The 72,089-nt window shown below is 42.1% G+C and overlaps 2 protein-coding genes across 2 annotated transcripts in view; one reads left to right on the top strand and one right to left on the bottom strand.

Annotated features, from left to right (window-relative positions):
* zmp:0000000991 (mucin-17) overlaps positions 1 to 13,516 on the bottom strand; it is a 13,749-nt gene extending 233 nt beyond the window's left edge. The window contains exons 1-5 of the mRNA XM_035142429.2: positions 13,372 to 13,516; positions 8,382 to 8,497; positions 8,121 to 8,277; positions 6,340 to 6,385; positions 1 to 5,680 (exon numbers count right to left, since the gene is read on the bottom strand). The exon at positions 1 to 5,680 is cut by the window's left edge and continues 233 nt beyond it. Coding sequence (XP_034998320.2) covers positions 488 to 5,680; positions 6,340 to 6,385; positions 8,121 to 8,277; positions 8,382 to 8,497; positions 13,372 to 13,451 — 5,592 coding nt within the window. The 5' untranslated portion in view covers positions 13,452 to 13,516 and the 3' untranslated portion in view covers positions 1 to 487. The remainder of the gene's footprint in view (positions 5,681 to 6,339; positions 6,386 to 8,120; positions 8,278 to 8,381; positions 8,498 to 13,371) is intronic.
* A 2,553-nt stretch (positions 13,517 to 16,069) lies between these two features.
* Positions 16,070 to 45,143, top strand: LOC118098789 (receptor activity-modifying protein 3). Its single transcript, XM_035142931.2, has 4 exons — positions 16,070 to 16,422; positions 33,672 to 33,701; positions 33,815 to 33,962; positions 41,146 to 45,143. Exons 1-4 carry the CDS (start codon positions 16,287 to 16,289, stop codon positions 41,399 to 41,401), a joined length of 570 nt encoding a protein of 189 aa, XP_034998822.1. The 5' UTR covers positions 16,070 to 16,286; the 3' UTR covers positions 41,402 to 45,143.
* Positions 45,144 to 72,089: the final 26,946 nt, after the last annotated feature.

Here is a 72,089-nt window from a genome sequence, read left to right as displayed (position 1 = left end):
GGACGATGAAATATGTTATAGCATATTAATCCACATTACCTCAGCACTTATTGTTAAGTAGCAGGATGAAATGCAAATGAAAAGATAGGCTGATTGTTAAAACAGCTGAAAAAATGTACATCCCTCACTAATGCCATGCAACTGTCAGAACTATAAATGTTGAAGAATGGTTATTATTTACTCCACATATTGCAGCTAATTAAAGTACACTTTATATACTTTAAAACATGTTTAAAACTGTGCTGATAATATCATGCTTGGTCATTTAACACAACAGCAACCACCACTCTGGAAAAGCAAATCATGCAGGAAACCAGCTGTCCCTTATGACCTCATGTCTCCACTGTGTCATGAAAAGAGTAAACAAGCAGCGGAGGTCACTGCACATGACAGATAACTGCCCATCTTTCTTCTCTTGGGGGTTTCTCCTTATTCCCCATCATTAAGTTCAGGATCACAGACTTGAATGAGAGCAGTTGTTTGACTTTCACAATTCTGTCTCCTTTTCTTCACCATCACCTGTTTCTAAGTAATACTCGTCATCGGTTGTCGTGTCTGAGCTGCTGCCAGATGACTCCTCAAAGGTGCTAAGGCTGGACACATAACCTCTGGAGGGCAAATGCCCTCTAGAGGACTGGCTGTCCACTGACTGTGGTGCTCCAGGTGGACTAGGAAAGGTGGGGGAAGAAAGGCTGGGGGGTTGGGACATTCGTCTGGACACTGGTGACAGGGGAGGTGTTGGAGGCGGTGTTGGGGGACTCTCTGCATCCCATTCAAGCTGGAATGTGTTCATGTTCGGGCTCCAAAGACGAGCTTGCTTTGAGCCTGTGGCATTTTCAGGTTGAGAAATGGAGTCTCCAGAGCTCCAGTTTCCTAAGCGCCTGGTCAATGATCGAGGAAGAGACCTTGATTTCATTTTACCAGGGTCACTGGGAAAATATGAACCACTGTATTCACTTGGGGGCAGGCAATCATATTCTGTGGTCCAATCAGGCCTGAAAGACCACTGATCTAAGTCCTCGCCACTACCTCCACAAGTCAAGGATGATTTCGAGAGATCACCCACACTCAGGAATCTGGATCCAGTGGAGATGCGTCCAGGCCCTGAGGGTCGACTGGAGAGTACTGAGCTCACAGAAAATGACCTCCCAGGCTCAATGCCATACTTTAAGTCTGCATAGGAGGATGCAAAGTGCTCGTTGTCATGTCCTGAACCTGCACTTGGAGGACCAGTTGATGCACGGCTTCTTCTTGAACCCCCCAGGCTGATTCCCTCTCCTGGCTCACATGGTGAGGATGACTCCTTGCAACGCTGTAGCTTTGGGCTGTAGAAGACATTGTCATCTGTTATGTCAGGTGAGGAAAATGGGGAGACGGGGGAAAGAGAGGGGAAGGGGGAGAAAGGGCTCCTGGAGCCTGATGTGGACTTCCTGAACTGAGTAGGACAACTACCAGAGGGGTTAGGGCTCCTACCAGGACTGGGATCTCTAAATGTCGGTAACTGGATTGTGGGTTTATAATCTCTCCTGTTGTCTTTGAAAAAGTCCAAATGATGTACTGTCGGGCTATGGGGCGTGAGATGAACTTGGATTTTATTGTCAGACAATCCTGCACAAGCATTTTGCTCATCTTGGTCAGTTTCTGGAGTAGATTTTTCTGACCAAACGGAGAACTGACCTCCTGTAAGTGTGACAGCTGGGGGTGGTATGATACTGCATCTGTTCTGTGTCTGTCTCTTTGTACACTCTGTTCCTTGGTCACTGTCCTTAATCACCACCAATCCCTCCTTCTCTCTCTCCTTAACCGTTTTGGTCCTGTCAGCGGTGACATCACTGACAATGCTGATGTCACTTGATCCACTGACATGGGGTGTTTGGGAAGCCTTTTTCCATTTCCATGGAAATGATGGATCGTCATCCGACCGTCTGGTGCTAAATGTTTGTTTTATTTTGTTAAGGACCTGGTCCATTTTGTTGTTAGTCTTATTGGACCTCTCTGAGTCTGACCTTGACAAACTGGAGTTTGGTGTGCTGACACTTTTCTTCAGTGCAAACCGGCTTCTCTTTGGGCTTTGTTCATTGCTGCTCTCCACTGACAAAAACCTGCTTTTACTAAGCACATTCTCCTTTGTTTTTCTGTTGCGGCTTCCCTCACACTGGGACTGACTGTCTGCTGAGCTGCCACTACTTGAGCTCTGACCTGAATGAGTATGTGGTTCACCTGTAGCTTTCTTATTCTGCACTCTGTGTGGTTGTTGGCTTAACTTGGCCTCTGTATGTTGCAAAGGTTTAGGTGTGGTGTTCTTCGAGGCAGATGTAGCTGTATTTGCTTTAGATTTAATGCTGTAAACCAGTGTTTCAGTTACACATGTTGAGTTGTGTGCCTTTTCACCTTGTGAGCTGATATGAACCCTGTTGTTGACAAGTAATATCTGGCCATTCTTGGGATCTTGATTGGTATCCTGGCTCTGATTGTTGAGTTGATATGTATCTGAAACCTCACAGGAACTTTCTTTTGTGGCAATTTTGTTTTTCACGGGAAAAGAAAATGTCTGGGTTGGACTGACGGGTGCCAGAGGGGATTTGGATGTGGGTATGGCTATGCCTGAACCAGGCTCAGCGTGTAAGGAAAGTGGAGTATACACTGACTGAGAAGCTTGTTGGAAGAGGGGTGATCTGGGTGAAATAGTCTTAGGTTCTCCCTGTGTTGACCTGCTAGACATAAGAGTGGAGTAAGGCGGGGAGCTATAACGAACCTTATAACCAGTTGAAAAGTCCGGAGGTAGGGAGCGAGCAGCAGAGGAACGGCCCTGGACTATGCAAGACTCCCTTGATTGTGTCCTCTCTTGCCCAGTTGTGGTTAAGTCCTGTCTAACTGGTTCAGAGATCAGAGTGTCCTTAGCTCCTTGCTTCGACATCTCTTGCTCCGCAGATGTTAAATGAGCAAGGTCAGATGACAGGGATCGATACCTCCCTCCTTTCCCCATCTGTATGCTGGAAGTTTTGGGGGTAGTGGGGCACAGAGGAGATGTATTTATGGTTGGACTTCCTGATCTTAGAAATGGGGAAATGGATGGGGTTCTAACACAAGGGGAGAGAGGACTTGTTGGGACACCAGATGGATCTGGTTTCTCCACTGTGATGGGCTCAGAACACAGATCCACAGAGTCTTCCCATGTTACTCGTCTCACTCTCTTTCCCTTCACCTCGGGGCCCAGTTTCTTGTTGTCCCTTTCTGGGCTGCTTGAGAATGTCCTGCCTTCCTTAGGGTTGGATGTATCTAAGTAGCTGGGGCTAGTAATGATTGGGGTGGCAGGGGGGGTTAGGAGAGAGGAGATGTAGTTGGTGGTAGGAGATAACTTGATGGCAGGAGTAAGGTAGGACGGGCTTGAAGCAGTTGTGACTGCAGGATGGCTGGCAATGTTAGTAGAGGTGACGGATGCAGTGGATACAGGGATGTTGTTTATTTTAGGGGAAGCACTGACAGTGGGAATCAGACTAGACACTGCTTTAGGGTGCGTGGGTATGGAGACATAGCTTCTTTTAAAGCCAAGAAGTGTGATGTTGGCTCTGTCAGGTAATTTGGATGTTGGGGAAGAAGAATCAGTGTTTGAAGTGTGAACGTATGTCTGAGAGGAAACTGGATGGAAATGAAAGGAGGAATCAGTTCTGGTGTTTGGGGTTGGAGGGAGAACAGATGTAGTTTTAATAGTAGGAGCTTGACTGTTGAGAGGGATGGTGGAAGAAAGGGTAAGAGAATGTTTGGTTAACTTTTCAGAGTCTTTGTTGTGAAGAAATGTGGGAGTGCTGCTGGTTTCGGATGAGCAAAGATCATTTTTGTATTTGCTGCTGCTCTCAGTGGGTGAATCTGAGCTCTTGAGATTTAGCAAAGTAGGAGGTAATTCAGTTGGATTGTGTTGTGAGATCAGTGTTGTCTGTACTGTAGCTTTGTTAAATCGAGACCTAGACAAAACATCTGGTAAATTAAGAGGCTTTAGTGGTTCCCTGTTATTTAAATAGGAGCCATATTGCTGTCTGAATAGTCTGTCTGATTTGTGTTCAGGTAAGTCCTTTATTTGTTTAAGGTTCTGAGTTCCTCCCTGTGTCATAATAAGGTTCATGTTACCTTTGCAAACCGACTCTGTTGTGTTTTTGTTGTCTCTGTTATTGGGGATTTGACTACTAAATCTTTTGCTGTCAGTTAAAGTTGGCCCTGCCAAGGCACTGCTTTTATTACAGGGTGGAACTAAGGGTGTGTTCGGCTGGTCTTTGATGTTGATTGTATCATCAGGGCTTAAAGGAGAACTGCCTTCCTTGGTTACTTGTTTCCACCAGGAAGTGGATGTCAGTATGGTCCTTCTAGGGAGGGGGTGGGTTTTTAGGAGGTCAGAGGGATTATATGGGGAATGTCTGGGCGAGGGGATTGAGGTCTTTGGGAATAGGCTTGGATTTTTGTTTGAACCCCTGCAGATCTGTTGCCCTGCTGATGGCACATTACTCAGAAATGCCTGTTTGGAACATGTTTGAGGTTGTTGAGTGAAGGGTGTGTCGTTTGTGTCTTCGTTTAAAGGTGAAGTTGAAAAGAAGTGTGATTCAGACACACTTCTTTCTCTGTGGTTGGAGGATAATGGGGAAAGGACAGGCCCGATTTCAGTTGACCTATAAGAAATGGACGATGGAGAGCGGACAGGCTTTGACCTCTCTTGCTCATTATTATTGAAAAAGGTTTGAGAAAGGTGTGTTGGGAGCAAGTTTCCTTCTTGATCACTTGGAGCAGGATTTTCAACAGGGAAGGTGTGGGGTGCATTAGAACTCCTGCCACTGGAATTGATTCGTCTTAAAGACAGAAGCAGACTGCTGGTTGTTGGTTTAGAGCTTAAAGGTGACAGTGGTCCTTGATGGCCGGTTTGTGGATTTCTCCTTTGTTCATTTGGGTCAAAGGATGGAGGAGATAGTCGTGGTGTATTTGTGGTTACAGGGCTTAAAGCACCTGGAACTAGTTTCCTGTCGTCACTCCTTCCAGAGTTTACATCCAGAGAGACAGTTTGAATCATTTTCTTATTAGAATTATAGTCCATCCATAAAGGATCACTCATTGTTGACCAGTCCAACGTGTTCCTCCTGGTACCCAGAAATGGGGCTCTCACTTGGGGTTGTGATCCCTCTGCCATTACCCTCACTGGACCATGTTGGTTTTGAGTCTCCCAATGAGCATTCTTTGCCACAGTGCTTGTCACATCTTGTAAATTCCCCTGAGAATCTGAATTTCCAGTTCCCTCGAATCTTTTGTTCCGTCGTATACGGCCACTCCAGGGTGGAGCGAGAACTCCGACCACAGTGGAAGACAGCATGGTGACAGCAGGTTTGGATCGTTCAGGATCCCTTTGATTCTCAAGCTTTGTATGGTCCTTTATATCTTCCTCTACCTCTATTGGTCCAGTGCCAGTCCTTTTTGGTTGAGCCCGACATGGACGCAAGTGCAAGCCATTACATTCATTTGGTCCATAGTGACCATTTGGCAAACTGTGATTTACATTAAAGTGCCTTGTAGTCTCCAGTTCATTGCAACCAACAGTGATAACATCCTTTTCCTTTGTGGCTAGAAATGGTTTTGTCTGTGGTAAACGGCAGTAACTGTGTGTCTCTGAAGGCGTCTCTGGTGCTGATGATCTGCTGTTCACCTGTTAAAAGAAAAAAACACGGTACATATCAGATGTTGTAAACTTAATACAAATGTACCAAACATCAAAATATTACAATCATTAATCAATGAAGAAATATTAAAGCTACACATCATATTTTTTCCAAACGAAACGAATTTGTACAGATCATGAATTATTTTAGTTCTATTACAAAAGCCAAACTCCTTATATGTCAACTTCAGCTCATCTTATCATACCTATGTAAATCCTGTAAACATGCTATCTGGCTTTTACAGCAAGTTTGCTATTAGAGCTGTATTGTGAGGTGGTAAAGAAGCCAGAGCTTTGCTACAGCCTCTGTTCCCATGGTGTAGCTATTTAAGGGATTCAGGCCTTGAAAAACAGGTTATTTCCAAAGACATGAGAGGTTTCAAAGAACTTACACACAATGCACACACACCCTTTCCATTCTACCTCTTAAAATAATAACCAATCTCAGGTGTTTTCAGTACACAATGTCACTTATTATGTTGTGATGTTTTATGTGAACCTTAAAGTAAGTACCTGGAGTATTGATTTATTTGGAATATTTTAGATTAACTGAGACTCAAATGTACAATATAACACTATTTTCATTCCAAACCAGTGTTCTGTTCACATTATGGTGCATTATGGTAAAAAATGTGGATGATTGTTACCTGGCAGGAGCCGTTCTCAGTCTCAGGCCTCTGTGGTTCAGTCAAACTGGCAAAATAGGAGAGAGGAGACATTAAAAACATTGGAGACACAAGACAGAATTACACCTGCCACAGACTAGACATGACGTACAGTTTGCACAGCTTGTTATGGTTTCCAAACATACCGTATGAACTATGGATATGGAGCTTTGATTACAGAGAGTATTTTTAGTACAACGAAAAAGCTGAACATCTTTACTTTATTATCGTTACTGGGTGTGTTATACTAATTAAAACAGAGGCCAACAACAAATTAATTGGACAAGGCAGTTAATCACCTAGATGAAACTGTAGTATGTGTTTTTATTGGAAAAAAATAAAATGTTAGATGTTTCACAGAGACTTCAACCATCTAAGATTATAGAAATGATAATAAGGGTGAGAAAATAAACTGTCAACGTCTTCCTGTACTCTGCTGTAATGTTTTTTTGTGAACCATTTGAGGAATTTGGCGTCTCACATTAGCCAGGGTAATGCTGATCAGCATGACAGTCAACATTCCTTGTCCCTCCCGGCTAAACAGTTTTCTCACTGTCGCTTGTGCACTTAAAGTCACACCTCACAACCATTTATGAGAGCACTTACATGCTACTTTAACGTTGGACATGGCAGCAGATATTCTATATAAGGTCATGTTGGATGGTATGAAAAGACTGCAGGTGGCAGACAAAGAGGTGTGTCATCTCTTGAAGCAGTAAAGTCAGATAAATCAATGACCTTTTATTGACTTTTGAAATCGCACGCTACATCACACATTGGCATGCAAATAAGTTCAAGGGAAAGTTCACAGCACCAACATCTCCAACGGCACTCAAGGTCAAAAGGAGTATTTATGGCATGTCAGGTTTGATTGAAGGAGTTCAACGTTTCTCCACAAATCAGAATTCACCTCTAATTCTCTTGTGCTGCTGTCGAACAGATGATTTGTGACACGTTGACAGTAAAATGTAAACTATGAGGCTTCCTGGTAGGGCACTAAAAGCTTCATATTTATACTCTGGAGTTAAACACACATCTCTTATATAGGGTCACTTTGTTAAGGGCGCTTCCTTGTTTATACAAGGAGCTGACCCCTCCAGATAGCGTGTCACATGCTGCAGTATGCAGACAGGGTCAGCTGGTTCAGTTACTGTTTAACTTAAAGTTTGTAAATGTGATCTTATGACTCTTAACAAATTGTTAGTGGCTTATGTTCCACTACTCCACATCTCGGCAGCAGCTCCTGTGATGGAACAGTTTACCAATGAGGCACGAGCCATTAATGCTAACAGGTGGCTAATAAATGTCACGTTAACGACAGGTCAGAACAGTAGTGATTCACAGAAAGATAACAGACCTGGATGAGGACTGATAACAAGAGCAGAGACAGCTTCCAGTCCTGTTCGCTAACAGCAGAACGAGCAAATGAGCCACGGTTACTGAACTAAAACAATGACAATACAGCACAAATAATGTAGAGCTAAACTGTATATAAAGATGGACGACATGACCGCTCCCCATAAGTGAAGCCAAAGCATGTCAATTGCCACCTGGTTTGTCTGCATATGTGCATGTTGCTACATGCACATATGCAGACATGTAGCCTACATGCACAAAACAGATGTCATTTTGTTATGTTCAAGATTGTCACAACACACGCAGACACAACAGCGTGGTGATATAATGTTCTACATGTCAAAGTAGGACACCGTTAGTCCCTGGAAACAAAATTGCCTATAGTGCCGTGTCTTTTCTTGGCTTACCTGTGTAGGCAGGAGTCGGACTTCAAATTTAGTTGTGGTTTGTCAAGGTTTCGATTCCTGGAGAGTGTTATGAGGAGAGAGGAGGAGAATCTTTGTCCATAAGGTTTCTGGAAGTTCACCTCCCGCTGTCTTATTCTATCCGCTCCAAATTTTGGTGCTGTAATAGATCCAGAACAGCTGATTAACTGCTGAACATTCAAATACTCAAAGATAAAAAGATTCTTCACGTATACAGAAATGGTAAGTGTGTGTGTTTTTCACCTCTGTGTGCTCCCTCCTGACTGATGGAGGATCGGTGACAGTCCTGGACTTTCGGGATTTCAACAGCTATATGATTTTCCGGCTGAAGCCTCTCAACTGTTTCAACCTGCTGTTCGCTAAAAAACACAAGTAGAATTAATTATTTCAGTTAGTTACTCATTCAAAAAATGATAAATATTTACTGCGTCCAGCCCTAGTACCTGCTGTGCTGCCCCACTGCAGCAGCTGGGGGAGGAAGTGCCTTGCTGAAGGGCATTTCAGGTGTGGCTAATTCTACGTAGGGCTGGGTATCGCCACTGATTTCCCAAATCGATTCGATTCAGATTCACGAGGTCTCGATTCGATTCAATATCGATTCAGTTAAGGATATTTCATTGTACAATACCAATTTTACCGAATCGGATCATTTAAATAAAGATCGATTTCAATCAGAGAATTGATTTTTTAAAACCCAGCCATACCTCCATGCATAGCCTCCACAGTTACACTGTAACCTCGTCATGCCTCAATAATTTTTTGACAACAATGTACATTATTGTGAAAGAGTTTAATGAATAGACAATGTTCTAAACTACATTACTAGTTGTAAAATGTCATCGACCTCTTTGCAGTTGTATGTTCTAATGTTATGGGTTTTATTTGTGTGTGTATTAAGGAAAAAAAGACTGCAGTAAAAAAAAAGACAATCTCTTGTCCCGTTAATCTTTTATCCTTTTATGCATCGCACTGAACGACTAGTGCTGTAATATATCTGGTACAGGCAGAAAACTTACGCCAAAGGAAAATCAGTCAGACGTAGCTCTCATCACTTTAGCAGTACTGGACTGATAAGATGTGGTTACATAATAATTCAACTCTGCTCACACCACGCTTTCTCTTACAATCAGAGGATAGCACTAACACACCCACTCCAACATGCACATTTTACTGCTGCTGCCCAACGCAGAACCCACACTGAGCCCACTGCCCAACACGATGAGGACACAGAACAAAGATGAGGCAGCTAACGAAATATGAACACGTACGACTTGAGTTCCCTGCAACCTTTATCCAACACAACAAATTAAACGACGGCCAGTTTTCTGTCAAGAGACACTCCTGGGTCACTTTCAACTCACTTGTTCCTGTGCAGGAGAAAATCACTGCTTATGATCTGCACAGGCCTGATTTAACTTGTGTGGCTTTGTGAGCCTATGTGCGCAATTAATTTCGTTTTTTCTTTCTCGACCTTAACATGGACCATCATGCACAGCTCCAAATCCACCTTGCCTTCAGGGGTGACTCCATGACCTCATTAGAGCATAATACCAGTGTAGCTATTATAAAAGCCTGACATGATGCGACATGAGATAGAAGCAGAAAGAAATGTGATGGGGGAGGGAGGGAGATCTTCAAGTACGTCGGCTGCTACCTCAGTGCCAAGGCCAACACACGGTCCAATGTGGATCCTCAAGTGTTTTGAATCCTGCCTCCGCCGGAGTCAACAGAAGAAACAGTACAATAGCTCTGTCCCTGTAAACCTGCCAGTGACCATGTTTGGATTATTCAACCTGTAGGCACGAGGAGCTGCTGCTCAGACATTATGTGCTGGAGCTCCATGATCACATGATCACATCTTCACCAACAACAGATCTCAAAAGTACAGCGCCTGAAATCTTACAAACCGACTGATTATGGGATTAATCGAGCAGTGCAGGGCTCTGCCTGTTACTTGGGCTGATGAAGTACCCATCCAGACTGTAGAGCTGTTTGACTGTAGGACTGCAACTAAGGGTTACTTTCATTGTTCCTGAACCTGTGGACTAATCTTAGAATTCATTCCAGAAAACTGAGAGAACGTTGTCACACTTTCTTTAGTTTTGTCTAAGTAACAATATACGTGACCCAAAGTTATTCTATTAACAGTGATTTGAAGAATTTTAATTCTCAGATTCAGAGAAGCAAGAAAGAGCAACTTAAACAATGTTGGAGCTTATTCTCCCATCTGACTGATCAATTTAATCAAGTGATTGTTTCTGCTTGTGGTGAATCTGTGGCTGCAGAGTTACAAACCACACAGTCTATTTTCTTTTGTTTTGCATCTACTTCAGTTGAGATTTGATTAATCAGGAACTATTATTACAATTGTTTTAAATATTCTGAATTCACAGGCCTCTTCCAGCCTCTGTATGAAGAAACATTGTCTATGTTTGTTTAGTCTAGTTGCTGATAGTAAACAGTTTCCGTTTCAGCTGCAGCAGATGGAAGTTACAATTGACATGATGCTCGTCCTGTTGTTACCCTGTTGTGTAATTTACATACTAACAATTAACAAACTAGAACGTTGCCCAGAGAGGGCATACCTCGCCCGAGGCTTATATCCTATCTCGTCATGTTAAAGAAAGTGAAAAATAAATTCCTGGATCTGTTCCAAAATTTAATGAGTTTGTCTTTGGGTCACATCCCATCCCAATATGAGATTTCATGGAGAGTAGTTTTTAAGTAATCCTGTGACAGGCAGACAGACAAACAATCAGACAGATAACAAACGACATTTAGAACATAACCTACTTGGCCGAGGTAAAGATAGGTATCACACCTTTATTTAATTCTCTTTGTGTGTTTATTTCCTCTTAAATATACATTTGTTTTTATGTCTACATATTTTAGGGCTGCATCTAAGGATTATTCTCATAATCTTTGGATTATTTTCTAAATTAACTGATAAGATTTGGGGGCGATAAAATGCCAGAAAATAGCGCATCATATCACCAGTCGACTGCGGCTTGTTTTATGTATTTGATTATCTTTATAGATTTTCAATCATCAGCACAGACGAAGACAAAAACCAGAAAATGTAAAAATCTGCGAAATTCGAACAAGTAAGCTCTGTGCTTGAATTAATCATTTGATTGATTAAATTATTTATAGGAATGCCAGACTGATTGCAAAATATTTTTTGTTGATGCTCGTATTAATTTATCTGCTCCAGCTTTTTTTCTATAAAATAATTAAACGAGACACTACATGATCTTTCGTGGTACATTTTAGTTTCTGTAGAAATACCTGTGGGATTTGGCAGGTGGGGATCAGCAGCAGCACGCAGTGATGTGCACCCGGAATGACACCAAAGACCAGATCTGACTCTGTCTCTGTGTTTCTCTGCACCAGTAAACAAGCGACCCTGTCCCTCTGCTCGCTCTCGGTTTAAACACTCACTTATTAATCTTTGGTGCGGGAACACTGCTTTGACTCTTAACTCCCATCTTCAAGTATGAAGTCATGCTTGACATAACATTTGCATTAACCAATGAACCAGGTTTGGTGATTGATTAACTGAACAAGTAAAACACCCATTGTTCTGTTTCCAGCTTCTTTCTATCAATCAAACTGTGTCAGTGAAAACAGAGGGACAACTATTTTTTCAGTTTTTAAACTAAACAAATTCACCTGAAACAATTCATAGTAAATCTTGTTTTAAAATGTATTGAAAGAGCAGCATAAGTTAATGTGCATTTTAATGTAAATGGGACTATGGATTGTTGTTGTCAAAGTACTTTGGTGACCTCTGACCTTACGTCGATAAAACATTCGATCTGTGCTGCAGCCGTGAAACATGCCCGCTCTGTGTGAGCCGTTTGTTTTGATGCATCGTGGGCTGATGACTAACTGTTATTTTTGCATTGTGGTGTGGTGTGTGTCTCATACAAGTATGTCGGTGTGTGCTCCAGTGCAGGTCAGCCTGGGTTGTGGGTGTGTGCGTCCAGATCTGCCAGCTAACACTTGCATAACAAAAGTTCCAGGATGAACCCAAGTGTGGGTGTGTGCTCGGCACTGTCAAACACTTGTAATGTTCGAACTAATGATCAACACCCTAAACGGCTTTATTCAAGGCTCATCCTCCAGTTGGTGAGGTTAATGAGTTTTCAGTGGTAAGAGCAGATGGTCCGGACAGAGTGAGACTTGTTCTGTTAGCTGCCACACCTTCAGCGCCCTGTCAAACTTCCAGCATGGCTGCTTGTCTTGCAGCACATAGATGGATATGCTATAATAAACAGAGCTGTGGGCATGCAGCTACAGCTTTAACATGGTGGTGACAGATAACCTGCAGGCCTGAGTGTGCACGTACTCTATGTCAGGGGTGTTAAACCACTGAGGCTGAAATGCACCAAACTACTAGTTAAACCCTTGTTACTGGTTATAATAGTTTGGGATATTTAAGAGTCCAACAGGCCCTGGTAGGCTCCACATTCCACATATACGTCACATTATATTTACAACGGGAAGACCACGTCTCCGCCAAGCTTTACTTAAAAAAAGGGCACTTTTCCCAAACCAAGACCAAAAAGAACCACTTTTATAGAGATGTATTGGACACGTTTGCGTTACTTTCATGATCACTACACTGAAATGTATCAAAACTACGACATAAAACACGTGGAAGTAAAAACAATTTGTCTTCCTCCTGCGGCTGTCAAAGTACGGTCACTGTCCTGCTGCTGATCCGCGAGGAACATGTTAATGTGGCTGCAATGCTTATCAACCGAAATCGCACAAACAAAGTCACAAATCGCGACGTCTATTTGTTTTAGCTGTCGAACGTGTGTTTGCGTTCCGGACCAGCACTGAAACACTAAATGTGCAGATTTGTCAACGGAGTTCGGCGTGGGTTTGTAAAAAAGACTCCAGCAAATATTTAAAAAGTGCACAACTGCGATACATCTGCGCCGAATTGACCGAACTGCAGCCGCGAATCGTGACATCTTCTCGTTTGGCCGCGAGGCACAGATTTGCTTCCAGGCGAGAGCTGGGACACTCAATGTGCAGATTTGTCACCGGAGTTCGGCTTGGGTTTCTCTCTCTCCGCTCACACGGACCCATCGCACCGCGGCCAAAGAGTCTCCGGCGAGTATTCAAAAGTTGTCAACAACCTCCAACAAGCACACGGACCCATCGAAACTCAGCAGAAGTGTTTCGGTGAAATAGCGTGAAAAACAGACGTGTTAGTTACCTTGTCCGCAGGGTTCGTGTGGTGCTGTGCGCAGGCGGAGCAGCTCTGAGCCGCAGCTCTCCTGCGTCACGCGTTGACATCCTCCTCGAACCGGTTCAGTGACACTTCGCTATTCACACCGACCGGTCCACGCGTCCAGAATGTGCGGAGCGGAGCAGCAGCAGCAGCAGCAGCAGCGAAAGTCAAGGTGTCCGCGTGGAGGTCAAAGTTCAACACCTGCTTCCAACAGGTGGGACCGTGAAAGCTCCACCGGCCGCGTCCCATTTCTCAAGTCCTTCTCCCTAAGCCTCCTTGTCAGGACACTGTCCAGCGTCTCACTGCTTTTCGTCTTATCACCTTTGATCTGTTTTTTTGAGAGATATTGATCAAATGAAATATGTTATTACACTTTTATTACAGACAAAGTAACTCACCTTTATTATTTCATCCATTTTGCAGACTTTTGCGTGCAAAATCTTAAAAGGAAGCTTCTTTACGAATTACAAATGCACCATGATTCAAGTCATAATTTACTTAATCTATACAAATGTGTATTAAAGGGATAGGGGTGGGTGAAGTGTTCAAGTCCACAAAACACTTTTGGAGTTTCAGGGGTAAACAGCGTTGCAGCCAAATCCAACACAATTGAAATAACTGGTGACCACTTATTCAAATAATTAAAAAAAACAACAGAAAAGAAACATTCCTCCATACTGCTCCTGTGGGGTCATCCAAGTGTCCGAAGGCCCCGCCATTCAAATTCGGCATCATTTACACCACGTTTTTAGCCTTTATTTTTCGGTGAACTATCCCTCTATGACCAAACCAAAGAACCATACCTAAAATGACAGACACCATCTTCGAGAAAAACATATTTGACGTTTAGGAAGCTGTCATGTCGTCCATATATACAGTCCATAATTATACTAGCCATCAAAAAGCTGATCACATAACAATGATCATTTATCTATTAATATTAGATAGAATTCCTCAAACACATAATTATTAGTGCACACAGATGGTCTGTATCCCGCGACTGAATACACAGTCTATGATTCTAACTTGTTGAGGAAGGTTTGCACTGATTCATGAGGGGTTATATTCTCCAGGCAATTGTGCAAGAATTTATCAGAATTGAGTCCACATTTCATCAGTTTTCTCTTCTGCTCTAAAATCCAGGGCAAACGTGTTGGAGGTTTTTTTTTCTGTCAATCTGACTTCCACACCCTCCTCCACCACCTGGCACCAACTCTCCACAGCGCCCTCTTCCTGCAGTCCTGTCCTCTCTGCTGAGCTGAAGAAGGATTGCTCAACTTTATCTGATGCACTGTAAGCACCCTTGTTAGTTAGAAACGCCAAACTGAAGTTACGAGATAATCTCAAAGGTTTTAATATTAGGTGAAAACAAAATGTGCAGAATGATTCTGCAGGGGACTAGTTTGTGTTGGCCTGGGTCCAAACTCAAAGACAATAGGTCTGCACTGCACATGGTAATGTACATGACACATTAATCCATAGTTTTAAAGGCTGATATTAAAAAAAAAAAAAAACACCAATCTAGAAAAATGTGATAAATAATCATTCAGAAAAATTCACAATTTCCACATAAACTGTCACAGACTAGTTAGGAAGTGTAGGATAAACTGATTATTTACCTAGAACCTCCCATTAAAATGTAAAATTAAACTCAGTCTGCACTTGATTAGGAACACCACGCTAACACTAAGAAGTTCTCACCATTGTTCTCACATACCCCCAGTTCTTTATGTAATGGATTCCACAAGAGGTTGGAAACATTCTCCTCCGCATCGACCTGATCATACGACACATCATCTCTGCAGATCTGTCAGCTGCACATTCACGCTGTGTGAATCTCCAGTTCTACAACATCTCAAAGGAGTTCTACAGGATTCACATCGAGGGCCACTGACGTTCACTGAACTCACTGCATGTTCATGAAACCAGTTTGAGGCGATTCTTGCTATACAACGTCACATGGAGCATCATTCTGCAGGAAGTAGCCATTAGAGGATGGTAAACTGTGGCCATAAAGAGATTAACATGATCAACAACAACACTCAATGATTCATTGAAATAATCCTAATAATAATGGTGTGTGTCCACTGCAGCCTCAGATCTGTCTCCTGCTGTTGCTGCAGTGTGAAAAGAAACCAGATGAGGTCAGTGTTGTTCCATAGAAAAGAAAAAAAAACATTTTCATGAGACTGGAGCTGATACGTGATGTAGACGGGCAGATATAATCAGAATATCACGGAATTACATCATAATAATGACGTTTTATTTTTAATTATAGAGGGTAAAACTTCAAAGCGTTGTAAAATAATGAACTTCATTAATATTGGTTGTTTGTATGTGAAAGACAGAAAGTCAACAAAACAAATGTATATAAAACAACTGAAAACATTAAAGGATTAATTCAAATTTCAAAAGCATGTATTTACTTTAATTTACCTTCTTTTTTAAAAAGAAAGAATGTTGAATTTAAAAATAAGGGTTCATACCATTTTAACACATTATTAAAAATGTTCTGCTATTACAAATTAAACATGTTATTACAAATTAATAATTTTTCAAAACAAATACACACACGCTCACACATATGTGTTCAATTTGTCATTGAATATAATCCAGTGGTTGTCAAAGCTGTGGATGAAAACCTCCTCCTCCTCCTCCTCCCTCTCCTCCCCCCGCACACAGAGGATGCGGGACAGTGTGCGTGGTCCTGACTCCTCAGATCATCCCGAGCACAGTCCGGACAGGAGCCGCCTCCACGCTGCATGGGACCACATCTCTTCAGGAGTCTCTTCTCTTCTCAATTTAATTTGTCCTCCAGATTCTCTCGGCCTCTCTGTGTGGGCTCATGACTGAGCTCGGATCTGCACGATGGGGATAATTGTAACCATGGTTCGCTTCAAATGTGCGTGTTCCCGGAGCAGCAGCAGCAGCAGCAGCTGAGGTTTTCTTCCAAAGTGCGAGTGGATCGTCACAGCGTGATGGATCATACACATGAGAGCGCAGTGCTGAGAAAACTTTTTGTTGTTGGGATTTTGGGTGAGTTTGATCCCCGTTATTATTCATTAATAACAGAGATGTGCTATGTGTGTGTGCGTGTGTGTGTGTGTGTGTGATGAGGAGAAGGTCTCAACATCACACAAAACCCAAAGTGGAGCCCTCTTTGCATTATTAACCCACATCACCACTTGCACAGCACTAAACAATCCCCTCCAGGGTGTTACTGCACAAATACAGGTCTCATGGCATGAGTGCACACAGCTGCACACCCAGTGTGTGTCCCTGCATGTGCACTAACACAGAGATGGCTGTAAGAAGTACAAGGATCATCCACCACATCTCCCAGCAGCACATGCAGTTAGTGCAGGAACACTGTACCGCGGCTGTCATGCTCCAGTGGATATAGACCTGACCTATATCAGGGCCAATGGGAATTTCTGGATCTGGCTCATTAGCTGGTGGTTGCTACACGGATGAAATCATGTATGAAATTATGTTCCATGTGGTGCGAGGCTGTGACCGACAGACCCTAACAGACACACACTGGTTTAACTGTAGATGTTTGTGTTGACGCCGTGGAGATGTGTTGCCCTGTGGTGTTAGTGTTGTTTTAATCCCTGTTTTGTCCTGTGATCAGCAGTGGAAAAGAGGGTCAGCAGAGCAGAAACAGTGCTGGTTCACACACTGAGCCGAGCAGGAGCACATGTACTGTAGAGGCTCCAAGATGTGGTGATCAGGGCCCAGGGCTCTTACTGTTGTTGAGTTGATCTTGTGTGTTGGTCTGACACTGATTTGGAATACGGACCGCTCTCCCAAGCGGACACATGAGCCAGGTGATACAGCATTTCAATTTCAAGGTCTGCGATTTAGAAAGACTTCACTCAGGCTCTTATCCTGAGGCAGAATGTGGCGGTTTACCCATCAAACCCTCTGGAGAGGTAAACCTGAAATGGATTCAAAACACTTCAGGAATCAATTTCCACATTTTAAAGAGTATAGCAATAGTATTAATAACTTTATTTATATATCACCTTTCAAAACACAGTTAAGGTTAAACATTTTTTTAAATCAAAAACAAATAAATTAAAAAGTTAATATAATAATAAATAAAAAACTAAAAGTGCTAATATTTAGGAAAGACCACCCATTACAATAATGAAAACTATAATTAGATATTCAGGGAACAAAATACTATAAAAGTATATTTTAAGCTTTGATTCAAAGGACTCAGCCTGCCGTATTTCCTGGGGCAGGGTGTTCCAGAGCCTCGAGGCTCTTATTTCAAAAGCTCTGTAGTAGTATTTTGTAAGTAAACCTTAAAACACACTGGAAACCAGTGTAAAGAGGCTAAAACCAGGATGATGTGGTCCAACCTGTTTACTCTGGTTAAAATTCTGGCAGCTGAGTTTTGTACTGTCTGAAAACGCTCTACAGATTTGCAGTTGCAAATCGACTGTTGCAGTAATAAGAAACTATTAAAAGCTATTTGAAGATCATGCAGCATTAGAGCACAGATTTACCGATGAGAAATGAATAAAACCAAGATAAAATATAACGTTATAAAATGATTTCCTCAGGGAGATTGTTTCAAAGAGTGGGAGCCAGGTTACAACCCAGCACATACGGTGTCAAAAGATCAGAAATGTATTTAGATGCAAGTCCACAAGGGGAACTAAAATTCAGAAATAAAATCTTAACATCAATTCTAAGATTTAAAATCGGAGTACTATGCTCTGTTTTAAGTTGAGAGGAGGATGTTGATGTTGAGACTCCCCTGGATCCCTGCCATGTCACAGCTGTGGCCCTACAGCTCCGTGCAGCCACGCAGAAAACAAGCTTACAGGCTCCTTTTCTCAATTAAAACATCATTTATGGTCAGTCTCTGTAAATACTGAGCATCACAAAACACTTTACACACGATCAAACGTCTCTCATTTATTTTCAGAGTGAGTAAAAATGATAAGCAGTGGCTTTGCTATGATATCGCTCGTCTAAAAGAGGTTCCCCCATCCAGATCTCCACTGGGAAGACAAAACCCTGTTCAAAGAAAACCAGAACGTATCAAACTGAAATCGTTCTTTCAGTCTAAGAGCAGGATGGTTGGTGGGTAAAGTCAGAAAAAGCATCTACTTACCCCAATAAACAGGGAAGCATCTTTTCTCACAATGTGGGAAGACGCCTCGGGGGGGCTCCCTTTGTTCCACTGGAAAACAGTTGTTTATCTTTTGGGAAAATGCTTTTCTTAGACCTGTGGTGAGAGTTCAGTGGGCTTGGATCCTCTTGGTGCATGTGGCTGATGTGATGTGCATATCCTGGGGTGGATGTTGGGGTTTATCACTTGCACATTTCAGGTTTACCAAACAAGACAAGTCAACGCGAGCTGCTTGTGTGTTTGCACAAATCCTGCTTGTGTGTGACCAGTGGATTAGTTTGCATGTGTATTATCATATTTTGGTTTGTTCAGCGTAAAGAATATTTGTCCAACGTTTAATTGATCATAGTCTAACTCATATGGGATATTGAAAACATTGCACATGAATGGTGTTATTACACATGAAAAGAAAAAAGCAGCATAATATTGCACTTCTATTGTGTATTTTTTTGGAATTAAGTGTCTGATTATAATCTGTGGTCCTCCCTGCAGAAGGAGGAGGAGTAATACAGTGTAGACTTTAATTTAACTGTATGTGAGTGTGAGGGGGAATTGTTGTTTAACCCTGGGATATCCCGATGACCTGTCCAGGGTGGACGCCACCTCTTGCCGAGTGTCCGCTGGGATTCGCTCCAGCCCCTGACGGATGGAGGTTTATATTGATGAGACGTAGAGTGGCTTCAGTAGGAGAGGAGCTGCTCTTGTCGGCTTCAGGCGGAATGTTGTGTCAGAATGTAGAAAACCTGTCGTCCCATAAGACAGCGTCTCCCTGATGCTCGTCACACTTACAAACACACGAATAAAAATATCTGCAGGATCTCTGTGAGTCAGACTGTACCTGGTTCATTCTGCCACAGATGCCACATCTCCTGCACTTTGGTCCGTCCTGGGAGAGGGATCCCTCATCTGTGACTCTCTCTGAGGTTTCTGTGTTTGTTTGTCCCCTGTGAGGGTCAGAATATACTTGCTGTTAACTACCCATATGCAAGATGGCTGGTTCACATATCCTGCGTCCTCAGAAATTAACACATAGATACAAGACACAAGATGCAATAACCACAATAGTGAGTCCTTGACAGGTTCAGTGGGCACTTCAGGGAACATTATTGGTGAGAGTTTTAAAGAGGTCAGGCCAATGAGTACGTTATCATCACTCTTTCCATCTCCTTGAGTGTCGCCATCTGCGTTTATGTCTATTGCACGCAAATCAGAAAGTCAGTCGGAGACAAAGATTATAGATCGGAGTGCTCTACAATCTATAGTCTGAGTTCTGTGGTGTGCTCCCTTCGGAATCTTACAGTTATATGCGTCGTACCTAAGCAAGTACAGGAATAATAACAGTTCGGCCTATGCATATGGTTAAACAGCAAGTATTTCGTGAGCCTTAAAAGGATTCTTTTTGTTGTAACTTGAAGTTTTTTCTTTACTCTATATTCATAAATTGTGATCTGTGAGTATAAGCTATACAAAAGAAACTTGAATGATAGAACATTCACAGTTAACACCATGGAGCACCAGAGCCTCCAGTTATAAAATGTGCAGCTCGTCCACAGCCATAGATGTGCAGTGAGAGAGCGTATTGGGAGCATTATTAATCTTTCAGATGGCTGTTAAAGATTCAGACATCATCAGAAGAGACTTGAACTTTGAACGCACCACAGAGCATTCCTGATGAAGCAGCATGTGGTCAACACACTGCAGAAGTAGTTTACACTCTGCAGATGGTCATCATTACCTGTTATTGTGATAACCTGATTTAACTGTCAGCCCGAAGCCATCATACCATCATAAGTGTAGTTAGTCATCAAATTAAAAATACAATATACTTGTTATTGTTAGGAAGCATAGGAAAATAAACTATCACAGGAAATACCTATATAAAGAATGTGATTTCTGATATAGAAAATGGTTTTGAACAATTATAGACCAAACCACTGAAAATTATAAATAAAGCAATAATGAAGACGATTATTAAGTTATAAGGAAGTCATACATCTCATGAACCTGCGAAGGAGGCTTTATGTCTGTTAGCAGAATTACGCAGCCATGAAACTTGGTGGGGTGTCAGCCAAGATTGAACCCATTTATTTTTGGAGCAGCCGCAATCAAGCAATTGGATCTCGGAACTTTTCATTTCTTGTAACATTGCTAGATGGAGCATTTTGTGAATTGCTCCAGAAAAAATGATCAGAGAATAAACCAGGCATATGTAGAGTGCTTATATCTATGAACAGGCGCAGTATCCGATCTCATTACATGTAAATGGAATATGGTGATAAAGTGGCTGATCAGTGTCCAGCACTGTGGCTTTAAACCCCTGAGGGTCTTTCTGTGCGGACTTGGCATGTTCGTTTGACTGTCAGCAGGGTTGCACAAGAACGACATAAATTATTTTATTGAAAGCCGTTGGAAGGGTGGAAATATCTGAACAGGTGCAGATCTGGATACAATACATATGCAACATGGTGATTAAGTGGCCAATCAGCCATGATGGAGGTATGAGCTCTACTACTAAACCGATTTCCACTAAACTAGGTGTTGGGATGGGGCCTAGGCCCGGGAAGAACCCATTAATATTTGGCACTTTGATAAAGTGGCCAATCAGACTTGGCGGAGGTATGTGCTCTCAGAGTGACCCTATTTTTCTATAAGGCAGCTGGCTTCAGGGCTCACAAACAAAAGGCAGTGAGAGTGTTTTCCTCGTGCAGGAGTCGTCTTACACTGGTACTGGAGCAGAGAGGAGAGAGAGAGCAGGAGGGAGGGTTGGCTCCGTCTTTATTTCCCAGTACAGGAGAGCTGACTGGCACCAGCGTCACAACAGGAGAATGTGATGAGCACCGTTAAAATGGATGGAACTGAATCAACACTGAGTCTGGTGACTTAATGATGTCAGTAGAGGGCCACACTTAATCACATGAAGTCAATTTATTAACAGCGCAAAAAGTAAACAAGTTAAAGTGGTACTGTAATGAGCCGGGGCTGTGGATGTGTAACGGTCAGTGAGGCAGAAGCTGTTGGACCGCACTTACATAACATTTAATTAACACAGATCGTATCTCACGTCGAGGGACTTTTTGCATCTTGCTAGAGAGGTGCACTAAGCGATATGGCTAATTCAGGAGCCGTTGTGTTTCGGGGACGAAAGGATGCACTTGTCGGCCAAGTGCATCCTTTTTTTGTTTGTGATCAATTATTAATTAGTTATTTTCACAAGAAAGGGAAAGCACCACAGCACACACAGCAATGTCACAATGTAAGAAAACTTTTAACCAGAGTTTCAGAGTATTACCAAACGCTCCCTCTCCCTCTGTGCGTCTCTCTTCCTCCTTCCCTCCCCTGCTGTCTCTGAGAATGACAGATGGACAGCTTGTTGGCGGTGTCCTCCCCGCCTTTGAGGCAGAGGTCTTTGGCACCGCTGCTCCAACCACCGACAAGAAGAAGCCTTTTTTGATGAAATCCTTGTCCAGTGAAACAAGCAATATGTTGGTTGACATTTGTTCTTTCATGTCAGTCATGTGTGATCGGACACTGAACGGACGTTGATAGAAACAGGGCAGTCGATACAGTCCATTCTTGATCACTCACATTGTGTTGTGTCAGTCCTCAGTGGTCTCCGTGTATCCATCACATCCCTGATGTGGCCACAGTTGGAGTGGTAATGCATTCCACGGCTGTGCTGGCGTTGATCCCACAGATTGTTGCTGCAGAGGCCTGTAATTAATCCCCAGAACAAGTTGACATGTTGATTACACATGGTCTGTCTGTCTCTGTGTGTGTGTGTGTGTGTGTGTGTGTGTGTGTGTGTGTGTGTGTGTGTGTGTGTGTGTGTGTGTGTGTGTGTGTGTGTGTGTATGGGGGGGTAGTTGCAACATCATTCAATGTGCTGAAGTGTTTACTGCTGCAGTACTACAGCTAGTACAGCTTTGGACTTTTATGGAAAAGTGTGTCAGTGATTGTGATCACATTGACACCAGAATATGACATTATGGTGTTGACATGAGCTGATAGAATAATCCAGTCATGTTCCTATTTACATGTTACAAAGCATACCCATATCAAGACTCTATTCAGTGAGTTTTATAACTGACGCCTCAAATTATTTAATCTACGATGCTACCGTATACCATTTTGGGGGTTTTCTTCTTCCTCAAAAGTTGCAACTCCTTTTTATTTTTCTGTCGTCAAGCAGTTGGTCACTGCTGTATGTCGATGACGCAGAATGGTGTGATAACTGCAATAGGACTTTATAATGGGTCTAAAATGTATACACGTCAATGTGATGTGACTCGATTATCTCTTATTCTGAGTATGATCTTATTCTGAGATCTATTCTGATCTTATTCGGGTTATGGTAATCAGGAAGTGCTGTCTACATGACAACATCTTTTCCAGACTATTGTCTTTATTAAGGTTAATACTGGGATATTATTCGTGTCCATGTACACGGAGTGAAGGAGGCAAGGTCAAATCATCAATTACCTTTTTTCATCACGGTGTAAGTTCTCTTGAACAGCCTGTGAGCCAGGCTGAATTTAAACAGCTATCCAAAAGGAAAATACCCTTTTTCGATTGAGCCTCTTAAATTTACAGCTCTGTCTTCTTCTATGTAGCATAGCAACTGTGACCCATGTCACAAGCTCGCTTTTTGGGGTTTGTAAAAGTGAGGCTGAAACAAAGTGGCTTTCGGCTGCTTTTTGGCTTTCAGCGTTGGAAATAAATCCTTGTATGGAGCTGGAGAGGAGCAGGCGGAGGAATACTGATGAAAGCCTGAATTGCTTTGCCTCTCTAATGCTGTTATTCCAGCTGATTGTCTCTGCCAATGAAGAACGATAGGGGATTTATTCGCTGTTATAGTTGCTTGCAGCCTTTTTGTGAGCACTCAACTGTTTGTGCACATATGCTAAAAAAAACCATTTAAATGATTAGACAAAATGTTCATGAGATGCTCAGTGCAGCAAACAAACCATGATAGCTCGGAGACAGATGGATTCACTCCACGGGGGCTTGTTCCCTTAAAGCAGCGCTGCAATCTTCCTCTTCATGTGGTAAATGGATTGCGTTTATATTGAGCCGTTATACAGTCGCAGCGCCTCACAATCACCAGCTACATGATCCCTGGCTGACCTTCCCCCCCCCACCGCCCTGTGAACGCTGTGATGGAGCATCTCTCTCTCCACTGTCATGGCTTCTCTCTTCTTCTTCTCCTCCTCCATTTATTTTTGTCTGACTCCATCACGGTCATCCAGCACTGACCCCCCCACCTCGCCCTTTTTCCTGCTTTTGTTTGCCAAGTACCCAGAGTTCCCCTCTTGTCTTGCACATGTGTCTTTCCTCAGTGTCGTCTTCCTCTCCTTCCTCCTTGACCCCCAGAGCCACCCTCCCCTCCTCAATGGAAGACTCCACAGTCTGATTGAAACAGCCTTGTCCTCAGACTTATGAGAAGGGAAAATACTGCAGGTGGAGATGTGATGTTCTCTTTTATCCTTGAGAGACCTTTTTTTTTTCTGGATTGAATCAGTGGAAACATGAACAAACCAATGAGGAAGAAAAATGTGGCCTTCAGTGAAATATTTACATTCCAGATTTGCCTCCTCTGTAGATATATTCATAAAGCACCAACCATTGTCTCAAGGCACTTTACGTAGGTCGAGACTGGGCAACAGTGGAGAGAACAAAATCTCCTTCCCTTCCTTTAACAGGAATTAACCTCCAATAGACTCATATTAGTCTTTTAGCGTCATATTTGTTCTGACCAAGACCAAAAGGAGAGCAGACATTTCACCTCTTACAAAATCTGCATTGATTGATTGATAACCAATGAGGGGGAAATATTTGGCGTTTAGTACACTATTTATTTACCCTCCAGATTTTTCTCCTCTGCACTTTTTCTAACTTCTGAATTGTCTTTTTTGGCACAACAGCTGGCCGGTGAAAAAGAATCACCTGGCAGTCGATCACTGCGCCTTTTCTTCCACTGCGAGTCCCACAGGCCTGTTATCATGAGCGGGAACAGAGAAACGGATCGTGCAGCTTCACTCTCATGCAGTGAAAAGCGATTTATTTTGTCTGCCAGTAAAAATACCCTCCAAACCAGTATGAGGACTTTGTCAGACATGTGAGTGGCAGGTCTTCCTCTCCTGTGGCTGTCTGTATTTTCAGATCTGTGATAACGTCTGAAGCTTTTCATGCAGGCAGAGGCAGCTGCAGACAGCTGCTGTCCATGGCTGGTTTTAAATGTGCTCTTTTAGCAGCAGTGCCCCAGAATCCAGACAGACTTCTTTCACAAGTCTGTGACGTAAAAACACGACGTGACCCACTAGAAAAGTTTGTAATCAGTGTGTGAAGATGTAATAATCCTGACTGGCGCAACGATGACTCGCAGACATCAGGAGGAAAGAGGAAAGTCAGAGACGTGTTATAGACGTGAAATCTGTGTCATGTACGGATTTTACAGCTGGCCCAGGGATTTGCACCGGGGGGAAGCTTTCAGTCATTGCAATTCAGTTTTATTTATATGCCAACAAATCACAACATACTGTGCATCATCTCAATGCACTTTAGGTTATTATATTATAGAGAGAAACCCAGCAGCTCCCACAATCTGCACACACTTGGTGTCGGTGGAGAAAAGAAACATCCTCTGACAGAAGCAGACGTCTCAGGGGGAAGGGGCATCAGCCGAGATAAGTTTGATTGAAAGGGGGGGAGAGAGATAGAGAGAGAGAGAGAGTCCTTAAACAGCTATCTACTCAAGCACTATGAAGGTGAGCGCTGTGTCACTATCCATTAACAGGAGGCCGGGGGCCATTGTGCCAGTTGCTGCCTGGAGAAGTGAACTGTGCATTGTGTCTGTCAGTCTACCAATCATGGACTGTACGTCAACTGAGAGCAATCATTGGATCAAGATCAAATGCCCCTGCCTCCAAGATCAGACTGTCTGTTTCAGACCAGACAGTCTGCAAAAAGTTTCAAAATGAAGACTCAAGTTTCAAAATTTCCGAACCGTTTCTTTCCAAAGTAGGTGCCAGTTTTCACATCACCACTAACAAGGTTTCAAACATGGAAAACAAACTAAAACAGCAGGAGAACCGTGACAGATCTAAAACTGAATTTGTGTTGGAGAAACACTAAGAAGAGTGCTTAAGGAAAACTCAAAGAAAAAATAACAAACAAGGAGATTTTTTGCTTATATCAAAAGCTTATGCAAGCCTCCCAAACTTTCTTGTAAAGCCCTTTTAAACATTTTCCTCTCAACGGTTTAAAGCCTTTTCCCCCCAGAAGATTCAGCACAAAGACACTGGCACTTCATTGTCTTCAGTAGTTGTAAATGAGTTACTACGGGGACAATATGTTCTAGTGTCATGGCTTAATAATGTATTAAACACTTTAGTTTTATTAGCTGTTGCACAGTGAAGCACGGGTCATCACAACATAACACTTCTTTTCTCTTCTCTCACCTCAGACCTGCGATCTGCTCTAGAAATTGTAAATTTTGTGAGGCAACGTGATCTTTGTTCGCAGGTCAGCGTTTCTATCACAACAACATCCTCCCCGCGTTCTGTTGGCAGATGAGGACACGACGTTGGCCACTTATGTTCACCTCTGCTACAAGGTCCTTCATCTTCCTGTCAGAGACAGCTCTGCTGATAACAAGGATGATGGACAGTCGGTCCCTGAGTTGATACAGCTGGAAGGTCAAACTACTGCTTTCAACACTCGTGTTTAATATCCATCCAAACTCATTTTGAAATCATGTCATATTTCAGCATTAATTTACCAGGACCACATTCATTTTCCTATATCAGTTTATTATTGTTTGCTCGTTGCAAGGCCTCAGTTCATTGTTTGAGGAGCTGTGGATTTCCCTGGATATTAAAGCAGAAACAACAACAAACAACGAAGGAATAACTTAATACACTGGTCACTCTGGGTGTTTTTTTCTTTAGAGTGACCTTAAAGTTAATCACTGCAGCTTCTTACAGCTTTAAGTTGATTTATTATTGTGTAATTTACTATGATTTCTCCAAAAATGTGCCAGTCGTGCAGGTTGTCAGCTCATTCTTCACCTCTATTCTAAAATAAGGCCTACATTCTGCCCCTTTGCTTCCTTCTGCCCTGCTTCAGTATCATTTCTGCAATGCAAACAAACCAGAGCTTCCTTCTCAGCGATGCAGCCTGCTTGTTTTTCTGCAGATGGTGAACACAGGGGGCGGCGTATGAAACAATGATCTTCCAGAGTTGCAGAGAGGGAGGTCATGAACACCGAGGGTCATTTCCTGAAATTGATTCAGACATATACAGCTTTTGCTCGATTCACCTCATATGTTCTCAGTTTTCTCGAAGATGTCCTCATGAGCTACTGCTCTTATAGGAGTGTGACGTTACTGACGCACTGAACTGTGGCTCTTTTTTTACTATTTTGTCCAAGGCTTTTGTGACAGTTCAAAGGCTTGGCAATCAAGCGGAAGTTAAAATGAAGTCGATTATTCTTAAAATAAATCCTGCATCTATTGACATCTTGCTGATTAGAATACATACTTTGTACAACTGAGGCCATCGTGAGTTGTCCTTAAATGTTTACAGGGAAACTTTGGCCTGATGATGGAAGTCAGAGGAGCTACAGAGTCAGCAGGATTTGTCCCCTGGGGATCATGAATATTTGGATAAAGTTTCATGGCGATCCATCCAATAGATCCAACATGGACCATTATCACCATCCCCAGGGTTGTGCTGCTAGCAGGGGCGAAAAAATACTATGTATGGTAACAGTGTGTTGTTTATTGTTGCTCCCACAGAAAAGCACAAAATAACATTATTTAGATAATAAAAAGTCAATTAATACATGGATTATCTGTCTTCTGATGTTGAAGAGTTTGGCATGCATTTCACTCTCCATTCTTCACTCTTCCTCTCCCTCGCTTACGTCTGTCTTTTTTCCAGTTTCTCTCCATCTGCCTGTAAAATCCTCAGCTGACTATCTGCGGCTTTGGTCTGTTTATCTGTGCAAAAAGACAAAAGATGTAACAGGGAGAGGAAGTGGAACCTGAAGTGTCATAAAATCCATAGTTTGATTTGCAGCAGAAAAATGACTGAATCCCAAATCCTTCCCTCAGTAATTTAATCTGACCGTTATTACCAACGCTCCCCTGCGCCGCTCACTGTAAGTCATTAACCTCCTTGTCCTCTCGGGGATGGCGACGCCGACCTGCCACTTCTGCCTGTGGATTTTAACTGGGAGGATAGTGCTGGCACTTCATCTACTTTCTTTCATCTTCTGTTTTCTGTCATCTATATTTATCTCACAGAACTAACAGGCCGTAGATGACAGTGTGGCAGCGTGGATGACAACTGAGCAGATTCTTAACTGGAAAAGCCGTCAAGCAGTGTGGAACACCTACACACTGCTTGATTGAACTCTCTCTTAAAATAGCTCCGGGTGGCCTGCATAATTCACAGGTTTAATGTTGCTTTAATATAGAGGCAGTGCCACATTTTATGTGACTTGACAGTTTGTAGCTGAGACTGGAAGGTGGTTAAAGCGACTGCTCATAGGTTACAGGATCCTGCTCAAGTGGAAGTTGTGTTTCTTGTGAATAATTTCAGCTTGTCAGTGTCTTTCGGATTTTAAACCCCCATACACAGAATCTTTTGAATATCCAGCATTATGGATTAATCCCTCCTTTATACATTAAATCACAGGATAGAATTCATCTGATCCCTTTTGCGCCTGTTCGATCAAACGTCAGACGTGCTTTTTTAATCAAAGCCAAGGGAGACCTTATTGAATAAGCTATTAACATGTTAATTTGCAAGTGTGATACTCCGCTCTCATGCTGTGATGTTTAAAAATAACTGTGATGGAGACATGCAATCTGTTCCTCTTTTAAAAAATCATAATTAATCTGGTCATATGACGAAGAGCTCCGTGGCCAGGAAAGGCTTCATTTGCATAACTGTGTCTTCGCTACTGAGTGACCAGCAGCGGACCTCAGTGAAGACCAACCTGATGTAAATCCCACCTCCTCCATGTTAGATGATGGGACATCGAAATACACACCAAATAATTTTTTTCACAATAATGGTTTCCATCAGTTTAGGAAGTTCTTACGCGTCCTCCATCTTTATAAAAAGGCTTTAACCTATAACAAAACAGATTTTTTGCTCCGCGGACCTCAATGAAGACCAACTTCGCAGCCTGATTGATGGGTTGACAATAGGTGTGCAGCTGAAACCGCCTTTTCATGTGTGACTAATAGGAGGGTTAATAATTGTCTGTAGTACTCAAAGATTTGATTGGTGTGCTATTTTAAATGAGAATCTGAGAGTGAATGATTGAATGCAATCTTTTTAAGGTTTAATTTGCATTTTCTAAGACGTGAAGAACATAGACTGTCAGTCACCTGTGTTTGAGCTTTCACTCAGAGCCACTGCACCACAAATGGTTTCAGTAAATTGAAAAGGAATTGCCATGTTCTGCCCAGCTCTCAGTCTTTCAAGTGTCTAGTGGAGGCAGCCTCAGATGAATTACACTGCTGCTATATACCTTCTGCAGAGGCATGATAACAGTTAGAGTAGCAGCAGGGTGAAGAGCTCTGTGCCCCCACACAGACCTTATGAACAGATACTGAACCGGTTGTATGTAAAGTGTAAAGCTAAACTCCTTCATATTTCTAAATTAGCAATAACTTAAATGATGAGTTGTAATGTGTGTTGTGATAGAATAACAATAATAATACATTTTATTTATAGGCGCCTTTCAGAGCACTCAAGGTCACCTTACACGGCAGATAAAAAACACAACAACATAAGAAACAATGTATCGAAAACATCAATAAAATAAATTAAAATGAGATGAACAGTGAACACAAAATGGAAGACAATCAAACTGAAAAAGCCTGTTTTAATAGATGAGTTTTTACATGTGATTTAAAAATGGAGAGCGAGTTAGTGTTGCGAATGTCCTGTGGGAGGGAGTTCCAGAGGCGGGGGGCAGAGCGGCTGAAGGCTCTAGATCCCCTGGTGGACAAACGGGCAAGTGGTACAATGAAGTGAATGGAAGAAGAAGATCTGAGGGTGCGGGAGGGCGTGTCGACGTGCAGGAGTTCAGAAAGGTATGGTGGAGCGAGTTTGTGGATGGCCTCAAAGGTGAATTGCTCATTGTCCACTACATGCTCAGTAGCAAACAGCACAAACACAGTCAGAGAGCAGCTGGTGGTTCAGACAGGAACTCTTTCACCTTTTCACATATGAAGAACCCAGCAGGAGATTGTCCGAGTCAGATGGTTCTCAACAACAGGAAAATGTCAAAACATTCAGGTGAGTGGTGGCATGTAGGTACAGCCTGCAGGAGGCAGGACATAACTTATCAAGTTTATTTTTTTACAGCACATCAACACCGACACCAGCCCATATGACCAAAAGCTCAGGAATCTCATTGTCTTTCCAAGTTGACATCTTTGCCGGCATCATCTACGTGTATGGCACCTCTTTTTCATTTTGAAAGTTTTAGAAACGTCCTCGGCATGCCTACTTGCATGGCTGTGAATTTTCCGGATATGTTCCATATTCTCAAAAGCTCTGGAGCAACTGACTTTGACATCTGCGTTCTCACGTATCGCCCCTCCGGAACATTTCAGGAAAATGTCCGGAGATCATTGGATGCCGGAAAGCAGCTAAAGTGGAACATTTTGCGGCTGAAGCACCAGTTATTTCCATCTGCAGGTGGAGGAGACCAAAAACAGAGCTAAAAGAGATGGAACGCTCAACTTGATCAGATGGACACAAACACCACTCCACATGAACCGTGATGTTAATCTGCTGGATGTGGAGATATCTGAAAATAAAGCCAAGTAATTCTGCCTCATAAAGTTCAAGCCAGTGCTCCGATATGTTATCTGCTATCTAAATCCAGAGTGGGATACTGATTTGAGGCTGTAGTTCATACTTTGGCATGAATCACAGTATGATGCCTCCAAATCTCTCACACACACACACTCACTCACCCCTGATGCCAGATCTGCCCGTGTCCCCTGAGTTTAGCGAGCTGACGGCGCGGATTTAGTTTCAGACTTCCCCCTGCTGTTATGCAGAGCTCATACTGGGGGGAATCCTGCTGCTAGATTGTCGCTCCAGGTTATTTTCATCACATCCTCCATCCTGTTTGCGTTTATTAATACCGTCGATGATAAGCAGTTGTTACTAAGTCACTAGACAATATGAACAAGAAGAGACACTGTTTGTTAAGTTTATGTGACATGAAGCAGCATCCAAAAGAACTGAATTGATTCAGCAACAAACAAACCGGTCAAATCCTCCACTACATTCCTGTAAAAGCTGTAGTCGCCTTGAACCCACTTCTGGTCAGTACAAACCTGTAGAAGGCCTCACACTCAGCTTAGATGTGTTTTAATACCAGCACTGAACTACCCAGCTCTTACCATTACAATGGAGGCACGGCATTGGATTTACAGTGTTTTTTTGTTTGTTAATCTGTTTGTTAATCTGATCCCGTACAATAGGTTGTAATGTTGTAACAATGTTAAAACCACATAATGTTTATAAAGATAGGGGCCGTATAGAGTATAAATCCCATCTCCTCCATGTTAGTAAGTGGGACCAAACTAAATTAAAATAGACGTCAAATAGATGTTTTTCAAAGATTTCTGGCATTTTAGGTAGTTCTTATTGCAGGGATTTATGTTCAAGTGCAAATTTTTCCTTTAATTTTGGTGTTTATTAACTATGTAATGCTGAAACTTTGCCTCCCGTTCCAATCTGTGCTAACAAGGAAGTAAATATAACCTTTGCTTCCTGTGGCAAAGCAAATCGCGGGGTGGTTTCATGTGGAGTTCAACTTTGGTGAAGATATTCATTTTGCAAATGTGTGACCTTGCCCTGATTCGTGATTTGTCGAGAGCATATATATCGGCGTGACCTTGCTTCCACGTAACTGTGCAGACTCTGGCTCCAAATGTGCAAGATGGCAGCGTTCATATCAGGGATATTTTGGCAGCATTTCTGGATTGTGGGAGGAAGTGGAGATGCATCGTCATCTTTCCTTTTATGATTTAAACAGGCAAAATAAGTTTAACCTTTAACAACATGGTTAGCTATCAGCTTTTAGCCCCACATGTAAAAATCCACTTAACATACTGATATAATGTTTAAAATGCTGCTGGGTGCTCCCACTGAGCTCGAGCTATCATACAGTAAGTGGCTTGTTATCAAAGGAAGTGTGGGATATTTGCTTTTACTGAATCCTGCTGCTTATGTATTTATGTTGGATCTTATACAGCAGATGTTATTTTTGGACTGGCCTGCATGTGGCTTATTGTCAGGAGATATGAAAAGCAACAGGAGACCTGTGGGAAAGAGACGGCTGAAAGCCAAGTTTTGAAGTCAGAGAGTGTAATTCTTACGGTGCTGCGGAAAATCTGTCACAATATTTGATTTGCTGTATTGATCGGCACACGCAAAGGACATATCTGTCTTGTTCTGACTGTTCGGAGAGGATAAGAAATGATTTTCTGTTTCAAGTGTCTTCAACTCTCTAACTCCCTTCTGAAGCGAGAGCTGAAAGTGAATTTAATGTGGTGAGGCGGTGATAAAAAAAAATAGTATGGATTTGACTTTGTGACCTCTCATGACCTGAGGGATTCTCAGGCAGTGCCCTTAGCTGTCTTCTGATTGGCTCTAATAAATCTGAGGGCGACTGTCCCCTCCTGATCCCACTTTTGTTTTCAGACAGCTCCTTGTCATCTTTAAAAGTCTCAGAGAGAAAAGCTTTTACCAGCACTGAGAGGAATTCTTAGATATTTCCTTATAGTATATTTCTGCTTAAGTGGGGCCGAGATGGATGAAGCAGGCAGAGGCGACAGCACCATCTCTTCCCAGTGTTCTGCATATACTTTGTTGAGAAAAGTGCTTCTTTCCAAGAGCACTCTGCCTAATTAAGAAAGATCTTTCTTGCCCTTTAGAAACTATTTTGACCTGAACTCTAAATTATCGTTCCCAGAATGGAGTAATGATCATTTTTATTCAGGTCCTGTGGCTCAGCTTAAACCTCTCTGAAAGGTTGGGCTTTGTCTGGTTTGTGCTCGGAAAATGTCTTTATAAAAACCAGGTTGATAACATTGTAGGTCCGAGATAAAGGAAATAATCTCCTGCTGTGTCCGTCATGTGTGAAAGGAAAACTGGAACTTGTCCGGATCCAATTTGCCGGAGTTCTTGTCTGAAATTGTCTTATTAAAGTGATGGTTAAAAAAGGTAAATTTTTTATCAATGTGAACATTTATTCCTTTAAATCAATGGCAAATACAACTATGCTTTCACCGTTTTTTTGTTTTAGAGCGACAGTTACATTTAAAATAAAACCATAGGCCAAAATCAGCTCTCTTGATTGTTCTGACACACAGCCAAGTGAAATAATCTCACCCCCACTCCACTTCAAAACATCCTCACATGCTAAAACAGGAAAGCATCTATATTTAGCACGCTAACTTGCTCGTCTTTGTCCTGCGGGGTGTCTTTCAAACTGCTTTGTAAGTGTGGCACTTCAAAGGGAGATGCACTTTCCTGTGCAGCAGCACATTTGGCTCTGTTGTACTTGCTACTGTAAAAATTTGAGTTTGGATCAGAGAACAGGGAGTGCGGGGAGTATTTCAACTTTGTGTTATGAATGCAGGTTTGTATTTACAGGGTATCACTGGAATACCTCTCTTTAGATTTGATCCATCTCTGTTGTTTTCTCTCCTTCAGCTTTGCGGATTCACTGAACGACCGAATGCAAGAAGGAATGCTAATGCACAGAAAAATGAAAATGCAGCTCATGTCATAAATGATGGATTTTATTGATCCTCAGTAATTGTCTGCTGCCTGACAACAGATTCTGCTCCGTATGAACAGTGCTTTTCTCGCCTGTCTATGGTTCAAACACACAACGCAACACTTTGAAAACTTGTCAAAGATTAATTCTCAGTATTGATCCGATCCAGGGCAGTGGACTGTGGTCCTCAACGTCATTATATAGCCTTTTTGTGGAAGTTACAACATGAGATGAAAAACTCCCAAAAGAATACGAACCTTCAAATGTGAAAGGATGGAACCACTCTAACTGTTTTCTGTTGTTTCTTTACAGTCAACGTCTGGATGATGAGAGGGCTGTCAGGTAAGCATATTGATCCATCCATCCATCCATCCATCCATCCATCCATCCATCCATCCACTAACAGAACCTAAACAGCACGTGTGACCTTGTGTCCTCTGCTCTCGTCCTCTCAGCCGCCGAGAGCTTCACCACGGAGCCCCCCAAGAAGCCCTGCAACGAGTCCCGTCTGCAGTGGGAGGTGGATGTCTGCGGGGAGGGCTTCAAGCGGGACATGGCTCACATAGATCCACAGTACCGGTGTAACCTCACGCACTTCATCAGGTACGAGTGGACACGGACGTTCATCGCTCACAGCCCAACAGTTTGCGGCTTCATTACATTTTTAGTCATGCATCAGTGCAGGGGTAGGGTTAGGTTAGTGTATCCCATCTGTTTCCGTCTATGTGATATTGAGGCCATGTTTAAGTGTTGTCATGTATACGTCTGGTTCACAGCAGACATTTTGACATGCTATAGTAGAGGCACTGGTGTTAATAATGAAATTAGTTAGTGGGACTACACACAGCCATTGTTAATGTTATCAGGAAATGAGCTCCAGTTTGTAGTGCTGTCCAAATGTTTAGTGAAAATTTACTGATTTACTGTATGTGCAGGTTCATTCTAAAGTTTTATATTTCAAAATTTGACTCCACCAGCTCCCATGAGATTTGCGTTGGAGGAGGTCAGACTGATACTGATGTGTTGTTTCTTTTTCTCATGTGGCAGCATTATCCTAATTGTCGTTGTGTTTGGTTCTTGGATTTCTATCTTAGTTGTTTGCATTTTGACTTCATTATTTCTTAGTTCTTGTTTTACTTTGAAGCTTCTTTCCCTGTGTGTCTCTTTCTGTGGTTTCCCCCCTTGGTGATTTTCTGCACCTTCTCTAATGTGTCTCACCTGAGTTCAATCATCTCCCTTGTTATATAAAGTGTCTGTGCTCCTCACTCTCCTCAGTCTGTTTCTTTTGTTGATGTCCCTACAGTTCCCTGTGCTTTCTATAGTTTGTTGAGTTGGACTTTTAGTTTGCTTGCTTGCCTGTCACCTGCCTGCTTTGTCAAATTTCACACCATATCTGCTTTTAAGGGTCCAAACCTAATTTTATGTTTTCCCAAAATGCATTCTCAACACACACTCTGCTCCTTCTTCACTTCCTTATGGATATATAATAAAACAAACACCAGTTAAGTACATCATTCAAACTTAAAAACTGACTTTAAGATCTTCATCGCAGAAAAACCAGGATGGATGAATACAAATTTGCACCATCGACCAACACTTCTGCACACAAACAATACAAATTTACAGTATATAGTGAGAACTGTGTGAGGAGGACTTACTAATGACAAGGAATCATTCTGAAGTAGCTCAAAAGCATTTACACAGGACAAGAGAAAAGCCCACTGCAAACCGGCAGGTTCAGAATGGGCCCTGCACTAGTGTGCCAAAAGTAGCAGAGAATCTCGTCTCCTGACAGGATTTATGTGGAACACAATGAAACCTGTGCCCAGTGCAGCTTTAATTTGACAGTGATTGAAGTGTGAAGTGATCAGGAAACGACGCTGGAAGCAACTTTTACGAGTCACCACGGAGCAAATCTTTCACTTAGTGCAACAGACAGAGGAAAACTGTGACAGAGACAAGACATGTGGACGCTGAAAAATCCCTCCACATTATGAGCTCTTATCTTTATCTCCTCCTTCCTCAAGCCCTGTTGTCTTCCTGTTTGACAGATCTATATTTGTAGTTCTAGTTAAAGGGGTCATCGCTCCTATAGGTTAAGAGAGAACTGTTATCCCTGTCAGCCCCATGCTGCTGGGGGAACGGCTGTGGCCGGTGTACACACAGCTGGGTGCAGCTGTTTTCAAGAAGCATCTGGGCCCTCGACCTCCCGACTGTTTCCATCTTCAGCTTTTCACCTCATTCCCCCTTCTCACCTCTGGCCTCTCATGTACATCTCTTTTTATAGCTCTCCATTGACTGCAGAGCCACAACGAGCAGGATAAGAGCCAGCACAATAACATTCACATGGGAGATTAAAATCCACGTTTAAAATAAACGTCTGAGTCAAGTGGAAAATTAAGGGATTCTGGGAAGAAGAAGAATCACCTGATTCATCCTCTGGTCATGAACTAGATGTTTTGTTTTTTTGTTCTCCATCAGAGCTTCATGCTGCTTTCAAGCTTTCAAGTTTCTTACTATGAGACACAAGTGCATTTGGATCAGTTTGAATGTCATCACTTTCGCAAATAACATTAACAGAAACAATACTGGGAAACGGGGCTTCTCTGAAAGCTACAGTGTAATTTGAACACTGGTTTTATCTGTAACATTAGTGTCAGCCATTTTCTCTACATACTGCGCAGTTCAAACCAAAATAGACAGTTAAAACGAACCTTTACCACAGTTTCAATGTCTATCTGTTGACTGTCACAAACGCATAAACATTCAGTATTCACACCAGATACCTCATGTAGCAGCTCCGCATCAGGAACGCAGATAACACGCTCGCTGTGTGAACAACAGATGCAGCAGATCAGCGATGCAGCCGTCACGCGCTGCACATGCACAGTGTGTTTCAGCCGTTATCCTGCACACTGTAGATAAAATGGCCAAGAGTCAAAGTCATCACTACTCCTAACAAAATATTCTGTCCATTAGTTACCAAAACATGTTCATCTGCACCATCTCCCAGAAACAGCTCACGCTGCCGACCGCTGCCAGTGACTCACTCACACAATCACCCTCAGGTTTAACTTGTGAAATAAGGGTCTTTCCAGGGCTATCCCTCTCTTTTCTCTCTTTTTACACAGTATGAAATAAATCATTTATTCAGGCACATCATAACAACTCCCACTGATCTGCAGCTAGAGCTACACTTAGAAGACTGGCCTGAATATCTGCACTTGTCTGATGCCGCTCCAGCTCAGGGAGGGTCTTTAAGGTCCAGTTTGATTTTGGTCTTAATGTTTGTCTGGCTAGCGTCTGCTCAGCTTCACAATGGAAATCTATAATAGCTTTTTAAAATAAGAGTTGAAGAAAAATGGATCAGATAGCTGACATGTTGTTTGTGATCAAGTGTGCGACTTTAGTTCAGTGCTCGGTCACTTTTCGCTTTGAGAAGTTCAGATAGTCACAGGACTGTCCATCAGGCCTATGAATGGTTACGTGGGTGCAGGATGGGGGGTGTAATGCTCTGTTTGTAACAAAATTCCAAGAAAGTGGATAAAGAAAATGAAGAGGGATAAGAGTTAGACACATTTTTGAATCAGAACCCACTCAGTGTCAGTGACGTCTCACATATCAGACGATGAGAACATTTATCAGCAGGTTTCATCGTCTACAAACTCTGCCTGCATGACGTTTTCATCCAGGTGTTTTGTGTGCGATGGCTACATCCACATTACTACATTTTCATTTGAAAAACCAACATTACACTACTGCAGAGTTTGAGAGCCATTAAAACTGAGTAGATGTTTGAAAAACGATGACTTAGTAGACACTCTCAACTCTCTGCTGATTGGGTGTACATAGCCTTCGCTAATTCGTCAGGCTCCTATCACGTGACCCCATTATGGAAGGAAACAACCATGGATATTAAACTACAAGTATTGCTCACCGTTGTCTCTGCTAAAAGATGTTGTGCAGTTAAATTCTGCATTTTACAGTTATACAGTTGCCCTAATGCGTAGGAGATCATTCAAGCAATTTTTAAAAGCAAACATATGGATGTAGCCTGAGGACAGAGGAACCTGGGAGTGGAGGGAGGGAACAGTGCAGAGTGAGAGGCCACCAGTAGTGAACCCCCCTCTGCCGATACCAGCTTCTTGGAACACAGAGAGGGGTGTATACAGACCACTCACTGTGCGTGTGTTAGTGTGTGCCATTTACACACTTCAATCATTTAGTTCAAATTACATATTGATCATCTGCCTAGGTGACTGTCGTGCAGTCACAAACAGGGGAACAGTGATGGTACTAGTCAATCGTTGACCTTGTAATAATATATAATGCCATAATGTATTTACTGTTATGAATTGTGGTCGGTCCCTGTGTGGACCAGATGCTGCTCTGAAGACACATAATTGAGCGTTTACATGAGCGAGCTTTATGTTAAGTGGATTACGTGCTCCATACGATCTGTGTACGTCTGTGACGCAAGCCGATAAAGACCCATATGAGCAAAATTACATCTAATCCTGTTTGGAAATGCAAAGTTCCCCACAGACATTTTCTACTGAAGTGGTACATAATGAGTTCACGTTGTGAGCGAGATACAAATGTCCAAAACATTTTGAAATATTCTTTTAATATTCATAATCTCCCTCATGTAAATTATTTTTTTTTTTTCAGATTTACTAGTTAACAGAATCAGTCTCAAAAGTTGAGAAAACCAAAAACTGCCAATGACCAGAAGCAGGAGTGTGTGTGTGTGTGTGTGTGTGTGTGTGTGTGTGTGTGTGTGTGTGTGTGTGTGTGTGTGTGTGTGTGTGTGTGTGTGTGCTCAAGGCTCAGACACATATTTACACCAGAGTTAATGTCAACATGGGATCCATCCTCACTAAGATGTGTGTCTGGAGGTTCATCACATGACCACAGCTGCAGGCAACCACCTTTAGAAAACTGAACATGCTGTGGTTTCCCATCATGACTCACATGTTATGGTTGTGTTGCCTGCAAACATCCAGCTCATTTTTATCAGTCCTGCTTTCACAGGGAGGTTTTAATGTCTCAGGGGAGGATATGAAACAACATGCAAAGGGAAACATTACTTTTTAATATGCAGTACATTACTCGGGTGATGCTCACTGGTCCACTGGTGATCAGCAGCGTCTCTATCTGCTCCCACACTGTGTGTAATGTGGTCATGTTTGTGTTATCACATTCACACATCCACTGTGAACCTGGTTCCGCTATTTTTTACCCTCCCACAGGGATATAATGTGTGGATGACAGTTTGAAACCCTGTAACATCTGGGTAATAACCTCAGAAGTGTGTCATTCCCTCGGCCCTGCAGGCTGCATCTCATCACTTCCGCCTTAAAACTCTCGTACATACATTTTTTATTTCTCTTTCTCTGCCCTTTTTATTATCTCTTCCTCTACCACTGCAGCCCAAGCAGACAGGTTTACATGGACGCTTCTGAATCTTCTGATATGAACCCCGGTTAAAACAACAGTCTGAATAACATAGACTTCTCTGTCATTAAAGTCTTCGGAACAGGTTCAATTTGCTTAGTTTTTTGTATCTGTCCAGACGGTTGTTTGAGCTGAATGGATGGACCCAATGTGAGAGGATCACAAAATTATCATCACCACTCAACTCCATTTTATCCCCATTGTGGGATTAATAAAGGATTATCTCATTTTATCATATAATAAAATGCATCTGAATGCAGTGTGCAAGGTTTCTGTGCGTGACAATAAAAAAAAAAACAGGATTAAAAAAACCTTTACTCTAACCTTTAAATAATTGCGGCTTAATGTCCCTAAGGCACAGAATGACCGAACACCTTTACAACAACCAATTGATTGAGCTTTATCACCATTAAGCCACAAGGTCCGAATACAGCAGCATCACAAGATAAAAGCGGAGGCTGCAGCAGCTTCATCAGCACTTCATCACTCAGACAGATGTGCACCTCACTGAAGAGTTATTAGACAGACGACATGTAAGGAACAGGGACAAACAGAACAACAGGAACACACACTCACACACACGTAAATGATAACAGCCCTGGTCTCATGGCTGGTAGAAAATATCCTACAGCAGTTTTACAGCGTGTTCTAGATGTTATCTTGTGACTTGGGGATTGATGTTTATGTTCATATGTGTTTTTTCAACCACAAAAAAAACTCAGATCTATTAACCCTTTGTGTGGCCTCTCAGGCTTGTGCCTCCCTGAGCTCTTTGGGGCTTTACTGCAGCTCAGCAGGAAAATCTAGAGTCACTGTTCAGAGCTGAAGAAACTACGGAACCCTCCTCTGCATGGTAGAAGCATCAGCTACTCCACATGATGATATGTAATTACAGTATTCCCTTTAAAGGACGATAGCATTGAAAGGTAGAGGTAATTAGCAGATTGCCATCTTTAAAGTCTGTTATAGTAATAATGACACAGTTAATTCAGTTTCCTGCAGAGAGTTGGATGAGAAGATTGGCACCAGTCCCACAAGTGAATTTTCAATCTGCAGTAACAAATATATGAGAGTGTCAGAGTGTGGGAAGTGATGAAAGACTTGAACATTGTCTCAGACGACTGAGCCACGACAAGAGAAAAACACATTCTTTATAGGGGTTTTGGAAATGACAGCTCTCAGTCCAGTGTGCTTACAGCTGTGCCTCCATTGTTGGGCACATCCACACAGCTCTGTATTTATTTAAACACGCATCAGCTCCGCCACGGGTTTGCCTGCCATCAACGCTACTCTCTAAGAGAGTTAGAGCTGCTAAAATGTTTGGAAATGCTACTGGCCCCGTTTTAGTTTGAAAACTCAGGGGCAGAGATTTATTCTAGATGGGCAGACACGCAGATGTTTGGAAATAATGTGGTAGAAACACACAACTGCCTGCTGATTGGGTCTTAATGGTCACGCTGATTCGACAGACTCCTATCACCTGACCCCTTACGGAGGAAAACGACCACCATTAGCCTTGACAACCAGTGTAGAAGACAACGTGGATAATCAATTTCAAGCGTTGCTGACCCTGTTGGGCAGTTAAAATCTGCATTTTAGTTTCCGACATTGCAGCTGCTCGTCTGTAGCGAAGCTCTTTCTGCAACAACCAACCAAATCCATCCTGTTTACGCCAGCGCACACATGCCCAGTGTATGTGATGTGAAATGCATGTCAGGCACGTTAGTATGGAAAATGCCATCTTCAAACGAAAACATACGGACAAAGTTGTAGAGTCACAGTAGAGCCTCAGGTCCAAATGATGTAAACAGAACATTTCATCTTCAGATTTGGAGCCAGTGTGCGCAGATGGTAGAAGTGTGACAGTTTTATAGTGAAGCTGATGGGAATACCGACTCCTGTCATGAGAAAAGAAGCTGGACCTGTTGGACTCATAATTCAGGAAGCAGGAATGAGAATTAGGGCTGACTGAATGGATTCATCAAAGCAGAACTCTAAGCCGGAAAAGCTCCACAAAGGCTGTGAGCGGCCCTCGATGCTTTCTGAAATACAGGAGGGTAGTGGGTGGAAAAGGGAGGGAAAGGCGGAATATCCCCAGCTGCAGTGATGGATTACGTACTGAACTGTCAATGCTCTGAATAATACCAGTTAATCCATAGTGGGGTTTTTTTTAATAGTCGTCCTTCAGAGAACCAGGTGTAGAATAGGTGAGGTCATGTTGAGTCTGTATGGGTGGGAAACCTTTCACTATGATATGCCTTCCAATAATTTCATACCTTTATCAGTTGTTCTAATCCTTTCCTTCTCTTCTTCCCCTCTTCCTCCCCAGTGAGTACCACCTCTTCACCCTCTGCACAGAGACAAAGGCCCGCCTCGTCCACTGCTACTGGCCCAATCCGCTGGTGGAGGCCTACATAATCAACATACACAAGCACTTTTTCTCCAACTGCAGCTCGAATCTGGTGGATTGGGTGGACCCGCCGGAGAACACGCTCACCGCCCTCATCCTCGTCCCTGTGTTCCTCACTATGGCCATGATCGCCCTGGTGGTGTGGTGCAGCAAGAGGAGCGATAACCTGGCCTAGGGAGGGGAGGAGGAAGGAGAAGGACTGAGTTCCCGGTCTCAGCATCTTTACTGAAACAGCACAGCAAACTGTGCACAATATAGAAGTGCATGTTTGGTCAGTTGGTCAAATGTTCCATAAGTGGCTCTGCAAACCACCACATCCCACAGAGATGAAGAGAGCACTCCCTGGTTATTTTACAAAACGGGTTTGTGTATTTTAAAAAACGTCTTAGAGTTCAAACACTCAATATGGTCTCCTTTTCAACTCTGTTTCTGTACAACTCAATTGATTCAACATATTTAGATTTTCTGGAGTCATGTCTGTGGTTAATACAACAGCAGCACTTTGGTTAAGGTCAGTGAAAGATGGTGTTAAACCAGATATGTATCTTTCACTAACCTGAACCAAGAGCTGTGAGATCTAGGGTGTGGATACCTGACCAAAGCCCGTCGGCACCCGGTAGTGAAATGCTATTTAGGATCTGCCGGATTTGATCATGTTGTCTGGTCTATCTTGATCCAACTTGATTTTTTGATTATATGTACACTCTGCATGTGCCTGTGATCAGGGACAGGTTCTGACCCAAAAAATGGAATGCCTAAAAGGTTCAGGTTGGGCATGATTAGTTTTTTCTCCAGGTTTGGGTTCGAACAGTAAATTGTGGGCAAAGCTGCACTCTAAACAGAACCATAGAACACATTTTAGTGATATATTATCTGATATGGTATCAACATATTTGGGACAAATAAATACAATTTAACACAACATATCCTCCTAAGGGTCACAGAAAACATGATTTGATTGCAATTACATTTCCGTCAAACATTTGCTGTCTTAAGTTGAGTTGTTTAGAAACATAATTTCTAAGAGATATAAAAGAAAATGGATATCACCATATATTAGTATAGAGCTAACAGAAGCTTAGCTTAGCATAAGCTAAGTTGGCTTTGTCCAAAGGTAAAGGGAAAATCTGCCAACTCGCTGTTTGACTGCTTATTATTGACAGAAACCAGTGGTCAGGCAACTAGTGTATATTTGTACAAAGCCAAGCTAGCTGTTTATCAGTGTTATCAGTTTATAGTTTTAATCATATAGCTAGCTGTTCATCAGTCAAAAGCTAGATATTGGATCCAGCTACCCATTTATCACACAGACATGAGTGGTATCAATACTCTTTTATTCCCCAAAATATCCCCAAATCATTTTCTGGTTCTGGTTTACTACATTTCTTAAAATGCACTGCACGCTGGGAACTCTCCTTTAAAATGTGTTGAACGTGTCCCACAGAGGATGTTGGTGGTTTGATGTAATTGTCACTCATCAGGGAACTTGACCAGCGGGACAATTGACCAAATTCTGGGGCATTGCGTAATTCAGCTCATGGATGTGGACCGTGGAGCTCTTGTCGGATTCTTGTCGGAGCACTGTATCATTGTTGAAGGCCAAAGTATCCACCGAGCACCAGAGGCAGCAACTGAAAACTTTTGGACAGAAGACTCCCAGAGGACGCTCGTTAAATATTTGAACATGATACCACATGATGGCAGCATGGGAGGATGAAAAAGAGGCCTGGGTCTGTCTGTTGAGCCACTGAACAGACTGTTGCCACAGGAAATGAAAGAAAAAAAACCCCACAGGTGATTAACCCAAAGACAAGGCAACACTATAATTTGTGTGTTTCTGGACTTCATTTTCATGTGTGACTACCTGAGCCCCAGTGGACTGTATAGAACAGTGTAACTTATCACATACTGTTGAATAAATCACTGTTAATACTCACAAAGAGGGGTTCTCAGTGGAAACAAAGTAACTATGAGATGACATTGAGACCTCATTCTGTACAGTCATACTCTGTCCGTGCTGTCTACTGTATCTGCACTGCCTCTTCAAAGTTCCTCAAAGAGTGGAATTGAACTTATCGTGCACACTTTTGTGGTTGATTCTCTGGCCCACAGTTCTCACCTGTCAAAGCTAAACCTAGCACAGATTTCCCATGTTCTTGCCCAGCGTCGGACGGCGGTGTGTGTTGGCCAGCTCTCACATCAGCTGCTGTCTGTGGAAGCAGCGACTCCTCACTGAAAGTGATTAAATACCAAGTCTCTTTTAACATTGCTGGTTTTCTCTGTCTTTAAATGAAGAAAGCAAACACTCGCAGACAGTTTTGTGATGCGGTGTATCTGAGGTCATCCCTTCATGAATGTTTTAGTGAAGATGTGTTGTCTGCTGCCTCCTGTTTCTCTGATCCAGAGTCGGTGTTTCACAGGGTCTCCCTCAGGAAATTGGGGAGCGGTAAGACTCTCACCATATGATCACAACCCTTTGTGATACAGATGTTCAAAAATCTATTTCCCCTTCCCAATAATTCCCATACCTGAACTTTGTGTATTGGCCGATACCTAGTACCGATCCGATACCAGAAAGAAACCCAACTTATATTACATTTTAACAGCTGTATGCTTCTAACCTTGTGTGGAAGTGATGATTGTTATCATTGTTGCATGGCTCAGGTTAAACCATTTGACAAATACAAATACACACAGACAGTGCTCAAATGAGATGTCAGTGTTATGGCTGGCAACACTTGGGCCTCCCATCAAAAGTCTTGCATACAGTTCTGGTTGCCTTTTTTATTGAGGGGCTTTCCAGGGTGAAATATTGGCAAATTGCTGACATCGTAGCTCTGGCTAATGCTACAACTCCTGGAAATCACTTCTTCTTTTTCGCTGCTCCAAAACGGTACTTTCCAGTGGCAGTACAGCGAAATGGTTGTTTTGGAGCGGCAAAGAAGAAGTGATGTCCAGGAAAAGAAAATTGCAGCTTTATTTGGATGAAACTAATATATTCACCAATACCATTGATAGACCGACCCAGCATTTTCAACAGTATCAGAGGCATTTCCGATGCTGGTATCAGTGTGGAAACATTTCTTCTTTGTGATACAGTTCCAGCTGGTCAGCACACATTTAATTTCTCTTGACATTTCCCCCATTTGTGAAGACTCATGTTTTCTTTTTCCCAAACATTGTGATGCACTGCTCTGGTTAATTACTGAAAGAAGCAGTTCAGTCCGTCAGTTATTTATATTTATATTTATATTGGTTAAAAAGACACTTAATAACATAATATGTGCCATAAACAATGAAAGCAATGGAAGCGTAACGTGGCCAGAATCAAGCAGAGCACAAACTTTAACCCTGGAATAATGTAAAGCCTCTAAAGTTGAGCATGAACTACATTTTCCCTTTACTTTTCCAACTCTCTGAGTCTTCAGTAGCTTGTTTTATTTTAATGGACGTACAAACAGGAGTTTCAGTCCAGCCCAGGGGTCATGAGGTGCATCAACAATGATTCAAAACCCCAAAGGCAGTTGAAACAAATGCTCATATGTGCCCAGATTTATCACAAGGCCTAAAGGTGTTTCCTCCCAACAGACAAACCCGCCCACCTGAGCCTCCCTGTTGAACTCCTTTATAATCTGTCATCTGAGAAGTGTGGAAATGTGTGTGTGTGTGTGTGTGTGTGTGTGTGTGTGTGTGTGTGTGTGTGTGTGTGTGTGTGTGTGTGTGTGTGTGTGTGTGTGTGTGTGTGTGTGTGTGTGTGTGTGTGTGTGTGTGTGAGCATTCATCACTGTCAAAAGGAAACGCAACCATTCCCGGCTCACGTCATCACATCCTGAAGGGATCATTTTATCATCTGCTCACTCAGTTATTTACTGTAGATACTATTTAAGGTCACAAATAAAAAACCCAAATCAAAGACAGACCTGTCCCAGTTTGCTTTTTCCTCCACGCATTCTGCTCGAGAACAGACGACATGACAGCAGTTGCTGACACACGCGGTCTCTCATCTTCCCGATTTGCTTTGTTCCATAGGAGCGTGAAATTAAGTTTTTATTAAGCTGTACATATTTACCTCCACATGCAACAACATTACCAGAAGCTCAGTTTGCAGCCGTTCAGTTTTAATGGCAAATAAACATTTAAAAAGACAGCGAGGCAACGGTATGATAGTGAAATGTCACATTCAGAGATTTGTTTATATATCGCCTGATGGTATATGTTTTATAAGCTGCATTAACTTATTGTCCCATTAACGTCAGAGAGACACAGCAATTCACTCTGGATGTATTCGAGCTTGGCCTTGAAATACCAATAAAGCTTCTAATATCATTCTGATGTTTCCACTTCCTCCTGTTGTACAAAAAAGAGGCTACACTATCCCAGTAATGGGTGCCACCATCTTTGCGCTTTTGATGCCATTTGGAGCCAGTCTGCACAACAGCCATCGTGATGTTGAGCCACGGTATCACGGTCCTGCCGATACATGCACTTCAGCAATCACGAGTCAGTCTCAGCTGTCAACCATCGCCCCCATTTGTATAGCATCAAGCTAATTAAAACCAATCTTTCTGGACAAATTAACACTTGAACATACATCAGCGTGATTAAAAAAAACAGCAAAAATAACAGAAAGCATATTTGAGAAAAATGACTTTGACGTGTACTTTGACTTTTTGGTTTGGTCCAAGTCCCATCTAGTAACATGGATGAGGTGAGGTTTATAGCTTGTACTGCAGCCAGCCACCAGGGTGCGATCGTGACACTTTGGTTTGTTTTGAGGAGCTGTCATTTAGTCCATCTTTATACACAGTCTATGATGTGATATATATCTTGAGTTACTAATGTATTGTGACGTTTGGCTTCTGTACTTGATTCAGACTTTGTGTCCGTTTAAAAATTTATCTTTTTCTTTGTTTTAGATGGCAGAGAGCAGAGCGTGTTTATGACTTCTGTTACCCGGCAGATAACGTTTTTTCTGTGAGGAAACACACACACACACAGCTCTGAATCCCTGGGAGTGTGACTGGTGCGTGCATTCAAACTCACAGTATTCCTTCATAAAGACAAACAACATTATCTCGATTGAAACAAACAGACACACAACTGAATCAATGACAGATTTGCATTGTATCTGTGTAAACGTTCAAAACAATACAAAAAAAACCAACCATGCATTTTCAAATCTTATCGTTTTATCATTTAAATAAACTCAGATTCAGACAATGCAGTCATCACTGTCACTGGGTGATGGCCCCTGATGTTGACACTCTGATCTGAGTCAGATCTTCCACAGGCTGCACTGCGAAGCTGGAAACGACAAACTCGGCAGCCACAGAACAATCACAGCATCATTACTGACTCCACCTAAACAAACAAATGGGAATATATCAGGCTGTATTTATTCCATCTGTAAGTGTCCAGGAAGCCACGCAAGTTTTTCTTTCTTCTGAGAGGCAAAACAAGGAGACACAAACAGAGGAGACAATAGTTCACTCTGCAGCGAAGGCTACGCGTCGCGGGGCCGTTGCCCTCAAGGATGGCTTTTCTCTGCGCCCGGGTCTTGGAGGCAGGAAGGATATTAAAGCTTTTTCCCAGAGTTGACAGAAGAATACAGGGAAGTAGGTTGACCCGGCGGTTTTGACCAAAAGCTGTGCAGGAAGTGCGAGAGTGCCATGCTTCCAGGCAGAGCATGCACTGCTGTGATGGGTGAACTGCTGGTAAAGCACAGTGCTCTGTGGCTCAGCTGAGGCTGGAGTCTGTTTCATCCACTGTGTCACAAAGCAATGTGCTATTAAAGCAGCAATATAAAAAATGCATTTTCTTTAATGGCAGGAATGTCAATGAGGACATAGAGTTTTTCTTTTGAACCAGTCACCTCAGCCGGTGACTTCACTGATGACGCTGTAAAAAATGGGGAAACCTGAGACTTTCAGCTTTCATACGGGGGATATTTGGGCTTCATTTCAGGAAAGTTGGAGGAAGTGGACATGCCTTGTCCATCTCTTTATACAGCAGCCTAGGGTGCTGTCACACAGAAGCAGGTGGATGTACACACACCACAGTGCACAATCTGTATCAATTTCAAAGTCATACAGGTCGAGGTGCAGTATATGCAAGGATCAAGGATATCTTTGTCTCCTTTTGGCAATTTGTAGTACAGACAGCAGTATCCACACAAACCTCAGCTGAACACAAAAGATGGACAGTAAATATATTAAAAAAGATATGAAATAACTGTACTACAATAAAAATGTAAAGCATAACAATATACAAATCTGCAGGGTCTCAATAACAGTTCTCCCTTCCTAACAGTGCAGTGTTAGTGAGGGAGCAGAGGAAGGTGAACCTGCACGTTTAGGCTCTGACTCGTCCTGTTACTACTAAACTATGTTCTCCATCTTCATCAGGATGATGGATGACGATGCCTCTGGTATTGTTCATGCTGGCTCACTAATGAACAGTTTGGGCATGAATACATGAGTGAAAATGCTGGGAAATGAAAACAAAGTGAAAAGTTTTAAGCCGAGAAGTACGAGTTGCTGAGTGGATGAATCCCAAACAATGAAACAGGCTGAATAAAGTCTGATGTACATGAGGCACAAAGAGACGCAGACATGAGATCTGTGCGGAGCAGAAACCAGACTGGAACCTTCCTCACATTAAAGTGTCTCTTTCCTTTCGTGTGTCATAGCTTTGTTGTGCATATGAAAGTTCTCTAATGTTTGCTGCAAAATGACTCACAGAACACTGTGCTCCTGTTATCTGGTCCAGGCTAATGATGTCTTGGTTAGACTTACATTATCTCCCCTAAAGCCGCTATCAGACATGACCAGCGGAGGAACTCCAGAGAATTTCTCCACAGTTTTCCTTTCTCACATGCACAACGCAGCGGGGGGGGCGGGGTTTCTGCCCAGACACGTTCACATCTTATAATGTCATCGACATCAACCCCCTACTCGCTTGCAGTGACTTAAGCTACCATCTCAGTTAGAGTAGTTTCATCTTGTTGAGCTCAAAATGCATGCTGGGTGTTCACATCCATGTATTTTGTGAATGACCACCAAAGTTCTGGTATTATGATGTACCAACTTTCATATGTATTCCCAGTTTCAAAGTATTTCCTGCACTGCTGTCTTGATGCTAGCACACACACATACACGCACATTTTTGATGATGTACACATTGACTCATGACTGATCACTACAGGGGCCAAGTGTCGTGTTTTAGTTTTATAATTAATGGTAAGTTTGTGTGTCTGTGTGTATAGGGGCCAAAGAGTGGGGAGAACTCGTGTTTTTCTTCTTCTTTCGCACACATACACACAAACACAACATACACTGTATATACATAGACATGGTGGCCTTTGTATTGACTTATAATAAATTAACATGCTGCTTGCCCGCCCCCACACCCCAACCACAGATTCAATAAATTACAAAACTGTTCTCACAAGAACAATGGGTCCACAGAAATAAGTGTAACTAGTGGCTGAACCCGACCACACACACACACACGCTCTTTCCCACAGTAAGAAGCACATGACCCAAACAGGACATCCTTCTGGTCTTAAGTTCCCACTGTCCCCCTCCGCCCACACAAACCAATCCTTCTTTCCCACTTCATCATTTTTTTCTGTGTTAAACTGATCGTGGCTGTAATGCTTTACTAACACTATCTCGGCGGCAGTAGCTCTGTTATCCCACAAAGATGAACGAACACAAACTGCAGATTCTGTCTGTGCTTCTGAGTGTCGACGGCTTACAAGCTCTAGAAATAAATTCTGATTGTGTAAATAGAGGTAACGGATGGATGTAATTAATAACCGAAGGAAAACACTGTGAGCATAAAGCTGTTTTCTTATGATATATGTCTTGAACTTCCTGTTGAGTGAAACAGTGTCAGCCTGAAAAAGAAAGAAATGTCAGCTTATGATAATAGGTCTTTGATGGATAATGTGCGTTTGATATTACTGTTGTGTGAAATATGGTAATGTATTATAATTTTCCAATTAATGAGGTGATGTTCTTAGTTAATACTGTCAAGTAAATCTACAACAATTCTGAGATAAGAACTATCGACAATGACGGAAACCATACTGAGAAAATATTATTTGACTTGTTCTCGGATTCTTTTAGTTTGGTCCATGCTCCATCCACTTACATGGAGATGGTGTGGTATAGAACCTACAGTGCATTTGTCCGTCTTTATGTACAGATTATGGTACCGACATTAGCTTCAATCTAGCAAGAAACTAGCACATTTCTCTATCAACTATTAATGAATGAAGGAATCAACAGTCTCATTTCAGATTTCCTCTAACTGAATCCCACCTTACTGCCTATAAAATTAACCTTTCACTCACATTCAGTCTGAACACAGCTCACAAGTTGCTCTCTGATAGTCGGGGGCGGGGTCAGACTGAGGCTTCCACCAGAACAATCATCTGTAAATCAACTCTATGAGAGTAACTGCAGAGTTGGATTATAATTCTCTGTTGATAATAATAAGGGGATTAGGAAATACTCATTGGGTCTGAGGGAATTGAATGAATATGAATTGGCTTTGTGGTGAAAAATATGAAATAATCTGACAATTAACTTCTTTCAGATAAATTCAATAAAAGTTTTTTTTATTATTGATGTAGAATCTAAACTAAAGGTGACATTAAGTTTCCAGATGATATGAACCAACATTGAGGCTCTGCAGCCTCTTTACTATTTCTTTACTATCTCCTGTGCGTGTTCCCCATCATCCATGTGTTGACATTTTTCTCTCCCGCTCTGAGCCTCATCCCTCACCTTTCTCATATTTTTCTTCCCCTCCCCCTTCTCCCCCATCACCATCCTCCTCCTACTCCCTTCTCCTTTTCCCTAGTGATCCCTCTGCCCTGCTCTGTCCAACTCTGCTGATGCTGGAAGTCAGACAGCTGCACTCTGTATCTCTCTCACACACACACACACACTGTGCGATAAACACATTTTGTGTGTCAGAGGCCATTTTTCAACTCTTTTGCAACATCTTGCATCATTTTTCCAATAAGAGCATAAGCATGGCCCTCGAAGTCTCTACTGTGCAGTAACTGTGTGTAATATTGTGAGTGTTGGTGTTTCATCATTTTCACTGACAAGATGCAGAAAGTGGTGTTTCCCTGTTTTGTTTTCTTGACTAAGGACATGAGGACTCATAAAACCCCTCGAAGAAAAGGAAGTTAAAGAAAAAAGGATTTAAATCAGTTCAATACTGTAACTCTTACTGGTCCCCTTCACTCAGCACTGCTTCCATGAAATTGTTATTTATTTTGAATAAAGTTGAGGTGATAGTGAAATCTTTCATAGAAACAGAGGACTTCGCTCTGATTTTGAGTTTTTTTTAACCAACAGATGACAGAAATCAAACATCCTGTTCAAAGTGGAACCAGAACCTGCTTGCATGTAATTGTAGCAGCTAGGCGCCTATATCTAAATCTGTAAAACTCTGAGATGATATTTTAATGACTCCCGTTTGAAAACTGGGTCACGGCCGCTGTAAAATTCGGACGTGGAAACTGTAGGAAAACATCTGGGACATGGTGCTGAAGATAAAGACGCAGGCTCCCAACATTAAGACAGGTACGTTGCTGACTTCCTGTCGGTTTGAGAGATACAGTATCTTCTGCAGTTCTCCCCTGACAGATGTTTGCTTTTTCCAACAGCATTTCCACATTTTGAAGTGACAACACTCACTCCGCTGACAATCTATCCTGGAAGTGGAGGCTTTTACAGTCGCTGTTGGCTCTTGTAGTTGGAAAAATCTTCCGGTGCAAATATGCATCATTAGCTCATCATGCGACTCAGTGAATTTCCACAGCAGAGGAGCTGGTCTGCATCCAAACCACCAGCTATTAAATTTACTGTTATGCTTGCATCTGTTTATCAAATCCTCCCACGGGTGTGACAGCTCACTGACATTTACGGTAACGATTTTTTGGTTTGCCACATTATCTGCTGGATCACCTTGATTCTCTGATCTTTAAACGCAAAGAAATCACGAGATTTCAAGAACAATGTCATAATATTACATAAAAAGTCATATTACAAGAATGAAGTTGTAATATTATGTGATAAAAGTCATAATATTATGAGAATAAAGTTATAACATTATGAAAATAAAGTCGTTACATTGCGAGAATATTGCTGTAATATTACGAGAGAATACAGATGTAATATTACAAGTGTTGTAATATTATGAGAAAAAAGTTACAATATTATGAGAATAAAGTTGTAATATTATGTGATAATACAGTTGTAATATCATGAGAGAATAGTCATAATAATATGAAGATAAAGTTATGCGCCCTATATTGAACTTTTAAGAGACTTTCAGTTTGGACATTTTGGAAAGACTTTTGGACTTTTAATTTGTGTTTTGGACTGTGTTTTATTTTGAGACTTCTCTCCTTGAGTGTCTCTGTTGCTTTAGTTCCTTTGTCTGGTTTTCATCTTGAGATATTTGTATTCCTTTAGTTTTTTTCTGATTTGCTTCAATCAGATGTTTGAAACTTCATCAACTCTCCCACTCTCCTGCTGTATTCTCACATGGGCTTAAGAAAATGAAAAATGGCAAAAGTTCTGGAAAAAGTTTGGAGCAACACATTTGCATTTTCAGACTGTGAAAGCTCCACAGTATTAATTCTCAATTTCAAAGATGAGAATTACAAGATTATTACCTGAGGTTTGTCGGTAAGAAGTGTTTATTGAAGTTTCTTTTTGAAGAGTGTCAGACCATCTCTGTGCGTTTGTAAAGTCAGGAGTCAGTTTCACTTTTTAGGTGACATCTTGTGCCCTGTTGTATTCTGGGTGTTGCATCCTGCTGCTATGAATACAAAAGTGAATTCAAAGGAGCCTTTTTCTAAAAAAAGAATTTTCCTATGCTCTGTCTTCCTGTGAGTGCACGTATACACACACAGACACACACACACACACACACACACCCAAAACTGCATAATAATACAAACACTAGTCACAAGAAGGGTCCCGGTTCAAATCCCATGTTTGACTGGGCCCGACTTCCTCCCATAGTTCAGACTTGAAGATTGGGGTTAGCATAATTTGAGTCTTTAAATTGACTGTGGGGTTGAATGTAAGTGTGAATGTTTCTATATGTTGGCCCTGTGATATACTGGCGACATGACCAGGGTGTACCACGCCTCTCGCCCATTGGCCCACAACCCTTTAAGGATAAACCATTAAAAACAATGGATGGAATGGATGGTGTGCAGGATACTGCATATATGGGTCATTCACTCACATCACACACTCGGCCCAGATGAGTCACACTGAACAAAAGGAAGAAAATAATCCCATCGTCATGAGACTTGTTTTTGCATCAGCATTGAAAATCCATTGAAAAAAGAAGAAAATCCTCTTCAGTGACACTGAAGGTTAGAGACAGTGTCTGTGGACGGATTGATTGGGCTGGTGGTTCCTATTTTCAATGATACTGATAAGAGGCTCTTGTGGACAAGGTTCAGTTTAGTTTGAAAAAACGTAGTAAACATAGTAGTAAAACATAGTAGTATGGATGTAGCCTTGGATTGAAGAGAAACAATGCAGATTCCGTCCTCGCTGTGGGAGAGTGGACCCACCCATTACCCTGGCTAGGCTCCTTGAAGGATGTTGGGAGTTTTCCCATCATCTACAGGTGCTTTGTGGACTTAGGCTTTTTAAGGTTTCTTAGGGGATCTTGTCTGCTGGGCTGTGGAAATACGGGGTTCCGGGGCCGTTGTTACGCGCCACGCGGTCCTTGTAAAACCAAGGTGAGAACTGTGTCCGTGTTCTCAAAAGGAAGTCACACACGTTTCCTCTGGGTGTGTGTTTCTGTGGCTTTTTATAACCCAGTCAAAGTCACACTCATTCATCTGAACCGTACATTGAATCAGTCAGTAAACAGAGTCTACACATCATCTCGATGGAGTTGAGGTGAGGAGTGGGAGACACTATACACCTAACATCACTTCACGCCCTGCTTCTCTTATTTGCCTCCAATAAAAACCTCATTAAGCGCCTGTTACCAGGCAACCAGAGCTGTGTTCAAGTGAAATGGTGACTATATGATGTATCAGAGCAGCTCTTTAAACAAACAGTAACTGCATTTGTTTTGAGAGTGCTTATACAGTAGGCGGATAAAAGTGTCTGTAAACATTTCTATAATTATAATTTACTGAAAGGTCAACATTTTAGAGGTAATCTCTAAAGTTATGGAGGAATACATCTCTCCTGTCTTTATTTGTCTAGAATTGCCTTCAAGGGAAAAAATAGACAATCTGAACTTGAAATAAAAAAATGATCATCGTATTCTAAAAGACATCACATTAAATAAAAATAAAGTGATGGACAGTTTGTAAAAGAGTTGCAGCTGAGGTACAGAGGGCTCCTCCTTGGTGACAGTCACTTGTTTGCCGTCACCGTGCTGCTCCACTGCGGGGAAAGGGTGTTTGAGCACTTGAGCGGGTGGGATCCTCTCATTTTTGTTGATGTACAGTACAACATCTTTTTCAAGAGGTCAATGAAGTGCTCCAGCTCCTTCTCCTCACCCCTGAGGCTTTGATACATGATCTGGAATGACAAAGTTCCGAATATTTCCAATGACTGGATTCAATGATGCAAATATAGTCAAAGAATAAGTCTCCATTAAAGACATAAGGACACATGGAGAGTAGAAGGACCTCCTGTCGTGCAACTCTTCTGAAGTCTACAGAAAGACAGAGTTTAGGTTAAATCATGGATTGATGGATTGATGGTTGGATGGATGGATACCTTCAGTTTACACCTCCCACAAATATTTAAATACTGCATGCTGTGTAGTCCAGCGTCCAGTTGGTACAAGGACGGCTCACCCAGCGTGTTCACAATGATTTTCATCTGGAAACACACATATGATCTGATTTAGGAGCACTTGCAAAATCACTCTATTGAGAAACAAATCCAGGATGCTGCGACTATTTGCATCTGTGAAGCCGATAGACGAGCCAGCTCAGCCACAATCAGTCCTACAGACCACATGTCTATAGGCTGCCTGTGCCTGAGGCCCAACATGACCTCTGGAGCCCTGATGGAGACGACATTAACAACATTAAACTTCATGTATGAAAAATGAAATCTCATTTCTGTCATGCGGTTATATCCAAACTCTTATTTTTAGACACTTGACTTGTGACACTGTGAAACATTTTTAGCCATTAACTGACAGAGTCCCAAACCTTGACTGGTCACCAAAAAGGTGGGATATTAACCCAGGAAATAGAATGAAAGTTGAATCAGTGATTAAATCAAGCAGCATAATTCACATGAGTTTTACTCACTTTACTTACTTAGTAAGGGTTTTACTACAAGATCTGATTTAAACGCATATAAAATGTGCAGAATGACATCCAGAGAAAGCAGCTGACAGGAGGCCTCGGTGCGTGTGTGTGTGTGTGTGTGTGTGTGTGTGCGCGCGCAGGTATCAGTGTCCACATGACTTACAGTCAACATGTGAGCAGCAGCCTGTGGGTTTGTGTTTATTTTATCAAGCTATCACACACATACACACACACACACACATACACGCACACACACAACCCTCACAATAATAATGTCAAATATAATACACAAATAAAATGATATATTTTTATAGGTATAGATCATCTTCACCACAGATGAACATAATGATTATTTACTTGTTTCTGTAGGCTCAAATCTTGATGCTGATCTGTACAAACCATTGTCATCATGCCCCTCAATTAAAATGAAAGAATGATGACAGGAGCTACAACAGCTAATTAATGGAGTCTATTAACCGAGTTAAACTGTTATGATGATTATTATAAAAAGAGCAATTTTCTGTTCACACAAAAGAATTGAGTCAGTCACAGAGGGCTGCGGGTTTCCATGGCAACAAGACTGGAACCTGGTTTGAGTGACATGCAGGACCTGTGGTGGTGGGTTGTGTGGTTTTGCATATAAAGAGAGGGACGACTGCGATTCATAGACTGTATATAAAGATGGACAACATAACTGCTCCTCAAAAATGAAGCCAAAGTGTCTTATTCACCACCTGGTGGCTGGCTGCAGTATAGGTCATAAACCTCATCTCCTCCATATTGGTGGATGGGACATGGATCAAACCAAAAAGTCAAAGTACTCGTCACATAGATTTTTCTCAAAGCTAGTTTCTGACATTTTAGGTAGTTCTTGTACACTCAAATTCAGGTCGAATTTCCAGTAAGTTTGTTTTTTATTATTTATTTGATTATATTAAAAACAGGGTGAACCGTTGACAGCGATTGGTTGTGCGCCTTGCACTCACAGCTCCGTCCCCTGAATGCACAAGATTTCAGCGGTCGTATAAGTGATATTTTAGCTTCGTTCTGGATAGTGGGGAGGAAGAGGAGATGCGTCGTCCATCTTAATATGCAGTTTGTGCTTCAGATACTGAAGGTCTGCCATTAAACACACAATAAACTGTGTGTGTGTGTGTGTGTGTGTGTGTGTGTGTGTGTGTGTGTGTGTGTGGTCCTTGTAAATGTCCAGGACACAGACTCCAAAGTCACCCATATGTCAGTAACAGACCTTTCTTTATGCCGAACCAGAGCTTGAAATGCTGCAGTGGAAGTGAGGAGGAGGATAAATGGATGATTTTATTAGGGATGATGTTATACTGTAGATAATCGTGGATGATGGCTGTTGGCAGTGGGCCACGTCCCCAGCTCTTTGTCTTCCCCCTCCACTGTCTGAAAGCTCCAGGAAAAGACTGGCTTTGTCCCATGAGACCTTGGAGAGACTGTGGACTGTGGAGCCAGCGGCTGTCTGATCCTGTTTTACAGCGTCTTCTTTCTTCTGCACTGACAGGTTCAGTATGTGCTGGAGCAGAGTCGATAGTTGACTTTAAATGTTAACACTTTAAAGGATGAAATAAACAAAACATACAAAGAGCGTACATTAAATATGCTCCTTTTAAAGTGTAACTTCACCCGTCAGTTTTAGGTGAAGCGTCCCCTCCTCAAAAGAATGCTTTGAGAACGCAGTGTTGGGAGGTGGGACTGAGACACGCCTACTTACGGTGGATTCGAACAAATTGTGTGTTATTTCAATTTCATTTGAACTTGAATTTCTTGAAAAACCTACAGTCCTAGAAGAGACATTCCAATTATCTGCATGGTCCAGCATGGTTTGAAACACTAGGTGGCATTACCAGCCATGTTCAACCCATGAATGTAGATGTTTTAATAAATGTGATATTAAAACAGTATTTCATCAAAGTACAGTCATATCATTTCCTTTGAAGCTCAAAAAATACTTTCAAATGTGTAGTATAACTTTAAAGAAGTGAAATCTGCATATTACTTGAAGGCTAAATGGATTCCCCAGTGTCACCACAAAGACATATCGACTGTTTCCTCTGAAACGATGTGAAAACAGGCCAACACTGAATAATTCAGCAAACTGCAACATGGCTACAGGCATGGAAAAGTAGGTGTTAAGGAGAGGGATCTTTAGAGGAAATACCTGTAACATTTACTCAACCCATCAACACTGAGTGCTGCCCTGAATCAGAAGTGAAGAGCAGGCTGATGGCTTTCACCTCAGGAGTCTGAGTCTACAAGATCTGGCTGCTCCAGAAGCAGAGTGTCTTGTTATCCAACAGCACATTTAGACACTCTCTGTTTTTTACGAGCAGAATTTTGGCAGCTCCTTTAAATCTGGTAACAGATGCTGTGCCTGGTGATACACAACAACCATTCGTCACCTCTCGTTTCAGGCGCTCACACAGAGCAGCACTTCTCATCATTAGGCTGCAGGCTAAGCACTGTATGTGTTTTCTTTCAGAGGGCAACACGGTCATATAATAATGATGTGAAATGGCTGTATGATAGCAGGTAGTAGTTATGACCCTCGTTCATGTTGTCTGCAACTGTACATCCATTCTCCATTAAAAATGGTATTGTCCCAAATGTAATGAATGAAGCTAGATTATCAACAGCAGATGTGGTAGATAAAGGGACCAAGATAGCATCCAGCACATCACGTTCAGGTCAGTGAAAGATGGTGGTTTTGGTTCAGTGTAAATAAAAAAATGTCATAAAACAAATAGGCCTAAATGTAAAGATAAGTGTACAGCTTTTCTGAACTGCTAGGCTGAACCATAGACTGTATATAGAGATGGACGACATGATTGCCCCCGAAGGGTGAAGCCAAATAATTTTGATCGCCCCCTAGTGGCTGGCTACAGTATAGGCCCCAAACACTGCTTCCTTCATGTTATGGAATGGGGACATGGATCAAACAAAAAAGTCAAAGTACATGTGAATAATTTTTTCTCAACAATGGTTTCTGTCATTTCTGGTAGTTCTTATCACACATGTGATTGTTGATGATTGTTCAAGTGCTCATTTTTTCCAGTAAGTTTGGTTTTAATATGTTATTTGATGCTATAAAAATAGAGTGAAATGTGATTGACAGCTGAGACCGACTCGCCATTGGCGGAGTGAGTGTATTGGTGGGACACCGACAGCACGGCTCCACACCATGATCACTACTTTGCAGACTCTGGCTCCAAATGACGTCAAAAGTGCAAGATGGCGGCACCCATATCCAGGATATTTTGGCTTCATTTTTGTATAATGTGAGGAGGAAGAGCTGCATCGTCCATCTTTATATTCGGCCACAATCTTGGAATTTCACTTAGCTCAACCCAGTGACCATAACACATAAGAGGTACCACCAGTGTAAAGGTTAAAGCAAAAGTGATTTTATTAACAGAAACAGTCTATGACCTGAACCAAGAGCTGTGAGAGTCTAAACACTTTAATAAAGCTGGATTTTGAACTGTAACAGCAGATATTTTATTGCCTGTCAACATTTAGTGATAAGTTCAGTATCTACATATTCGTGACTTGTCATATCAGTTAATTCACATTTTTTTTCATTATGATAATAACAAACATAATCCGATCAACGTTACGTGTCTTACAAAATACATTAGCTGCGGCAGGTTAGGTTGATATAAACATAATTTGTGGCAGACAGGGAAGATGTCTGGCAGGGGATAAAGAAAATGTGTAAATGAGAATAAACATTTGCAGTCGTGAATCAGGACGTGACAGAGCAGGAGGAACAGTTCTTAGAGCTTCTGAACATCAGGGAACATTCCCGCCCGTGTTGTTTCTAAACGCAATTTATGGTCACTCGTGGCCGCCCAGCAGTAGCAATCAGCTCAAGGATATTTAGGACACCAGCCTTGCAATGTGGTTGCTGTTTCATTCAACAGTCAATTTGTCAAACTTTATAGGGGTCTCACGTAAAACCAATTCTGTTTACACTGGCACCGCATCAGACTCACAATTCAATTCAACATTGCTGTGGTGACTTTTAGAGCTCTGCATGGTCAGGCACCGGTCCACAGTAGAGAGCTACTGCAGCCTCATGACAAGGCAAAGCACAATAGAAAAGCTCACTTTATATTTAGGAATTATGGCCCTTTATAATTCATGTGAGGGGGTCTCCGGTTTGTTTTTGTGGCTGAACTGTAGGAGAAACGTGTGAGAAATGTGAAAGGTGGTGGATGGAGTTAAGTGCATGCAGAATACTCAACTGTAAAGGAGACGTATAACACTTTTTCAGTTGTTTTGTCCTCTAGTGTGTTATATAAGCTGTTTGTGTATATAAAAAGTCTGAAAAGTTATAAAGTCTCCTGTCGCCCACAGTCAACACCGCTCCTGCAGCTCCTGAGACGTCTCGTTGATACGTGTGCATCATTGTGATGTCCTGTGACATTATGATGCCTCATATTTGCATAATGCACGCCTAGCGGGCTGTCTGGCAATCCCCCTAACAAAGGTAAAGCGATAGCGGAGGCTGACAGCAGAAGCCTTACAGATAGGGTGAGGAGTTCAAGCACCTAGGGGGAGCTTGCAGTAGAGGCTGCTTCTTCACGTCCAAAGGGGACAGTTGAGGTGGTTCGGTTATTTTGTTTGGAATGTCTCTTGGGCACCTTCTCTTGGAGGGTTTACTGGGAGGAGACCCTGGGGCTTAAAGAGACAGGAGCTAAAACCAAGTCTTTTAGACAGAGGCTGAAAAGAGGAGCTGCAGCAAAAGACAATTTTAAACATTAAACATTAAAGTATGTAAACCTTTTCAAGTCATAACCTTAAAATGATGAACCTCAACATGAGCTTAATAAGTCTAAATGATGAGGGAGGCTTAAGTGAGCGAGCTGTCAGGATGTGATCAATCATTACTGACAGCAGACAGACGCAGTGACCAGGGCAGAACTGCTCACATGCATTTCAAATAACTCTAATTCGATTTTATTCACTCTAGTGCTTTGTCTTTCTGTTTTCTTTTACTGCGGAGCACTTTGGGATTTGGAGAGATGATAGATGAAGTTCATTCACTGGGCTCTTGCTCCTCTACATGCTGTGGTAAGTCTTTCCTGAGTTATGGCACAATAACCACAGTGGTTTCCATCTGCTGCTGTTTGCCATCAGTTTATTGTTTCGTATGCTGTAATTTGTATAAATAATTTAATTGTTTTACTGAGGCTTCACTTTGTTTGTGGTTTTGTTTCTTGTGACTGAGGAAGTGGAGAAGCATCGTTCATGTCTATATGAAGTCTATGGTACAGACAGAGTTTTTCTATTTAAGTAATTTACTAATAAGTAAGGTATTTACATATTGTGAATTTCTGATGTCAGACACAGTGGGTGAAGACTCATATTTTTTATGTGATGCTGCGAAGGAGCAACAACTGGACTGTTGGACATCAACTAGTACATTTAATAAAAATGATCCATTGTTTAAAATATAACGTCTATAAAGACAGAAAAAGGTTGAATCAGGTGCAGATTGAAACTTGGATCTTTTACACTGAACCAAAGCCTGTCCGTACTTTCCCTGTGTATCTCAGCTTTCTCTCAGCATGTACAGTAATAAACATAACAGCCATAATTTCACACCATCCTTTTGTTCCAAAATGAGTCACATTCAGTACCTGAGTCATGCTTGTAATTTTGTGAACACAGATTTTGTCGCTACATCACCCTGCTGCTCCTCGACAGTCTCAGCCAGTGTTTTGTCTGAAGTGATCTTCAGTCGTCCTCATGTCTCCATGTTTCTTCTTTCTGCTGCCAACAGAAAGATTCATCAAACCTCCAGAGGCTCCTCCAATCTGAATCCTCATTTTCCTACTGTGCAGCAGCTTTTTGCTTCTTTTAAGATTTAAATTTAGAGATGTGCATTGACAACGAGCGACCATGCAGTAGCAGACTCATCACACGGCCTCACACACATACATACATGCACACACATTATTCTATCAAAGGCTGGACTGCTATAGCTATGATATCTTTAACATAATTTTACTTTCCTTGACTGTATTGGCTGAATGTGACATGTGAGGCGACCTCGGTCACTGCAGACATGATCAGCATGAAATTCTCTTTATCTCGTTGTTGGGAACAGGAAGTCAGAGTGGAAAAAAGCAGCTGTGGTAGGATAAACAAAGCCTCTGTTTGCCAGCATGTGGACCGAGTTTCTCCGTCCGACTGAGCTACGACGTCCGAGGGCATGACGCAGATTCTCAACACTGTCACTGACCTTGTGATGGTGACACAGTTGTGTTTATGTTTCATCCTCGTTTTTATGGTCATTTATCATTTTCAAACTCAACAAGCCGGGACTGAAGGGTAAACACTCTGGGTTCAGAATGCTGGAGTGTAGAATAGTTTGATTCTGTCGTCCCTGAAGACATAAGACGTAGTGAATATGTCTCATACTCACAGATACAGTCTCACTCTCTGAATACAAACTGCCAGAACAGTTGGTTTAATTAAGTACCTCTGCTAACTAGGTGTGTTTGTTGGTGTATTTCCTGGCATGATTACGCAAAAACTTTATCTTTATCTTCACAACATAAGCCATTTATCAACATTTTCATACATCAGGGAAGATCGCTCAGATCTAAATCTAGACGATCGGGCATATTAGTGGAATGATATTTATGAGTGCGTATATTTTGCTATCGATAAAAATTGTTCGGCCTTTACAAACTGAGTGTCATTCTAGTTTGTGTATATTTTATCATCCCCCTCATAAAAGGCATTTCAGCATTTCACATAAATTATGATAAAGAGCTTTCAAGTAAGCCGCTGATTTCACCTCAGGATGGATGAATCTGGATTTATGATTTGCTCACTTCAAATTCCATTGAACTAGGACAAAAAGTTTTCAGAGAAACATGATGAAGATAATATATTCGCAGCAACAGGAAGTATGAGAAAATCCATTCCTTCATGTGTGCTTCTCACTTTGCCCATGGCTCTTATCTTTTCCCTTCTTTAGAAACTCAGAAAGGCAGAAAGACTTTTCTCTTTGTTCCTCTCCCGTCAGTGAGCTTCACCAACATGTGCCCAGTTTACTTGTATGAGCAGGCAGGTCCCAGGTAGGGCTCTAATGACAGATGCTGCTAAACTAACATAACTAGCAGGCTGGCTGAAACAACTAATGATGCATCTTCTTGAACAGTTTCGCCAAATCCTTCAGAGGTTGTATTTGAGGACTGTTTGCATCATAATGCCATGATTAGGATGTCCAATTTGAAAAGTCCTTCAGATGCGACTCACAAATGCATCCTTCCATCCCCGAGCATCAAAAGATTCAACGGGTGGATCCCTCTTGGGCCGAACTATCCCAGGAGGCCTTGCCAAGCTAACGGCCAAGCTAACAAACTAGATATATAGCTAACCACTCTGTATGACAGTTCCTGTGGAGGATGTTTTCTTCATCTTGTGTTTGGGCTAAAGGTCCTGTGGCGATCTGTTGTGTATACACACTGATAACGCTGTTTGCTTTGACCACTGGCCTGCATCCTGCCTGTCGCTGACCAAACTGCAAGAGGACAATGGACCCCCATGGTTGGATCCTCAGGGGTCTGCTCCTGCCGAGCAGTGGATTTCTCATGGAGCTGCAGGCTGACTTGGAAAAATGAGCATGGACACATTTTTAATTAGAAATTCTATACATCATGCATGCACAAAGAATTCTCATTATCTTTTAAAATGTGGAATGAACTTTAAACTATCTTAAAGGTTATTCATTACAATTTATGAATAATGAAACACATCACTGCTGGATAACAACACTGTGTTTAACGTTGCAGAAACTGTTGAGTCGTAGCAAGAGGTACAGTCCATACATGTGTACAATTTTCATTTGGTCTCTTCTTTAATGTTTCTTTGTTGTACTGTGCCAACCATATACTATCAATAAAGATCGACAGCATGATGGCTCCCAAAGGTGAAGCCAAATATTTTTAATGACGGAGAATGACTTGCTTGATGATATTAAAGTGTTTAAATAGTCTGAATAAAGAAAAGATCCCATTTTACTAACTCTGTGCTCCACCTGTATTAGAGACATCCACTTCCTCTCTGATTTCTGCTGTGTAACAGTGTATTTATATGGTCTGACAGAAAATGACTAAAACCTGAGTGTGCCTGTGCAAAGCTCCTCCGTTAGCCGACAGTAACTTTGTCTCTTTACCACATCTGGTCCACACAGACATATCAAAACAGAGCGTCTGGATGCAGCTGACAATGTTTTATATTAGAGGATTCCTCTGAAGGTCCATCCATGATGATAATCTTTCCAAAACGTCCGTCCATTACACTCAAGATGAGTGCAGTGGGCTGCTCTTTAATCCAATTATTTAAAGCATTGTCCTTCGAGTCACTGCAATCTAGAGAACAGGGAGATATCCAGAGAGCTCGTGATTCTGTGTCATTATCATCCATCAATTACATAATGTGCAAGGGGCAGAATGAATGCCATGCCACCCTCACTCAAACCACCAGGCCACTGATCCTGTGAGTTAACCCTGCCTTGTTTGCTGATGTAACGGGTACTGGACCAGTGTGGCCAGAACGTTCATCTGGGAGGATAATTCTTCAGATTACCACATGGGACTGACCAGCAAATAGCATATCTGAATACTGATTTCTCAAGGTCCAGTAGGCTGAAGCCTCAAAACCTCACAAGGAATACACCAATCACAGCACAGCACGAAGCAATGAGCCTACACTTTAAAACAGAGAATGAGCTACAGAGTCAACTCAAATGTTCCAGTGATAATATTCAAACATAAAGTGAATAAAAACACACAAACCTACATTGAAACTGAACAGAAGCTACAACAATGTGAGTTTAGCCTACGTGTTTTTGCTGTTTTCAGACATGAACTTCGGAAATTTCCGGACTCTGTTCTCCAGACATTTTCCTATTTACTTATGAAGAACGCAGCAGGAGATTTCAGCTGCATGCAAAATCATGTTTTTTTGTTTACAGCACATTGACACCAACGTCAGTTCTTATCACCAAAAGCTTTCGAATCTCATTGTTTTTCCGAGTTGGTATCTTCTTGGCGTCCTCTACTTTATCAACACACCCACTCGCTTGCTGTGAATTCTCTCGACAGTTTCCTGCTGTATTTTCACATGGCCTCACCTGGACATTCTCCAGCTATTTTACCCAGGGGGCTGTCAGGGAAAGACTCGGACATTGGCTCACATACAGCCCCTCCGGATAACTTCAGGGAAAAAGTCTGGAGTTCAGTGCATGTCTGAAAGCCGCATTAATTTACACCATTTAGCTGAGTCTGCAGCCCGGCAACATGCCTCATCTACCGTGTTTTACCATCCCTGACTTTGCGTCATAAACAAGAAGAGTTACGCGACTTCTCACATTTTCCACCACACACCAAGAGTTTTTCTTCATCCTCTCGCATTTTAGTTCCTTTTTCCTCTGCTCGCCACATGCTCTGTCTATTAAATTCGCCGGAATAAGGTTTGAATGAGAGCTCAGTGGTGTGTGTTTGTGATTAATGAGACCTGTGTGTGCAGGCGAGCTCCGCACGTATATAAACCACAGAGGGGATCACCAGTCGGAGATTGGTTTTGTGCCTAGTCACTAATGGAAAACTCAAAGAGAAACACGCCACAATGAAAGTCGCTTAAACGTGGGAGATCACACTGAGAAGTTCTGCTCAAAGTTTGTCTGGGAATTAGTTGTTTAACAGCCTTTTCAGACTCCTGCCATGGGAGCTGAGTTGGCTCCTGATTAGAAGGTAGAGATCCTTGCTGATGTCTGAAGAAGTATCAATATCCGCAACAACTGCAGCTCACAGTCTGAAACTGTGATGGTGGTTCCATGCTTAAAGATGCTTCAGATCTTGGTATGTACAGTTGTTGGTCTTTTATTTCAGTCTCAGATATGGAGAAATTTATCCAGGCTTTTAAATCATCTTGCCTCATCCACTGTAATGCACTGTGCACTGGCCTGAATAACAAAGCAATCCAAATATAACAGTTATTCCAGAATGCTGGAGCACGGCTTTTAACCCATTCCAGAAAATGTGATCATATCATCCCCAGTTTTAGCATCGCTGCACTGGCTATCTGTTCTTTTTTAAATCACACACAGTTCATTTTCTTTTCCACACACTCACATTGTACTGTAAAATTCAACAAACTCTACGTCCTCAGTGCACAATAGAGGGTGGGTGACACATTCAGAGCAAGGACACGATTCAGCCTTTAATAATAACCTCTATTTTGATGGAAAATACCACAGGGGTTTCTTTTGTTTTGACGGCGGGACACATTATTGACTTGAAATCCCAGTGGTTTCTCATTGTACTGAAATATATTCAGTATCAAGCGAGGCATCATACAAGGAGAAAGGATAAATAAATTAATCAGACCCACTCCCACCACTGTCTCTGTGTATGTGCTTTCCTCTCAACCATTACACCATGTTTGTATGTGTGCATGGTTCCCAGAGCTTTAAAAAAAAAAACGTTCTTAGAAATGTTGCCAGAGACGAGGAGACGGAGTGCTGAAGACACCCATGGGACTCGACAACAAGCGCCAGGCCCCTGAAATGTGCACGTCAGACATCAAATGCATACAGTGAGATCTTCATTGCAGTGGACGCAGCATATTAACAGAAGAGAACCAATTTCTGTTTGTTAGTTGGATGACACAAAAAAGATTAATAATTAGTAATTCTGCACACACACACACACACACACACACACACACACACACACACACACACACACACACACACACACACACACACACACACACACACACACACACACACACACACACTCACACACACATAGTGAAGGCCAAAATCCTGTATATTCTCAGTGTTTATGTAAGGACAAGCACCACTTAACCTGATTCCATTTTCAGTCCACAGATGCCTCAGGGCTTCTTTATTTTTGATGGGGCTGTGTGTGTGTGTGTGTGTGTGTGTCTGTGTGTGTGTTTATGTTTTCTTCATCTAACCATCCATTTTCTGTATCCGCTTATCCTGCTCAGGGTCACGGGAAGCTGGATCCAATCCCAGCATGCAATGGGCGAGAGGGATTTACAGCCTGGACGGGTCACCAGTCTATCGCAGGGGTCTCTTCATCTGTGTGTGTGTGTGTATGTGTGTGTGTGTTGTCATTGCTCAGTGTCGTGTAGTGATCCGTGACTCATTCCGTATTAAATATGCAACTGAGTTTACAGTAAATTACTGGCACCAGCATTATGTTCCCAGCACATTACAGTAAATGACTGTAAAAGAATTGTGAAAGATTTTCCATTTGTAAAATACGTAATGTGTAAATTTAGATTTAAAATGTAAAAGAGCATGTAAGAGCACTGTCGCATAGGAAAGGATTTAATGGGTATGTTTCATTATGTGAGTGTTTAATGGTTTATACGTGGCTAAAAAGCGCAGCCACTTTATTATGGGAGATAAATAAGATTGTGGAAATTACTGTTAAAGCACTTGACTGAAGAGGTTCGACGAACAGTTAATCCAGTGACAGCAACTAATGACGAGACACCGCAAGTATGTTGAAGCGTGGAAGCTGTGCTTTAGATCCATTGTGGTAAGACAGCTGCTAAATATATTAAAAAGTTGCAATCATTAACGTTTATGGATATCTAGCTTACACCTACATTGGTAGTGTGGGGTTGTTTGAAGTTCATGTCAGCATAGAGGGAAGTGTCTGTACAAGAGATGGTGTCAGCCCTCCAGTCCAGTCTAATCAAGTCCATAGGCTGTATATAAAGATGGACAACACATCTCCACTTCCTCCTTCTTTCCAAAAAATGAAGCCAAAATATCCAGGATACGAACGCCGCCATCTTGTACATTTGGAGCCAGAGATCGCTCAATAACGATTGGGGGGTGGAGCTGCAGTACAGAGGTCCCGCCCATTGACTGGCTCGACCAAGTCCGAGTCAGTGACACCTGTTGATCATGACATTTCACCCAGTTTTTCTGACAGGAAAAATTTGCACTTGGACATGCATCATATTTTTGACTTTTTACTTTGGTTCATGTCCCATTTGCTAACCTGGAGGAGGTGCATTTCATTACTTATAGTGCAGCCAGCCACAAGGTGGCGATCAAGACGCTTTGGCTTGAATTTTGGGGAGCAGTCATGTCGCCCATCTTTACAGTCTATGGCCACCAACTGCAGATTCATTTCTTTGAATTGAGAACAGAAAAGGAGGATGTGGCTTCTTCCTGGAGGCAGAGTAGACTAAACTTGATTTGCATCAAACTTACAAAAGTATCAGGGTGTCAGCAGGACACATTAAACAAAGCACTAACAAAGCTGATGTTAGTGTAGTTAGTTTTCTAGCCAGCAAGCTTCAGCTGATAAAATGATGAGCTGCTTTTGTCTGCCAAATGAAGGAGCCATTGTTCTATGAAGAAGAATGCAGAGGGGTGAGGAGGGTCCTGTTATCAGAGGGTTAATGACCAGTTTGTATGTGGAGTGAAAGGTGCTTGATAGAAAAGGGTGAAGGTTCAGAGCCTTAGGGGCGACTCTGGCCATGTTTAGTGAAGGGAGAAGCTGTTTGGTTGACGTGGCTGTCACTGTCAGGTGTTGCTGATGCCTTAGTAACAGGGGGAGATGCTGGACAACCCCAGAAACACACTCAGACTATCAGCTGTGATGGCAGTGATGTCTTAGAAGACACAGTAAAACCCTACAATTTACCTTTATACCTCTTTTACACCAAAATTAGCAAGTATCTATGGTTTTTTACATGCGGGTAAACCTGCTGTAAAAAGGTGATTGACTCACATTTCCATTGCCAGTAGAGGAGTTTGCCTTTCTCTTTTTTTCCCAGTGCGTCATGTTCAACATCACAAACACCTCCCTGTCACTGCAGATCAGAGCCAGAGCTGATAAAAACCAGCGTCCACTGCAGAGTCAGATCACGAGAGAGTTTTAACCAGAGGAAAAGGGGCTTCAGTCTGCGTTTTGTACAGGAGGTTAATCCAGCCACGGTGTGTGTACTACTCTGATACTGTTGCAATTCTTATGTCAGATAAAAATAAAAAATTCAATGAGTAGGAGAGACAATAGATGTTTTTGCTTACATCCAAAGAAAATGCAGGAGACTCAAAAGGTTTGCAAAAAGTTGAATTTCCGACTGGTGAAAAAGTACTCTGTAGTTTTTGCATTGTTTGAGCTTTATCCGGAGCGTAGACTTTATATGAGGATGGACAATGCATCTCCACTTCAGCCCACTATTCAGGGATAAAGCCAAAATTATCCAGGTACGAATGCTGTCATCTTGTGCCTGCAAAAAATGATTGGGAGCCAATCTGTGCAGTAGCAATCAGGGATGATGCCGAGGTAACAAGGTCGCGCCAATCACTCTCAACTGTCAATCATGATGTTTAACTCCATTTCAAATAACTAATTAAACCCAAACTTACTGAAAACACTTAAATAAGAGGTGAGGTAAGAACTACCAAAGTTTTATTTGATGTGTACTTTGACTTTTTAGTTTGGCCCATGTACCATCTGGGAAAATGGCAGGGTTTATTACCTATACTGCAGCCAACCATCGGGTAGGTGACCAATACGTTTGGGGAGGCAATCATGTTGTCCATCTTTATATACAGTCTATGGTCTGGAGCTTTTTTAATGGCACCAACTGGAAAATTAACTCCACCGGCTGTTCCTGGACTTCTACAGCAGGGGTTTAAAAGTAGCAAGGCGCCAGATCCAGATTCAGTTTTTTTCCCCTGTGTGTGACGACCCTCTTTGAGAAGACCTCTCCCTGATTGGAGGAGTTTGTCATGGCTGACATGTCCAAGACCTAACAATCAACAGTCGCTGAGTGTGTCTGCGTTAATGGAAAACAAACACACAGGTCCACAAGCTGTGGACTTAACTGTGTTGGCCGATCACAGCTACTGTCTGCGAAAAATAATAACCAGTCAGCATGACAACTGGCGTGCTTTTATGAGAGCCCAGGTCGATATAACTGGAGCTCAATATATCTTACTTTCCAGAAATCTCTCCGCTCTGTGTTGATTTTCTCCTGTTGTCAAATTAAAGAAAAACAAGAAAACAATGTCAGTTCCATAGTACGAAGCAGATCTCTCCGTTTGCTTTATCACACATCTGAATCTGTCCCCAAGGCTCCTCGTGACTTCTTTGTCTCTGATTGCTTATTGTACTGTGGCCTGGCCTGCAGACCTCTGGCTGGAAAAACAAAAGACATTTTCACATATTTCTCAGGATGTTGCCGTTGCATATTGGTTGATTTCCACCTTACGATATCAGCGATGCATTGAAAGGAGCCAGCGTCCCATGGGTTTGATTCGTTCCCAGGGTTTTCCCTACACTCAGAAGGAAATAACTGGGGGGGACTGAAAGGAGATGATAAGGCATTTCACACCCTGCTTTGAATTAAGGAAAACAAAAGCAAAAATGTTATCTTTCAACTCAAAAGCCAAGCAGCGCCCAGACGTTCTCTTCTCTCTGCAGCTGCTTGCTTGCACATGCTTGACTGGCTGTATACAGTATAATTAGGGGTAAATATACTAATGGTGCACTTTCCTTGTCTCTAGGCTAAAAGGAAGAGTTGACCTTTAAAGGACTCAGCAGCTGCAGAAATCTAGGACAGACACTTTGAACATGTTTCTGTAGCTGAGACCAGGTAAAGCAGCCACAGCAGTAAATCTCCGGAGTTAATCAGCAGCTGACGGTCACGTGCACAGCTGAGTGCACATTCATCTGCCAGGAAATTGCACAAAGGTACATTCAGCAGACAATTATTAAAGGACATCATCGTTGTATATTACTACAAATCTGCGAGCAACATGCTTCACACTGTGACTTCCTCAGGCTCATTACATGATCTGCAACAAAAGGAGCTTTCACAGTTTGAATTCAACTGGTTACCAGCTGGTACAGAGAACACAGGAAATGTGGTTTCATCCTAAAAACCTAGAATTAAATGATCAGGTTCTCAGGAGATAAAGTGTGTATCCAGTATGTTACACTCAGGGGGCTTTCACACCTATACCTTGTTTGGTCAGAATCCGGCCTGTCACTTTTCAGTTTAGTCCGAACCAAATTAACAGGTGTGAAAGGATCAAAGTGCGCACAGACAGACCAAATTTTAGTCCGACCAAAGGGGTGGTCTTGATCGGTCCAGATCAGAATGGACCGTGGTTCAGATCTCCGATTTTTGGGATAGTTTCGGACTTTTGGACCAATTGCAAAAGGTGGAGACGGCATTAAACAATAGAAAAAGAAAAATAATTGAAAGTGGCTCACAGGATGCCTTGTAGTCTTCACTACCGATGATGTGTTTGAACAACGAGGACGTTAATTTGCTTGTAGTTATCCCATATTGATTTAGAGAAGAGCTTTCTTTCATTTTCTCAATTCAAATGGAAAGATTAGTTTTTTTGCCAAGCACTTTACTCAAAAAAGTAACTGAATACAACAACACTCCGACGTCAGGCGCACGCCCGTCTACGTCAAGTAGGCAGACGTGGCTCAGGTAGGTGACGGCAGGACGTACGCATGTCTTTAATCTGTTCCCTAAAATGTGAAACCACTGAATCAACCATGCATGTCTTTTCTGAACTTCAGCAGAGTTTCAGTTTCCACAATTGACCAGTTCCAGAAGTGGATAATGAGTCCCAGCTGACAGGACACAGAGATGGCTGTGTCTCACACTCATTACTCAGGAACGTTGGAACATGTGCTACACCTGTTTCTGGTGACACCTACATGTGCAGCTCCAGGGACGGACTAAATATGTCCCTGGAGCTGCATGTACAGTGGAGTGTGTATGTGGCTGTAGTTTGGTTTGAACTGCTGCTTGTTATTTCCAGGTTATTTCATCTTTAATCTGTTAATTCAAGCTCTACAGCGTTTCATGTCGCTCTGTCTCTGCCTGTTGATGATAAAGTTTTCACAGTCACATTTATTCCTCATGACTCACACTGTACTGAGCCTCACACTGCACATCCAACAGTTACACCTGTAACCACCACTGCTCTGTTATTCACAGGAAATGTATGAATACATATACAGACCAGATCTGAGAGTATAGAGCCTGTGGAGCAGAGAACCGTTGCACTGTTTGTTCAGCTTGCTGTGGCTGAAGATCTGCAGATGTTCCTGCTATGACCAACACAGCGGGGGTCTCCGGCCTTAACCTCAGTGTGTGTGTGAGTGTGTGTGTGTGTGTGTGGCCACGTGAGGATGGCTCCACTCTGACCTGCTGAATTCTGAGCTGTTTATTGATTTAGATGTTAGATACAAGCTGTCAGCTGCATTAGTCTGGAGTCTGGATTCAAAGAAAGAACTGAACTGTTGATGGAGGAAACACAGCTTAAGCTGGATGCTGATGCTGGTAGACGGATGAGATTTCCAACTTAATGTAATGAAACCAGCAGACCTCAGGAATGGAATCACAAACCACTTCCTCTGAAACCCATGTGAGGATGTTGCGATGTGTGGTTCGGTCAGAGCAACAGGGAAAACTAAAAGATGTTGAATTTACCCTCAGAGAGAACAACAAATATTCACCCATGAATTGCTGCAACCAGAAAATTGGTTTGAATGGATTGAAAGATGAACGGTTGTTGCCAGATAATTTTCTGTCAATCGACTGATCAATAAATCGACTAATCAGCTCAGCTCTACAGTCCTGGTTGGTTTCAGGGTGCTAACTTATTTGCCTACGGGGTTCATCTCAATATATTGATGAAACGATGCAGCAAGGCCCAAGTCTTTCAAACTTTATAATGTTCAATATCACACATCAGAAATTTGACCACTTTTTGTGTCTTTGTGGTGACTTTGTGTCTCTTTGTTTTTCAGTTTTTTGTCTAAATTGTTTGTGTTGTGTCTTTGAGGTGACTTTTTGTCTCTTTTTGTCCATTTTATATCTTTTCTGTGTTTTTGTGTCACTCGTGTGGTGGTTTTGTGTTTAGTGTCTCTTAAGTAATTGGCTGTCTTCTGTGGTTTTGAGCCCCTTTTTGTTGATTTTGTGTAAATTTTTTGTCATGGTTCTGTCTTTATGGTGGTTAAATGTCTCTTTATGTAGTTATGTGATATTTTCAATATTTTTTGTGTTTGTGATTGGTTTTGTCTATTTTTGGTGATTAAGTTTGTTTTGTGTTTGTTTTTGGTGGTTTGAGACTCTTCCTTTGGTTTTGTGTCTGACATTGTGTTTACTGTGGTTTTGTTTCGACCCAGGGAATAAGAGAAGGAAAATACAAACCTCTCTTGTAGCAGTGAAGTGGCTCAAGATGAAAATGTAGGTCTATTTTCTGTCATGGTCTGTCAGTGTTACTGAAGAGAAACAAATTTAAGACACAACACTGCTGTCAGCTGCAGTGTGGTAAATCCTCCTCTGACTGGTCCGACCTCCTGTCAATCAGCTCTCTATTTCAAACATTACATCTACCAGAGTGGAAAATTATCCTCACCAAAACAAAAACAACACAACAAAAAATGTG

Source organism: Hippoglossus stenolepis, chromosome 19 (genome assembly GCF_022539355.2).
Source record: "Hippoglossus stenolepis isolate QCI-W04-F060 chromosome 19, HSTE1.2, whole genome shotgun sequence".
NCBI classification, from domain to species: domain Eukaryota; kingdom Metazoa; phylum Chordata; class Actinopteri; order Pleuronectiformes; family Pleuronectidae; genus Hippoglossus; species Hippoglossus stenolepis.
The sequence above is the reverse complement of the archived record's forward strand: the minus strand, read 5'-3'. Positions and strand labels throughout refer to the sequence as shown.

Excerpts from the sequence above, each read along its gene's own strand:
- LOC118098789 (XM_035142931.2), top strand. The coding sequence starts at position 16,287 with ATGTGCGTGTTCCCGGAGCAGCAGCAGCAGCAGCAGCTGAGGTTTTCT. Across the intron at positions 16,423-33,671 it reads TTTTGTTGTTGGGATTTTGG|TCAACGTCTGGATGATGAGA; the intron begins GTGAGTTTGATC and ends GTTTCTTTACAG. Across the intron at positions 33,963-41,145 it reads AACCTCACGCACTTCATCAG|TGAGTACCACCTCTTCACCC; the intron begins GTACGAGTGGAC and ends CTTCCTCCCCAG.